The sequence below is a fragment of the Sesamum indicum genome, linkage group LG7, assembly GCF_000512975.1.
Source record: "Sesamum indicum cultivar Zhongzhi No. 13 linkage group LG7, S_indicum_v1.0, whole genome shotgun sequence".
NCBI classification, from domain to species: domain Eukaryota; kingdom Viridiplantae; phylum Streptophyta; class Magnoliopsida; order Lamiales; family Pedaliaceae; genus Sesamum; species Sesamum indicum.
Window position 1 is genome coordinate 11297036 of NC_026151.1, and position 70247 is coordinate 11367282.

Here is a 70247-nt window from a genome sequence, read left to right on the forward strand (position 1 = left end):
CTTTTAGTGTATTAAATTAATTATAATAGGTAGTGTTATAAGAGTAAATTTCAAATTAATTACAGGTAAATTATAAGAATATTACTTATTAAAATAATAATAGTAGTAGTAGTTGTTGATGTTGTTTATGGGTTTTAGTCTTGTAATTGCAGGTTGAAACTGTGGACTGCCACCAGTCTCAGTTATTTGTTAAGATTAGGCATTCACCTACGCCAAGTTGCCAATCAAAGAATATTCCCATACTAAAATTATATATTTTATTGTTCAACCAATTACACATAGATGAACTAGAAATTAACGATTGATAAATATGTAACAAGGTTATTTAAATATTCCGAATAAGATAATTACAACGTATAGCTCAATAATTATTATTAAGTGTTGTCGGTCCCCATTTTTTATGGTAAAACTCCAGTTAATATCTACTCTTGTTTCTTTAATTAATTTTCGTCTTGAGAGTTGAAAACCTCTTAATAAGGGTTAGCATACTTAATGCGTGTATATAATTTTATTTATTTAATTAAATTAAATAACTAAATGTGTAAAAATTTTAAAAGGTGTAAATATAATTTTAGATTTAATGAAAACTCTTTTATAATTATAATAAAAAATAGAGAATGCGTGTATTCTAATTAATTGTCACTTAAAATAATATTGAAAAAGTAAAAATGGCATACAACCTACTACGTGCGAGATCATACATGTATTCAGATTATATTTTTTTTAATTAATAATTGTTTTTTTTAAATAATATATCTTATAAGATAAACAAAAAAAATGAGTATCAATTATATGACAAGTATAATTTAATATGGTATTGTGTAATTAATTTGAATGCGAGTGGGTTCAATTTTTGCTAGGATGCATATATTATAGGTGTCAAAGTTGGAAAAAGTTTAATTAGATTTGATTAGACCAAGCTAATAATATATTTATCATGTGATTGATTAATTTTTTTAAATTATACTATAAATGTATTATGTTCACCATATAATTAATTTAGATCTAGTCAAAATTAATTTGAGTTAGAATTTAGGTGGAAGTTGATAGAGAAATAAAAGTATAGGAGGGGGACTACTAAGCATATAAAACTACATAAAAAAGATAGGGATTTATTTCCAAGGAAAACAAACATAAAAAGGAACAAAATGAAAACTTGTTTGCTATTCACAACCCCTCTACTCTATGTACAATCACATCAACTGGAAGCCAAATGGAAGAAACACACACACCATTAATTCTGATATCTCATACCAAAAAACTTACTCAACTACATCATCTTCTACTACCATAACTACTGCTCTGCAGCCTTAGCAGCTGTAATGCTGATAATATACTCGATCTCCTCCGCCACCTCTTTCATAGACGGCCTATTCTGTCGACGCTCCTCCAAACACCCCACCGCCAGAAACCCCAGCGCCTTCATCGTCTCCAACTCCAACGTGCTTGCTCCCTCCTTCAACATTGGGTCAACTGCATCCATTATCCTCTCCTCCTCCACCAACCTCTGCACATAAACGGCCAAGTTCACGTCATCTGGTGGCCTGTTGAAATCGATAGCTTTCTGGGACGTCAAGAGCTCCAAAAGCACCACCCCGAAGCTATAAACATCACTCTTATCTGTCAGTTGGTAGTTCCTGTAATACTCGGGATCAAGATACCCCAGTGTTCCCTGAGCACAAGTGGAAATGTGGCTTAAATCTGTATGAGCCAAACGGGACAGCCCGAAATCTGACACCTTCCCGTTGAGTTTCTCGTCGAGCAAGATGTTGCTGGACTTTACGTCTCGATGGTAGATAGGTGGAACTGCAGAGAAATGTAGGTAAGCTAGCCCCTCTGCAGTTGCATGGGCGATGCTAAGCCTGCGTTTCCAAGAGAGAAGCCCTCTGTTTCCACCTTGTAAATGGTCTAAGAGAGTTCCATTGGGGATATACTCATAAACCAGCAACGGCTGTTCGAGCTCGACGCAGCAGCCAAGAAGGCGAACGAGGCTCTTGTGGTTGACTTGACAGAGAATTCGCACCTCGTTGAGGACTTGATCGGTGCCTTTGGCATTGCCGAGCTTGGCGCATTTGACGGCGACCATCGTTCCATCTTCGAGAATGCCTTTGTAGACTTCACCATAGCCACCAGCTCCGAGTAGGCGATCCTTGGCGAAGTTGTTAGTTGCCTTCTTTATTTCTTTGCCGGTGAAAACTTTGGCTGTTTTCCCACCACCGGCATTGAGGATCTCTTCGCGCTCACGGGTGAGGCGTTCTTGCTCTTCCTTGATGCGCCGGTGGCGCCTGTAGACTAAGAATCCGATGAGTGCTGCAATGAGGGCCACGCCGAGGCCTGCGGTTAAACCTGCGTATGAAGATCATAACAGCAATTAATGGCAGATCATGAGAGGAAAAAGTATTCACTGTTGGAAGCAGAATGGCGCTATTATCAAGTTTAAATTACAGCAAGTTGATATTATATTCTCAATTGCATTAATTTCACATATAGATGGCGTCATGGATATTATTTCGTAAATAAAAGCTCCACTTTGAAAGAAGAAAAAAGAAAACAGCAACACTTTTCAGTGTTGTTCCATCACCAACAAAAATCACACCCTCTTTTTACTTAAATTAAATTTGATTGAATTAAACTAATTATAAATTAAGTATAATATAATTATTATGTGACTGTCATTTATTTTAAATTGTACATTAATTACACAATAAATATATTACACTTGTTATATCATTGATTCAAGTTCAACTCAATCCAATCGAAGTTAAAATTTTCCCAAAATCACACCAAACAACCCTCATGTATTGCAAATGAGCAAATTACCCTTTTATTAAAAAAAAATAGCAATTTAATTCCCTATATTTTTTTTTATAATGTAGCAATTTGCTCTTCTGTATTTTTTAAAATGAAGTAATTTACCTCCTTAGATAGGAAGATAAATTATATTTTTTTTAAAAAAAAAACAAAGGATAAATTCTTATATTTTTATTATAAAAGAATAATTTAGATATTATTGGGTTAAAATTGCATTAAGGCCGATATTTATTGAAAATTCTCATACTTCCGCCTTTTTTGACTTTTGGTTCATGGTATATCAAGATAAGGTGATAAATATCACCACCGTCGAAGTCAACACTTAGGCCCAAACACCAAATATTTCTCCCTAATGCGCACTATATTTTGCTAGTGAAATTATTGTCTAAATTAAATTTAATTATACTAAGGGAAATTACACTCCCATCTCCTAAAATTTCGTTTTGTAATTTGAAAAATTATATTTAGCACCTATAAGGTTTATTTTCATCTAACAAATAAATCCCCAATTAGTCGAAATTCACTGAATTTTTGTTGATATTAATAAAAAATAAATAAAAATTAATATTTAGTTTGATTGATTTAGAACCGACTTATTGCAAGTCAAACAATTTTTTTCGAACTAAACTACCTTATAACGATGAAAATATACCTCATCATATACATTACTGTGTAAAGACGTATGAGGGTATTTGATCATAAAAAGATTTATTTGACCTGTTATAAGTCAATCAGCAGTAAAAATAAATTTTTTTTAATTAATATCAGCAAATTCGGTGAATTTTGATTAACAGAAGGACTTATTTATTAAACCAAAATAAAACTTAGGGGTATTAAATGTAATTACATCAAATCTCAGGTGTAATTATCTCTAAATATAAATATATTTAGCATATGATTGATTGTTTTATTAATTACAATTATATAATAATATAACAAGACTCGTTGCCATGATTTAAACTAATATTTTGAATTCAGCTATTCTATAGTTGATTTAAGAAGAAAAATGTAAGATGATAACATATAAAATAATATTTATAATGTTATTAGTTGAGTGTGAGCAAGTTTTTAGCATAGAGTAAAAACGCGTAAGAATGTTGCACCCAAGAAATAAAAACAAAAACACAAATCATTAATAAGAAATGTGTAGTGGGGCAGCAACAAATACCTGCTATGAGTGGAGTTGGGTCTTTTCCACAACCATCTGGATCTTGGCACTCTGCATCAACATCACCAAAATTCTGAAAAATATCCTTCAACACCTACTGCTTCTTCATCAATTTCCTCCCAACTTTTTTCAATTTAGTGATTTAAATCAATTGAATAGCCATTCATCCAAATATTACAATTATTGTATAATTAGTTAAAATCAGACACAAGAGAAAATATTGGCAACAGAAACAAAGGTCGAGAAAACTGACCTTTAGCGCAGACTCCAGTGAGAGGGTCCCACTGCAGCCCTGAATTGCAAAAGCACCTCCTAATCCCAGCATTTGAGTTCGGGTCTGGCCCGCAAGTTGAACCCCAGCCGCAGTCCCCCTGCCCTCCACACGTGGGCTCCCGGGGCAAAACCCACTGCAACTCCACCCCGGGCTGCGGCCACCGGCTCACCGGCAGCCCGTAATCCAAATTCACAAAACTCCTGTAAGCCCGGCAACCATCCTGCCTCACTCGTATCCTGTACGAGGTCGTCGATCCCCCGGCCCGGAACGCGCAGCACGGCGTGTTGCCGCAATCGCTCGCCGAGTTGGTCCCGTTGACGTACAGGTGGCAGAGGCTGTTGGAGGTGCAGTTTAGAGGGGAGTTGAGAATTGTGTCGGAGCAGTTTAGGTAGAATATGGTGTTGCTGCTGGTGATGTTGAAGGGGGCGGAGGAGTTGAGCTGGAGGCCGTTGGAGGGGAGATCGGCGGCGATGCAGGTGTTGGGGAGGAAGGAAGAGGGCGCGACTATGAGGCGTTGATTGGAGGGGGAAATAGAGGTGATTGGGTAGGAGTTGTTGGAGGAGTCGAACAGCAGTGTGCCGGAGACGCAGCGGATTCTGTAGGAGGGGTCGCCGCAGTTGGGGGCGGTGCTGAGGGGGTAGGGAACAGAGGTGGATCCACAAGAGGGGCAGGGAGGAAGGGAGAAAGAGCAGATAGCGTATGTTAGTAGCAGAGAGGATAGGAGGAGGAGTGGGTTGGCGTTGGCCATGGCTGCGGAGGTGGGGGTGTAGTGAAAATGGAGTGGGAGGGGGGGTTATAAATTTGTTTGGTGGGAGAAGATTTTTGCTATTTTCTGCATGTGATTTGATTTGTCACCTTTTTTTATTTTTTAACATTTAATAATTTTTGGGTCAAACCTTTGAAATTTGGAGAGTAATTAATCAATTTATATATAAAATTATGGGGTTGGGAAATTATTGAAGAAGCTTCTATTTTACGCTCATTCTTATTCAAAAAACAATGGCAACGTTTATTTCTATATTTTCTCATAAAAGATATATATTTATATTCAAGTCCCGTTGAACAACTAATTTTCACCTTTAATGATTGGTGATTTTGCATTTAAATATTTTATACCCCACCTCTGCCCATTAACACAAATTTATTATTTTGAATTTTTCATCCACCGCCATCTTATTTGTTTATAAATTCTTTTCTAAAAAAGAATACAAGAAAGGCAAAATTAATAATTCTATACTCTCCATCTAAATATTACATAATTTATAAAAAAAAAATTGTTGAATATTGAATGCATTAATGGAAAGGTAGCATTTGCAAATTAGCCTCCATATTGAATGCAGCATATTTTCCATTAACCACCAAGTTGCTGCCATGAATAATCTTCCTCGCCCAAGTAGTTTATGCGAGCAAAATATTTTTAAATTTATATTAAATAAATTAATTATTATCTTCGAAAACTGTGTGTAAGTTCAAAATTGGCCTTGGCCCTTATAAATATTAGTGATCAAGGTTTCAATTTTCCCAGATCTACTTAACCGAATTGCATAATGACAATTATTTGTGGGGGATATAAGAAAAATTCAAAAATTTCTTTTTGTTCTGTTTTTTTAATCTCTGGTCTCACTAATTCAAGTATCGAATGATTTGAACTCATGCTTTTTTTTATTTTTTCTTTTTAAATGAATACAAGTATATATATTCACATACATGTGGAATGAGTTTTGAATCCAAAACATCAATTATGAAGAAAATTGGGGTAAAAAGTAGTGGTGTAGTTGATTATTGGTTGATAGTAGATGGTCAGAAAAGAAGGAATAGTGAGAAATGGGGCTTTATATATAATAGTTGTTGAGTATGAATGATGATTAACAGTTTGATGCCAACTCCCCACTCATATACATTGGATCAATTTTGTGAATACATCTAGAAATTTAAGAAAAGACAGGTGAGTGAATCACACCACTATTGGGGATATTTTATTTTTATTCCTCTAATTATGCTTATGGTATTGTATTTTTATTCATTTAAAAAAATTGTTAAAGATATTGAATTTAACATGTTTTGGTGTTGTAACTACATAGTGAGCAAATTTAGTCATGTATTTAATTACACATTAATTCTAAGGTGAACACGTTTAGTACTAAGTCATTCTAGCAGAAGATTAGAGTTGAGATAGGTGAGATATGGATAATAAGATAGATGCTTGTTTCAAAAGAATTAGGGCATCTTAACGATTGCTAAGAAGAAATTAGGATTTAAAGAAAGGGAAGGATTTTTACGATTCAGAAATTTTGTCTGGTGGTGAAATAATAAAACATGATTAGGGTTTCATCATCATTCTTAAGTTTAAGAAAAATGCATGTGAAAACACATGCTTTTTTCTTTTTATCAAAATATTCAATCATGGAACCAACTTAGGACAAAATATGCTATTTGTATTTAAGTACAGGATAGATTATATTCTCTGCGTACTTACAAGAATGTGTTAACTTTAGTATATAAATATTTAACATATTAAATATGATTTTTTTTAAAAAAAAAAACTAAAAATGTAATATCCTTATAGTCATAGGACTAAAAGTAAAATCTTATCCGACATTTGTATGGGTTTCAAAGATTTGTACTACCAACTTGTAGTTTTCATAAATCACATCTCTTTGAAAATGGGGTATTTTAGTGTAAATAAAGTGGGGATTGACCAAACAGACATTGACCCCAAAAGTCTTCCTCTTTGGAATAAATTTATGTCAGTTGATGTCAACAATGACACCATATTAATAAATAAATAATACTAAAAGAGATGGATTGCATATTTTATATCTCCTATCTACTCTTAGGAACTGATGATGTTGCTTCTCCAGTTCACCAAACTCAAATGGAAAAACTTCTGAATAAATAAGTCAAATCTTGCGTATAAAATGTAAGTATATTTAATTAAAAAGAAAAAAGAAAGAAAAGAATAACACAATTAGTGCAAGTGATCTCCGAATCCGAAAACTTCATTACTGGATGTACCATGATCAGAATAGATAGAAAATATATTTTTATCCATAGAAATTCCCACCTCATTAATGATCCTCTAACTTATGGAATTTGTCGACATACAATTGATTTTTGTTTCTTAACCCTCTTTCGGGATTGAATTTTTATACTGTTTCTTTCTGGTGTATTCAACGTTGTGCCTGTGGTAGAAACACCACCAAATTCTAAGTGCAACTCTTGCTGGTTTTGTTTTTATTTTTACTTCTAATTTTCAGAAATGAAAACACTTTATTTATTTTTGTGCAAAAAATAAGATATATCTGGATTATATGTTTTCAACTTAGATTTACAAATGTGCGAAATCATAATGTGTTTAGATTTGATTTGTTATATATATATATATATTTTGCAATATTGCACTTTAAATATATAATATAATATTATTTTTATTTTTTAAAAAGTCAATATGAACTCACTATATATCATATCATGTCCTCTTTTCCTACACAATAATAAGGTTTAAAACGATGGTTTAAAAAGTATATTTTTAATAAATTAAGCTGCAAATTTCTAATGGAAATTAGCATTTTTCAATGAATCAGACTAAACAAACAAGTTTTCAAAATTTGAGATCGTATCAAATTGAAAATAAACTTTTGAAAATAAAACCAAACGCCCAAGTGCATCTAACCCTCTATCTATACACTATTGCAAACTAAAATACGAGAAATACATTAAAAAAAATGAAAAACACTTCAACGTCTAGATAACTATAATTTCCTTAAGAACTCGATATACAATCTTTATTTATCTTCACCAGTCTTTAAGTAACAAGACCAGAAATACTACAAAAATGCTGAAAGACTTCCCACATTTACAAATGTTTCATACCATCAACGAAAGCAAGCTGTAACTACATAGCAGTAAGACGAAACCTGAAGATGAATCTTCAACACCACAGAACATTATTATATCAGAGAGCTCAACAATCATCAATAGGTATATACAATACACGTTGCAGTACTACAATTGCCGCCACGCCAGATGAATTTAGCAACCCCAACTTGTTTACAGATAACCAGTTGCAATAGCCTCCACCACTAAAGAATGACTACATGAACATATATGTATATGCACACGTGCTACTGTAGTTACATATACATATAACAGACATATGTTAATGTTGATAGCACAGTCACCTCTAACCTAACAAAATTGTGCCCAAGCGATCAGAGTGCATGTACTTTCAAGTGGGTGACTCTGCCAGCAGAAGAGTGTGCCACCAGCCACATGCCACATTTCTTGCTACGCATCCATCTATTGGAACTTGAGAAGGGATGTTCCTATCAATCACGTCACCCAACCCCAGCTGTCTCATAGAAAACAAGTCATGATCAATTAAGATGTATAGCCACACAAAAAATTAACATTTTAGTTCCCAATCGTACAACTTGCTACCAACACAAACACATTCACATCCTATGTGCCAAAAGATTGAGCATACACAGTATACCTGACCATACTTGTTCCATCCCCAGCAAAATGTATTTCCATCCTCTTCAAACAGGGAAAGGAGGGGCAATTAGTCAATGTGGAGTCAATAGAACTGGACCTAATCTATGCAGTGAAAAATAAGCAAAAGCTACTAATAGAGAAGTAACATTTAACTCATTTTGATCTAACACCAATTAATTTCAAGCGCTTTCACCCTTTCCTTCGTATTCTTCTATCGTCTTACTCAAATGGCATCAATTTCTGTGCACGTGTTTCATAATGAGATGAACATTTTTCTACTATAATATCATAGTATGATCAACAATATGTTTGCTTGGCTGGCCTAAAAGTAATCAAGCAAAACAAATGGTTAAAAAGAAAAATCTATTAAAAGAGAATGAGTTCCAGTTAGTTGGTTGGAGCATTATCCTGGTCGATCAGATGTAATTTATACTAGTAATATTCCTCACACACGCAATTTACAGACTCATGTTGCCTTGAAGAAAGGAAGAAATCGATTTAGTTCCACAAGAAATCTATAAAACTTCTAGCAATTATAATTTATAGGTAGTAACAGAGGCACGACATTCTTCACCTATTTCTTATATTGCTGCTACAATGCCGTACAGCTATTAACTTCTACAGAAAATCCTGAGACTTCCATTCCTCAAAACAATTGAAATAATGCTCCACGGCAAACTATCAGAAAGTTTACAGAAGAATACCAATTCATCCAAACGATTGACACACCTGTGACAACTGCAGTGTGACGAGCTCCACATGATACAACTTTTGCATGTACATTTTCCAGACTTGGAGCATCAAGAAGCCGAGGCAAAGTCTGATAGCAGTTGACCAAGAAGATAAGGTTAACCATGTTGAAAATCAAATCTAAACCTATATCGGACAGAAAGAAGAGCAGAACAAAATTCAAGCCATCGAACCAGATTTGTGATTTCAAATGAAAACAAAAAGAAGCTAAGAAAAAAAAAGTTCCATTTTCTACAGCATATATCATATTTCCGAAGAAATATCCAGAAACCCTTTCGTCAGTGATGCACCTAGGACTTCAGTTACAGTTGTTGACATGGTCTATCTATACTGAAGTTCTGCAATAATACAAAGATAACTTGTGGATATACCTCAGCGTGATCGGCACCAGTTCCTAGTTGACCAAACTGATTTCCCCCAAAAGCATAAACATCGCCATCAGCAGAAATGCAGATAGTATGCCAAAGTCCTGCTGCTACACCTTCTATCCTGATGCCAAGTAAGGAAGATACACAAGTTGGACTTAGCTCATCGTCTGTACTTCCTTGACCACACTGCATCACATAAGAAAGAGAGAGACATAATAGAAACTTTTTCTGTTAGTGCTTGCCCAATCAATTAAGTCAAAGAAACTAAATGAGAGCAGATACAAAAACCACCACAAGTAATCCACAGTTCCATAATAGAAAACATGAAATTAAAATAAAAATGTGTTTGAATAGTTGATATGAAAGATTGTTGTTATAGTACCACAATGGAAAATATATTCGATTTAGCAGAGTTGAAAAATGATCACTTAGATGTACCATAATTTCCAAATGGGAGGGAAGGGGTTTAAGAGAAGGATAAAAACCAGTAGTATGTATTCGTAAAGCATTTTAAGGGTAATTCTCTTAGATAAGGTAAAAAAAACACATTTCACCTTTGCAGTATCTGGAAACACGAAAAGGTTTCAGAAATAACTAAACAAAGCCTTAGAGCCTAGGAAAGTATGTCCAACAACAAATGAAAGCAAAGGAATGCACAAAGAACCTAATACAAGTGAGAAGAGTATAAAGGATGCCTGATCGATATAAACAATCTATAATAGCATCAACAATCTAGTTTCGAGAAATAAATATCTCATTGAACTAGAAGGCCAACCTAAAATTGATGACAGAAGCATCACTAATTCTAAGTTATCTTATTAGCTCTTATCTCAGTTTATAGAACCTATAGATAACATGATAGGATGGCATAATAATGATAAAATTTCAAGAGACATTCACGCGTTTAAAGAGATTCTAAGAGGGTTATGTAACCTTCTAACTTTGTGGAAGACCTGTGAAAAGAGGTATCTTTTTTAAGAAACTGATGCATTTCATTCCTTCATTCCTTAAATTTGTATCTGACATAATTTTAGTGTTAATTCATGTTTTGACCTTCAGGTATTACCCCAATTACCATAAATGTAAACATAGAAAGTATAAAGCCATAAGATCAAGTAAAAACCACACAAGAATTTAAGCACACAGAGATGCTCACCTGTCCATACAATCCCCAGCCAAAGGTCAGTAGTGCCCCAGCATCTGTGCAAAAAATATACATCAAAATAACCATTGGCAAATTGAACATCTTATTCTAAAGTTAGGGATTCCCAGAAGTGCATTACATAATTAACAAATAGAATGTAAAAGCAGACACTGGATTTTACATACTACTATACTAGCTAATGAAGAGGAAAAAGTGCACCACTAATCACATTGACCTGGTTGCATAAATAGTAATAAGCTAACCTGTAATTGCTGCACTATGTCGACCACCACATGCAATAGCTTTGATGTAATTTCCAGGAACTCTAAAGCTCTGACCTTCTGAACCCATGCTTCCACGTGAAAGGCCCATAGAGCGATCCTTGTTGAAGGAGGAGTCGATGCAGGGTACAGGATGAGGAGAAGACACCATTCTGATCCGTGACCCAAGACCCAGCTGTCCTTCACCTCCATAGCCCCAACCCCACACCTGTCCTACATCTGTAACTTTGGCAAAAGAATAAAAGATAGCAGCTCTGCTGCTCATGAAGCACCATATTGCAATTAAACAAAACAATCCAATGAATTACCTGACAATGCTAATGTGTGCCGGCCGCCAGCAGCAACCGAGGCAATCCTTACCCCTGGGTTAAGTGTTACCAGACAAGGGAATGCTGAGAGTGTTTCATCAACAGATGATGAGCTTTCTGCTGCCAATTTACCTGGTGACACCCGTCTCCGCTTAGTAGTTTCATCACTCCCTCTACTATCACCACCAGATAATGACCCACCACTGGATCTTGATCCATGCGAACGAGGGCTCACTGTAATGGAGTCACTCTTCGACATATTAGTCCTTGTAACTTGAATATGAGGCATTTTATATCACTGGCTCTGAGACCAGACAGCAATACCTTGCTCAGTCAACAGTAAGCTTTGCTTCTCAAGGGCATCCTTCTCTGTGCTTGCCCCTGTGGAAGGGTCCCCAAATACCTTTCCTGAAGGAACACATTCTTTCCATCCCCATGTGTAAACTTCACCATCCGCTGCATTTAACAATTGAAGCAAGTTGGTTCATGTAACAGAAACATATGACAAGAAGATTATGACATTAGCAGGTCATGTATATACGGAAAGCTGTGTTGGAACCTCATAATGAGGCCCCGGCTTTCCTTCATCAGGAGGAACATATCAATATTTCAACTTGAATTGTTGAATTGTTGAATTTGTTATCCAAAAAGAAGAAGCTTATATCAGACATTATATTCTAGGAGGCCGGTCAACTAGACTTCGAATCGCTTAAGCTGGAGGTATGCTTTGTACGTGCCTATTTTTGGTGATGAAGAGAAGGAGAACCAAAGTAAACTAGTCGTCCCAAGGGTGTCCAACTGAAGTAGAAACTAAAAGCTAATATCTATCTGCTAAATGAATATCAGATCAGGAGTACCTGTTACAGCAGCACAGTGCGCCCAACCAGCAGCAGCTTTCACTATTACGGCCTCAGTGGGGAGTGGAAAAGGCTCTGGCATTTCCTTAACAATATCAGTGAAAAAAGTAGGTTATAGCAAATCAAAGCAAAGGGAAGTTCATAAATCATAATATCATGCCACATTCTATTACCCCATGTTTCCCGGATGTCACATAGCTTTGACCTAAGTCATCCGTGGATCCCCATGTAATGAGCTTCCCAGAGTCTGATAATAGCAATGTAGAAACTTATGAGTGCTGAAACAAGTATAAGGGTCTGGCTAGTTGCAGTAAATTATATTTAAGTGAAATCCTGGATAAACATATGTAACTCAATTCTTTCGATGTTCCCTTTGCAGTCTAAATTAGGCCCATAATTAACTTGTCTCAGCAAGATAAATATCTGAGAATGCCATTACAAAATTCAATAATTGTCTTCTTGAGTGATGAATTTCTTTGTTTCCAAAATTAAACATTGGTCAAACACATTGCCACATTCTTATATGATAAAAACAAATTGAAAATTGAATCGCAGCCCCAGCTTCCTGAAGCAACAGGGAAAATCCAACTATTTATTCACTGCACGCTGCCCTTTGTGGAGATAAGATGTAACATAAAGCGAAGTGCTACCCAGTACTGGAGTAGAAATCTTGAAGTAATTGCACAATATGCAAGTTTTTAGCACTTGGCAATGAATAAGTTCCAGCACTCGCTCAAACACACACACCAAAAGAGAGAAAGAGAAGAACCCTGGGTAACAGAGGAGAAAGTTAATTATATATGTATCGAAACAAAATGAAAAGAAGTTCCTTGGAGCTATTGAGAGTTCAAGTAGAAGTTTCAAACAGAAGCTGCAACTTGGCCAGCGAAAAAACAAATGCTTCCGACGCCACCAAAAATATGCAAAGTCTAAATCATTAATTTCTCGGGAAAATCCAATGCCGAAGTTATCCAACCACAAGTTTCGAGGAAACGCGAAATTGTGCAAAACGCAGGGGGGAAAAAACAGGAAACAAGCTCAAATTACCTGAAATAGCCATAGCAAAACCACATCCACCACCACAAACATCCTTCCAGGAAGTTCCTCCTTGAGGCAGCCGCACCACCACCGGAGACAAAATAGGGGTCCTCTGCGGCAAGGCCCCCGGCAAATACCCCCACATAAACACCAATTTCTCCTCCATTTTCACACCTTCTTGACCTCCTTCCCCATCGACATTCATTCCTAATAGATTTCCCGCAAATGAAATCCTTTCCTCCCCCACCCGAAAATATTAAATTCGAAAAAGAAAAATCAAATTCTCCTCGCACCTGCTTTTTTTTCTTGGAGCAACAGTCCAAAAGAAGTTGAGTTGCGGTTTTTTGGTTGTGGAGTGGAAAGTACCCTAAAGCAATAAAAAGGAGGCGTATCAATTTGCGGGCAGGCACGGGCTCCACGTCGGATGATCACGTGGCCTACACATCCACTTGTCGAATCGTGAGCCGCTAGAACTTTCAGCGATTCTCCGCCAGGAGTTACAGGAAGTTTCTGGAAGAACGGAAGAATTTCCCGCCTCCCAAATGCTTTAATAGCCCCATCGCGTCCCGCTGAGATGCGGCCGCGTGTCCCCTCTCACCCCCATTTGCTTCAATCATTAAAACTTGCCACGTGTCCTATGGGTTGTAGTGGGCGTTGGGGTTTCTTACTTTTTTGCCGCCTGATGACGTGTGAATGTGCACACGTGTCGCGTGCAAGGAAGGGGAAGGGTTAGGTTGTATGTTTTTTCGAGAAGAATTTTTTATGATAGAGATTCAGGTTCTTCAGTAGGTGCTATTTTTCCATGTTCGTCCGTATTAGACTCACAAATATAGGTTAACCGCGCCTACTTCCTTTCACCAATTTCAGTTCTTATGATTTTAAAATTATTTTTTTAAATTTCATACCATTTTATTTTAATAATAATTGTTGATTTGATATAATTATATGATATTGATAATTAATATATAATTATTATAATTATAAATTATTAGATATAAATATTCGATAAATTAATATATAATTATTATAATTATAAATTATTAGATATTGATATTCGATATTAATAATGTGATCGATTTAATCAATAAATAATAATTTATTGCTTCACTTAAAAAAGAAAAAACTCACATAGAAACAATAGTTTGCTCCTTGATTACCGATTTTTAGCATAAATATTTATAATTTTTAGACGTTCTTGAATGCAATCCCCATTAATATATATATATATATATATATATAATTAATAAAATGAGAAATAAAAGTTTGTGATAAAAAGAAATATAGAGAAATAAGTTAAGAGAAAATATGGAGCAGTAGGTGTGGAAATAAAATATAATTATGAGATTATTTTAAAAAATATTAAAATTACTATTCTTATTATTTTATTTTAAAGAAACTAGCAGTAAACAGCATGCTCGACGTATGTGAAAAAAAGTATTTAAAAATTATAAAATAATTAATAATTTTATTGATAAGTTAGATATGAATCATGGGAAAGACATAAAAGTGTCAAAAGTTGAGAAAGTTTGAGGGGTATTTCAATACATTCATTAAAAAAATATTAAAATTATTTTTATAATCATATTTAAATGAAAATTTACATTAATTTATAGTAGGTTGGAGAAGACATGAAAAACAAAAGTCCAAACATCTTTTGTGGAACACCAAAATTGGTGAAGTTGAATTTTTTAGGGACACTATTGATTATATGAAGAAAGAAACAGTCTCAATCGATCAAATAAATAAAGTTGAACAACCAACCATATTAATTGCTTGAGACTCAACTTTAATTTTTTATTGCTAAAAGCACATTTCAATTAACCATCAACTATATATTAATAAATAAATATTGCAAAATTTTAACTCTATATATTAATCAATAAATAATGATCATAATAATGTTAAGAATAGAGTTTGATTTGCAGTTGACTTGATTAATACTCATTTAATTACAACGTAACTGCTTTAATAATCACATTTCAATCTTAATAAAGTATTAATAGAGCTAGCTCTTCCGTGCTGATTATTTTATTGGGTTAATTACACTTAATGATAAACTTCTTCTAAAAATATAAAATTATATTTTTTTAAAAAAAATTCAAAGTTATATTTACACCCCTTCCAAAAATTCTCTATTTACATCTAATCTCCATCCGTTAGGATTTGAACGGAAAATGGTGATATAAGCAAAAAACAAAAGAAATTACAAAAATTTATAATTTTGTCTTTCATTTAACATTCTTATTTATATTTTTGTATTTATAAAGAGATAAATATAATATTTATATATGGAATGAGTTAATTCCATCACAACTTTTCCTTTATAAATACAAATTATTAAATGGGAACGTTAAATGTGGTATAAATTAAAAAATAATTTAATTTTTTTGGTTTAACGTGAGTATTTTTTGTCAAAATCTTAACGAAGTGGGGCCAGTTATAAATAGTGAATTTTCGAAGAGAGTGAAAGTGTAATTGGATTTTTTTTGGGGGGCGTATAACTTTGCATTTCAAAGAGGGTTTAAATGTAATTAACCCTATTTTATTTTATCCAATCATGAGTTTACACTTGTTTAATTATTCAAATGACTGAAATGTTCAATCTTTTTAGCTAAATGCAACTGTAAATTTATTATCGTTTTAAAATTACAGGATATAAAAGAAAATATAGTTTAAAGTAGTTGTGGATGGTGTGAGATGAAAGCAGTGATAGAAAAAAGTAGGATGTATGAGGGGAGGGGAGGGTCGATGAGCAGCTGCAGAGGACACTGCAGATATTGGTATTGAGATGGAGCACTGACATAGAAGGTTACCTCTCACCTGCTCCAATAATAAGAATAAGGTGGAGGAGAACACGCTAATTGGCATGTGAGAATTCAATAGGACCAAACACAAAGTATAACCACTCATTCCTTTGTTTCTTTAGCTATAGTAGGGAAATGGACTATATATCTCAATTCATATTTATTTTTTAACATCATTTTTTAAATTTTTACTCTTATTTGTGTGGGAACATATATATACACACACACGTCGGTATGTTGTTTAAAAAATAGAACAAAGTATTTTTATAGTGATCGTAGAATAGAAAAGTATGTTTTGCATGAGTGGTTCAAGCCTATGTGACCAAAATTGAAAAGAAATGAATATTCTTCACCGAGAAAAATAGTGATCTAGAGATGGGCTTACTATACTATACAATGGATTCATTACATCCCGCCTAAAGGACCGACTTCTTTGGCTTTCCTTTAGCCTTATAGTGAATGCCTGAGAAGACAAGGAGATGGCTCCATGTGCTATGATTCATTATTTGGAATTCTGATCCAGGAGCACTACCAAAGTGTTTCAAAGGTCGGGTTTGCACTACGGGGATGCGCATCCAAAAGGAGAAAGATTACCTCGCTTAGACAGATATAGTACAATTCATTAAAGAGCTTAAAGAAAAGAGTTGTACAATCTAATTAGATATCGGTAATGCGATTCAAAAAAGAAGGCAATTACTAGAGGACTGAGTCACAAGGCATATTCCCCCGCTTTCACTTACATTAGTCTGAGTTGATTAAAAGAAAAAGAGATTACTGCGGGTCAGCCGGTAAAGAGTCTCAAGGAAAAAAAAAGGCATTGTCCCCTTAGCCTTAGCCGGCTTCGAAGACTCCAAGGAAGACTTCGACTAAGTCCTCTTGACGACTAAGAGCCAACAATCCCAGGGTTTCTCAAAGTATTTTGATTTCAATCTTAGTTGTTTAGCTTAGGTCCATCAATCTCTCGATCATGAAGTCAAGTCGAGCCAGATGGATTGCAGCAGGTCTAATAGTCGACGAAAGGACAACAGTTTCAGGTTTAAAAGAATTTCATTCCTATCCCTTTAGAAATCGAATGGATTCGGTCTTATACATATGCGAGGAAGGTAATCAAAAAAGAAACTTCAGACGTTTAACCGTAGCAAGAGCGCGAAAAAATTGAGCGTTTCTTATCACAACCTTTTTTGTAGCCGAAGTATTTACCGGTTCTCCAGGGAAATATGTTGGTCTAGCAGAAACCATTAGAGGATTGCAACTGATTCTTTCCGGAGAATTAGATGGTCTTCCTGAACAAGCCTTTTATTTGGTAGGTAATATTGATGAAGCTACCGCGAAGGCTATGAACTTAGAAATGGAGAGCAATTTGAAGAAATGAATCTTTGTGTAACATTGATGCTCTTATTGCTACAGCTGTGGATATAGGGATTTTGAGAATACACCTTATAGACTAATGGGTAACGATGGCACTGATGGGTGGTTTTACTAGAATAGGCAATAATGAGATCACTGCTTTAGTAAATGATGAAATTCCAAGGTATGAAACTAGTAAAGACATTGTTGAATGCTCACCCGGTCTCGGGCCAAGGGTCCAATTTCTTACCTCTCAAAAGGGCTTTTTATCCTCGAACCAATGTTTATTGTTTAGAGTGTTTAAACTAACTTCTACTAGATTGACTTAGTGTAAAGCTAGAGGATCTAGCCTAGCCTCTATTGAGCAGGTTTCTGAGTGCACTGACAAAGCTAAACTCATAGCTAGATTAGGTTGATGCCTATATAATCGAAAATTGTGATTGACCTGAGAAGGTGCGGTGACAGTAAGTGCTCTCTTTCACCTGGGAAATTTAGGCCGCCCTGATCAATGCGAAATTAAATGAAAAAACCCGCAGAAACGATCCAATCTCCGGTGAGTGCATTTCTATTTAGGACTAGAAAGTCGATCGAATAGAGATTTCAAGCTAAACTTTCCCCATGAAGGAAGAGACTCGACCTAGCTGCAGATGTGTGTTGCAAAAATTCAATAGCTCGATCAGCTCGACAAGCGTTACTACACATGTAATAAGAATATGCAGAGAGGAGCTTTCTCGAACGAAATAGGCTAAAGGGGGAAGAGGAATTTCTTTTTATTCTCAGTTGAAAGAGAGACTAGAAAGCAGGATCTTGGCGGATCTCAAAATAGTGCCTCACATCGACTTTTTGCGGTTGAATCACAAAAAAGAAGAAAATGGCACAAGTGAGCTAGGTAAGGATCAAGCATTTCGATTTCTTCCTTTGCTCAACCTATCTCTTCACAGCACTTATGCTAAATATGGTAATAAGATGTTCTTTCGTAAAGGGATGATCACCCAGAAAATGACTTAGCAGTATTCTTATCCCTAGCACGGCTTTCGAAAGAGGAAGATCCGACTATTTCCCAACAATATAATTTGATAAAAAAGGTCTTTGAAATGTCTTGGTGAATGCAACACTCGTGTCCAAGTTCCCTTAGTCAGTGCTGCTTGAGTCACTCTTGCCTCTTTTGCACCTTCTTTTAGAGACTGGACCGATTAGCACAAGGACGATATTCCCACCACAGGTTCTCAATTACATTGACCCTTGATTACCCTAGTAAAGATATCCCATGCAAGGAAAGGACAGAGTGGCATATTATTTTATATATATATATATATATATATATATATATATACGATGAATGTGCAGCTAGGAGAGCCAAGATTCTTTACTTGAAGACTTCAGCACTAACGCCATTTGACAGCTACCGAGGTTTTTATTTCAAGCTCCTACTAGTTGATTGAATCGAAGTCTTCACTGCCCAATTCCTTCCCAAAAGCAAAAAGAGGGCAAGCCCTTACTGAATGGCTTTCAAGAAATAAAGAGATATCATAGCCGGTCTCTTCGAGCGGATGCGGAGAACTAAAAAGCGGTAGGAAATACCATTCCGGCACAATATGAGGCGGGGTGGACATCGGATTAGCAGGTATATAATTGTCGATGCCCCAAAAATCAAAAAATTAGTGTACCAATTATGTCTACCGTGGGTGCTAAGAAGGGGAACTCGAGCCGCTGATTCGAGAGAGAGGTTGAGAGATGTGATGTGCATGAGATTGAGCCACGCTTGCCAAGTCTCTAATCAGAGATATTGAAGGTAACTCATTTCGGGACCCATGTCACTTCCAACGCGAGGTCGGGAATCAGCCGATTAATGGACCTAACAAGAAAGAGGTTGGATATTAAAAAAACGGACGCATGTACGAATAGAGTGGTCAAAGGGGTAGTAATAAGTCCAATTGATTCGTGGTAAACTAAAATCCCTTGATGATGTATTTTCTTATAATTTCTTAGCTGATAGAGGGACAAATGGTATAGTTTATTTGTTCATATCTTAGAGGATTAAAAACCATGACTCTTGTTTTCCATTTGGCTATTTTTGCATTAATTGCTACTTCATCAATCTTATTGATTAGCGTACCCGTCGAAACATGCCACTGAAAGACTTTACTAAGACAAAGATCTGCTGTCAAGAACGTTGAGGAGGTAGGATGGATCATACATGGGGCAGTAGTTGGAGTCGGTGGCTCTCCTAGGATCCCTCATCTGAGATCCCTGGGGAAGAGGATCAAGTTGGCCCTTGCGAACAGCTTGATGCACTATCTCCATTCAACCCTTTGAGCGAAATGCAGCAAAAGAAAAAGGTCGATGAAAATTGAGCTAGACCCAGTGCTTTGACCTCTTGCTAATCCCTTCCATAGTAAGCACTTTATTTAATAGGAAAAAAAGGGAAGTAGGGGTGATTGTAACTCCAAATATAATGGGTACGTCTTGATTACTTAAGAATGAACTTATAAAACATGTCACCATCAGAACTATATTGAAAAGGGCCCGATTATAGTTCTCTAATGCCTAAGTCAGTAAATTGTAGGAAAAAATATTAATGAATGTGGTAAGAATAATTAGAGGATATATAGTACAAGATGTACCCGAAACATGGAAGGTGATTATTTATAGAATTTGCACTACAAAAATGATTCAGTAGTCACAATGAATTTGTACATATTAGGACTAAGTTTTGAAGATTTTGAATAAAGATGATAAATCTAAAACTAATATGAAGACTGAAAGTATTTGCCTAAAAGATCGGAAATAGACCTCATCTCTCATAAACTATATTTTATATTTTTATCCTAATTGCATAAAAGTAAAGCCTCATTCGAATTTTCTTGACGGAAAGCAATTAAAATCATTATTTCAAAAGGAATTAAGGATATTCATAATCAGCCATAGGTAATTTATTTTATTTTTATTTTTTGTGGGTGGAGGAGGGGATAGGGGAAAGTGGGTAAGTTTCAAATTAAAGCCTTGCAGATGCTTACAAAGGACAATTAATTAATTCTATCTTATTATGGAGGAAATTAGGATTGTAACTAGGTTTTTCATAAATTAATTTGGGGTAGTGTATTTCCTACTATCTCGAGTTCATAGGATGTTAGATCTCATTTTAAAAATAAGATCATGATGTGTTTCAATAAACTAAGATTTTGGAGTTTATAAGATGCTCGAAATGATAAATTTATAATTAATTTAGATAAATTCGTCAATATTTTAAAATAAGTTGGCAACTTTCTTATTTTGGATTAAAGATTTTACGAGTTTCTAATATTTTATTTTGAGAGCTTATAAGTTCTTTTTTTAAAAAAATTATCAACAATTTATAACATCTTATAAAAAATTTTAAAGAGTTTATAAACTCTCAAAAACCCTATTAGTTAAGTTGAACTCCGACCCATGAATGACATAGCCGTGTCATTTTTTGCACCTATCACCGATGGGGGAAAAAAACAAAGAGTGAAGGAGAATTTGGACAATTTACATGACCAAGTTAAGTAGTAGCAAAGCGCCAAGCTAAACGTCGTTTTGGCAGTCAAATAATGAAGCACACCCGACCACCAAAATGATTGAATTCTACGACCCGTTTTATCATGGGCCTACGCTACCCTACCCGGAAAAGTTCATTAAATTGGAGGCCCTAACTAAACATAGGAAAAGAAAATAGCGTGTGATTCCAAACCCGCAATGATTGAGCCCATTTGCGAACCAGTCGTATAAAATTCAAGTGGCAATCCGGGTACGGATCCGTATAACCACATATTCATTTCCCATTTGCAGCCTCATATCAGTCATCCGTATAATTACTTCTTCCTGAGACAAACTATTCAATGTGATGCCCTACTAATTATAAATCAAGAATCTCTCATCCAACAATCAATTCAAAGACTCTTCATTTATTTATTTATTTATTTTAAATTATAAACTCATGTATTGGAGTTTTAGAAATTAATATTTTTTATTGAAAATTAAGGTATTTAAATATTTAAAAAAATCATGAAATTTATAAGATATTTACTAATACCATAATTACTATGAATGGAGTAAGGAGCTTATTGAAATTCTATAAATAAGTTAAAATTTCTTTATTTTTGGTCCTTGAAAATAGAATATGCCACGCATGTGATTACTTTTCAATTGAATTATTTGAGATAGCAAACTATAAATTACATGGAATTTTGTTTGGCAAAGTGTACCAAAAGTTAAATATAAATCACGTGGAATTTTGTTTGGAATTTTTCAATATTATGGTTTGATTTTTTCCTAGAAAAAAGAAAAAGTTAAATGTCAGTGAATTTGTTCAATTTTCCCCACAAAATTCACAATCATTTTATTAAAACCAAAAAAAAAATGTTTGTTATGAAAAAAACATCACATGTTAATTAAATAATTATATATACTCAATCAAAATCTACTAAATTAATTCCATAAAATAAATGTTGTAACGTTGGGGACACACACAATGTTTGCGGCTCACCTAACTGTCTGGATGGATCATTGCATTCCAACGGTTAATAAAAAAGAACAGAAATAATTGTGATTGATTGAGTACAAGATGGAGTGGTTGATCTTGTATTAGACTGGGGCAAGACAATTGATTTCAGGTGATCAATCATTTGATGGGCCAGATGAGCTACTGATATGTGGGCTCACTACGAAAGATGTGGAGAAATCTGGGCCACAAGTGGCCCATCCGTATTTGAGGTTGTAGTCAGCCCAACGTTTAGCAAAATTCATAGTTGCCCTACTTCTCATCATTCACTTGGAAGTTGGAACTCCTCCATTAATTTAGATAATGTATAATTTTTATTATTCATTTCATAATTGAAATTGAATTAGAGTTGAAAAATAATTTAAAATATTCAATACTCGATTCAACTTGATTGATAGAAGCTCATTCGACTCGATTTGTAATTTGGCAAAAAATTTTAAAAAAAAAAAAAAACTCATATCATATTAAGTACGCTAATCAATCGTAACACCAACGATTTGAAATTCATTCAAATTATATTTGAATTGATTGATTTAAATTTGACAAGATAATTTTAACAAAATAATTTTAAATTAAGAATTTGAAGAGCGTTAATATCCAAAAATCTAGAATCATGGTTTTCATGATGTGGTCTTAGGTGAGTGTAGCTTCCGACATCGTGGTCGTAAGGATTTCGGTGGAAGCTTAAGTGTCATGTTGCCAATCAAATAATTATTAATACGTACCTGGTGAATGGACGTTGGAGGACAAGCGGTGTCCATCAAAATGATTGAAATTGAATTGTACGACCCGTTTTTTAATGGGCCTGCCCTACCCGGAAAAAAGTTCATTGAATTGGAGGCCCTAAACAAACTTACTTTAAAGGCTCATGACATCAAACCCGTAATCATTGAGCCCATTTCCGAACCACTCGAATTTCAAGTGGTATTCCGGGTACGGATCCGTATAGCCACATATTTCATCTCCTATTTTCAGCCTCACATGAAATTCATGCCCTACTAACTATATCGTTTGAAATAAAATTAATTCTAATATTTTTAAAAATAAATAAAATCATTGTTTATATATTATACTCGGAGCAAGTATTCCTTTTGTAAATTTTACCAATTTATGTATTATTATAAATGATAAAATAAAAATAAATTTAATCGAATCAAATTAATTACTGTGATATTTGTTATGTGATTAATCACTTTTTTTTTAAATTATATAATTAAATCGTATAAAAAAATATATGATATCATTAGTTGAATTGAAATAAATTCAATTTGCACTCCTATGATTGCTAGAGCAACTGAAATAACTGTAAGTCTGTGATTGATTGAGTTCAAGATTGAGTGGCTCATCTTGCATTGGACTACTGGGGACAGGCTTACAAGATGGACCCTCACGTACGAAATTGGATTTACGTGCACCCTTTTGCTAGCACGTTTTAATAAGTGATCAATCATTTGATGGGCCTAATCAGCTCTGTGGGTATAATTATATATCGGCCCACCATCAAAGATGTAGAGATATATAGGCCACTAGAGGCCCATAGGTATTTGAGGTTCTGACCAGCCCAACTGTGATGGAATTTGAGCAATCTTCTTAATCCCAATGTATAGTTCACTTGTAATCATACGATTCTGGTACATTTTTATAAAATACTAGTCATTCATACTCTTAAGTATGACTATTCTTTTGAGTTCATATTATCTCCTATACGACCTCACTAGCTTAACCATCAAGATGTTATAATTGGTGTCTTTTTCAGTGTTATTCTCACATATTATTTTGTTGTAGAGCATGCCATCAAATTTTCTAAATATTTCAAACTTTTTCAAAATAAATTTAATGTCCTAAGACTTGAAAGAATTTGGACAAACAACAAAATTAGAAAAAAAAGATTTGTACAAATTAGATAAATATATTATGAGAATAATCCATAAATTGGAGCAACATAAGTTAGCAAATTATGTGAATAATAAGCTGTCGATCATCTTAAGATTTTGGCCCGTATTGAATAATTGAGTCTTTTGGATTAGACGTTGCAATTATAATTAATGGGTTTGGTACTAAAGAGTCAAGGCTTCTTAACTTGGTGGGCACAGTAGTATTGTTTACCTTTGTTTAAGGATAGAAAAAATTATATTTTTAGTCCTATAAATTAGGTTTATTTTTATATTACATCGTATAAGTTATAAAGTTTTTATTTTCAGTTCTCATGTGATTTTTTTTTATTCAATAATTAATAAAAAAAAAATCACAAAATTGTTAGTCTAGCATGTATTTAAAGAAAAAAGACCTAACATATGAGACCAAAAATATTATTATTTTTTAGAGATAAGTTTCTCTTTCATCATATGGGAGGCTTATCATAAATATGTGCCATTCTACAACACCATGAGATCTCCCACCTTCATCGCCAAAATTGTTTAGGGATAATCGGAATCTCTTGCTTCGACAAGACATAATTATGCATCCTTGAAATTGGTACAAGAGTTGTGAGTCGAACATAATGTAAATAAAACCCATATTATATTATTATTGCAATTTAAGATCGTTTCTTTGTATATTTATTATTTTATGAGCGAATAATAATCAACTAAGGTTGAATTTGCGATTCAATTGTTTAATTAAAATTCCACCAAATGACGTGGGACTAATAATCACACAAGATCTATCTTCGTTGAATTTTTTTTAATACTTATACGTTTGTTCTCGAGTTTGCAAGGACCATTGGAGCATCTTAAAATCTATGCTAGTGGACGATGTATGGCATACCCACTATAAATATTTTCAAGCAGTAGAGGATCAAAGGTTTTCCACTTCTCTTCATGACTAATAATGTATATATCATGTAACTAATTCATACTTAACACAAAAATCACTTTAGTTGATAAATTATTCCAAAATTTTGATATCAACACTTACTAATAGAAATTATCATCCAGTTCCTGACATTATAATACCTCATTGTTTTTGTCTAAGGATGTATGAATTTGAATGAAGATGGCAACAAACTGCATGAGCAATGTAGGGAAGAAGGTTGTTCCAAAAATCAACCACCTATTGAAACTCCTCCTTGTCAAACATGTACCCAAAACGAGCCAGAGACAGGCCCGTACGCTTTGTGGGCTTCACCTTTTCTTGCGTCTCCTATCTATCCAAAATTTATCATTGACATTTTTTTCCAAATCCTTGTATAATGATTTTTTTAAAGTTTTAACCATTTTTTTTTTATTATTATTATTAAGTATAGCTTGCCTGAATCATGGTATTAAATGAACTACTGCCTCTTAAGCACGACTAGACCACTATTATTTTCTCTTTTTATAATCTCCACATGAATTTCATTAATTATGTCTTATAAAACCATAAACGTCTAGTGCAGAAACTTGATTTGCAGCTAAGATTAAAATTGAAAATTTAGAAAACAAAAACCTACCACCTCCATCAAATGGAGGCGCCGCTGCTGGAGCACAACCCCCGCCCCGATATCCAGCTTATCGGAGACGACGGCGACTATCTTCCAGCCAGAGGGGTGAAAGCTTGGTGGAGAGTTTTCTGCATAGAATCAGGTAAACTGTGGAGAATAGGCGGTCCCATAGTCATTCAAATACTCTGTCAGTTTGGAACCACCTCCGTCGCCACCATATTCGTCGGTCATCTCGGAGACGTCGAGCTCTCCGCCTTCACCATTGCAACCACAGGCATCGGAGTCTTCGCTTTCGGATTTATGGTCAGCCCATACTATTCCTTTCTAGTCTATACTATTACTTTTTTTTTCAATTATATATTTTATATATATCATTACGTTTATTTTTATTTCACAAATAAATATATTCTTTAATCAAAATTTACTAAATTTATTGATTTATTAACAAAAAAAAAATCAATTTATATCTTGATTTATTACTAACTTAACAAAAAATCTTTTCTTACCAAATTAACTATTTTTATATATACTGACATGCTGCATGTGAGGAGATATCTTTTTTAGGGTAGTTTTGTCAGAAATATTTGTTTAATCTGTAATAAATAAATAATAAATAGTGGGGCTAAATATAAATTTTTATTCAATTTTTTTGCTAATATAAATAAATTTTATAAATTTTGACTATTTGTTATAAGAAAACAAATGCTAATGATATTTAATATAATTTTTTAAACTACATGAAATCTATGCTTAATATCACCAAACCTCACGAGTAGACAGTATAATTAGCCCTAAAACTTATGTACTAATTCACAACAAGAAAATAGAAAATCAGTGACAAAAAAATATATTAATTTTAATATTGTCACTAATTATATATATTTAGTGACAAAAATATTTATTTTGTCATAATACCAAATTGGAAAGTTTTAACCACGATATTTAACCACGATAATTATTTTATTAAAAATGTAATTAATTAAGAAGAGTTAGAGGCAAATTATTGTGCATTGAGTTGTTACTAGAAATAATTAATAATACGTGTATAATGACAATTTAGTGATAGTATTGTCACTATAAATATATTACTAATTATATATAGTTACAAGTTTATACATAATTTTGTTACTAATAATTAATTATATAATAATAAGATTAAAATTATTCTCACCAATTATATATATATTTTTTGACAAACTTTCAAATTGTTACATGATATCTTGTTATTATTATTATTGTATTTTTTTTCTTAGTGTAATTAATAATTGATACTTGATAAACGTGAAACTTCGTTGACTCCAAGAAAAGTTGGTGGAACTAACTGAGATGCATTTATATATATATATCCAAATAACTTTTTTCTATTAACAGCTTGCTAATTTGTTTAAATTGCATCAACCTCCCCTGGACTATAGATAATTGACATTCACAACCCTTGATGCTTGGTCTTTGTCCGCATCGACCACCATTTCATCTAATTTTCTGTTGGCTGACCATTAATCATAAGGCTAAAAACTCATAATTTGAAAAAAAATAATGAAAGGTAACCCAAATATTACTATCATATTAAATATATATTATAGTTGAAAACTTCCAAGTTTTTTCTTTAAATTAGTGATTTGACCCAAAAACTATACTTCTGTTCTTTTCTTTTCTTTTTTAATAATAATTCCTTAAAAAGTAGTTATCTTGATTTAATTTATATAAAGAAAGCACTTTAATATATTAATAATCAGCCCAATATAATTATGACAATGTTCTTGAAATTTGAGGCTACGGCTGTTGGATTGAATTTTTATTATTTTAAACTTTATTGCATTTTTATTTAATGTGATATATACATATCATGTTTACACGTACAAAATATTTTCTTAAATAAAATACACGATGAACGTTTGAAATATGTTGCAGCTTGGTATGGGGAGCGCCCTTGAGACACTATGTGGCCAGTCATTCGGTGCAGGCCAAGTTCACATGCTCGGCGTTTACATGCAGCGTTCGATGATAATCCTATTAGCCACTTGCATTGTTCTCCTTCCAATCTATATATTTGCCACCCCAATTCTTAAGCTCCTCGGACAACAGGATGAAATAGCAGCTCTTGCCGGATACTTCACACGTCTTCTCATCCCACAGTTGTTTTCTCTAGGGATAAATTTTCCGACCCAAAAATTCCTTCAAGCACAGAGCAAAGTCATTGTGCTTGCATGGGTGGCTATTCTTGCTCTGGTTTCACAAATCTTTTGGTGTTGGCTATTCATTGATGTTTTTGGTTGGGGCACGATTGGTGCAGCTATGGCCTACGATCTTACGAGTTGGGGCACTGGTATAGCCCAATTCATTTACGTGGTTTGTTGGTGTAAGGACGGGTGGAAGGGATTCTCGTCACATGCGTTTCGAGGTATGTGGGCTTTTGTGAGGCTGTCGCTTGCTTCTGCTGTCATGCTGTGCCTGGAGATGTGGTATATGACCAGCATTGTTGTCATAACTGGAAATCTTAACAATGCTGTTACCGCGGTTGGTTCCCTTTCTATATGGTGAGTTTAAGGTGGTGTTTGGCTCAACTTGTTTAAAAAAATCTTATAAACTTATTTTAATACATAACCATCTGTGAGCTATATATAATTAAGGTGCTAAGCTTTACACTCCATCAGTGAAGAATCTAGTTCTAATTATGTCGCCGTTCTGATTTTGAAATGATTATACGTACCATGATCATGCTTCTGATCATAATCCATTCTTTTCTTTGGTTTATATCTTGCAGCATGAATATTGATGGGTGGGAAGCCATGGTGTTTATTGGAATCAATGCTGCTATAAGGTACGTAATTAGCTTAAGGTGATGTGATGCCTGTTATTTGATTTATATGTTTTGTCAAAAGCGATCTTGAAATTCTTTTTTGTATCAGTGTCCGGGTTTCAAATGAGCTTGGTCTAAGGCATCCACGAGCGGCCAAATATTCAGTCTATGTAACGTTGTTCCAATCTGTATTGATCGGGATTGTATGCATGATTATTGTCCTTGCAACAAGGAATCAGTTGGCTCTAATATTTACAAATAGCAAAGAAATGCAAAAGGCTGTGGCTGAGCTTTCAGGCCTTCTTGGAGTCACCATGCTTCTCAACAGTGTTCAACCTGTGATATCAGGTACGTTAGAATTAGTGAGTTGTTCCTCCAACATCTTCAGTATGTTTCATGTCTTAATTTGTTTATTGTACTGCAGGTGTGGCGATAGGCGGTGGATGGCAAGCGTTGGTCGCTTACATCAACCTGGCTTGTTATTACATATTCGGTCTGCCTCTAGGATATCTTCTTGGTTATGTGGCTAAACTTGGAGTAGTGGTAAATTATACTTAATACTCGTGCAAATTCAAACTGCGTTGCACTGTAAAAAAGCATATTCAGGTGTATATATGTTTGCAGGGAGTTTGGGGAGGCATGATTGCTGGAGTGGCCTTGCAGACATTGCTGCTTTTGCTGCTGGTTTATAGAACCAATTGGAACAAAGAGGTACTACTGCCAAAATTAGCTTTTTTTTTAAATTTTTTAATTTCTTCTATTTCATTTATTATACACATAGTACGAGTATAAAAATTATATTTTTTATTTATTTAAGAAAATATTTTATACACATAACATGTATATCTTAAATAAAATAAAATATACAATAAATTTGAAATAAAAAATTCAACAAGTTGGTTTTCCACAGTAACTAATTCAACTTATGACATGTTTGACACTTAAAAATTAGTCTGAACAGTGCTAGAAAAAAAATAGAAAAGGTACGCATGCAAGAACTAGCTACAGAAAGCAGGAATCAATTTTAAACAGTTATCCACATTATTTTACAATGTTTGCATGAATTTGTGGCTATGTTTCTAAAGCCACTTTGAAATTGCAGGTTGAGCAGACAGCAGAGCGAATAGGGAAATGGGGAGGTCAAGACTCAAGACATACAAATATATAACAAAACACCCATTCTCAACTGACCAATTTCATACGAAAAACGGAGACCAACCTTAATCATTTCATTCTTTCTTGAATCAAACATTCCATATTAGTAATTACTGATATTCTAATAACCCAAAAACTTGTTTCAGACTTTCGTTCCAGTAAACATTTATCATTTAATTGTTGGAAATAAATTTAAGATATTTATAGCTTTTGATTTCGAATTGTATAAATTGAATTGATTTAAATCAACTATTACATAAAACTCATTTCCACAACAAAAATATAAAAGTTGTTGCCAACCACTCTAAACTTTCACTACTGTTTAATTTATAATTTTTTGTATAACTCATTTTCACAGCAAACATAAAAGCTATTGCAAACATCCCCATAATTCAATCCAAAAACAATTTGATGCTAGCAATAAGGAAATGAGAATTTCAATTTATATATTTGTTTTATTAAATTTAGATAAAATACACCATACTGTTAGCAAGTATAATGCCCATATCTTTTACATTCATGAAACCAAACATTGCATATGATTATGAATATATATACATGACCATACCCCCCCCCCCTACCCCCTACTTCACTTGATTTCTCATTGGTAATTACATTTATACTTCCTATATCATAATTTATTCGCATAGATATTTATAACTTTTTTACATAATAATAAAAAATTATAAATTAAAAGATAGAAATAGTTGATATAATAAAATTAATTATTTTGGAATGCATGCGTAATTAGGATAAGATTTGAGGCATCTCTCCCTCGATCAGAAAACCCGCGAGACATAAACAACGTCGTTTAAGTTACTTCGCTTCCTTTTCATTCTTCCTTTTCCCCTTTTTTTCTCTCTTTATTCTCAAGCTATATATATGTATGCATATATACCTATATATATATATATATGATCACATTATTATTGTCATTTATATTAAATTACACACACACACTCACACATACTATACACAGTTGAGATCTGTGATTTTTCCTTCTGACAATGAAGGGGATTGGCAGCGGCGGAGGAGCTTCCGATCTCTGCAAATCCGCCACTCTGATCAAAGTTTCGGGATTTCTACTCATTTCAGTCGTATTCTTCTACTTAGGCAAGCATTTTTCCGATGGCTCCTCACAGCAACTCATCTTCTTTTCCTCTCACCAAAACCCTGAACCCCAGAACACGCCATCCTCCGCCGCCGTTGCCCTCTCTCCCAATCTCAACAAGACCTTCGATGTCTCTTCCCTCGTAAATGCTACCGCCTCATCCCCGCCCCCCGACAGTGCCCTGAATGAACCTCAACAACCCCTGTCTCCTCCTCCGCCCTCTCCTCCGCCGGCTTTGAAGAGGATGGGTGTGGTGGACGAGAATGGAAGGATGACGGATGATTTTGAGGTGGGTGAGTATGATCCCGAACTGGTGGAAAATTGGGCGAAAACCAACGAGAGTGAGGGTTTGGAGAGTGATGGGAAGGGGGATAAGGTTAGGGTTAGGATCAACAAGTTCCCGTTATGTCCGGAGAGTATGAGGGAGTATATACCGTGTTTGGACAACGAAGAGGCGATTAAGAAGTTGAATTCTACTGAGAAAGGCGAGAAATTTGAGCGGCATTGTCCTGAAGAGGGAAAAGGCTTGAATTGTTTGGTCCCTGCCCCTAAAGGGTACAGAACTCCAATCCCATGGCCCCGAAGTCGTGATGAGGTAACCTTTTATTTTGATTGTATGCAACTAGGATTTTGCATTTCTACAGTTTTCTTATCTTTCCCCATGTATTTTGGAGGTTCTTTATTGATAGTGTGCAATTTGTTTTGGTCGGAGGTGAATAAACTATAGTCTTTTGGAGGTTTAGCTAACCATATTTTATATTTGGACTCTAATTCAAATTTTAAAGAGAACAGTCCGTATCAATTGAACACATCTGAATCAAAATGCTGGGAACTGTGAGCGCGCTGGCCTTCTTTTTCTTTTTCCCCCTTTCTTTAAATAATTTCTCTTAGGGTGGAGGATGGGGTAGGGTGGGGGATTGTGTGGGAAGTGTGGCAAAATTCGAGAAGAATTATTATCATATATAAGCAGTTAATGGAAGATCCTTACCTCGTCTTATCGCATACAGGTGTGGTTTAGCAATGTTCCTCATGCTCGTTTGGCTGAGGATAAAGGGGGTCAGAATTGGATAGCCATTGACAAGGACAAGTTCAAGTTTCCTGGAGGTGGCACACAGTTTATTCATGGGGCAGATCAGTATTTGGATCAGATTGAAAAGGTGTCAGTTGTTGTATGTTATATAGCCACCAATGGTATTTATAAATGACTGTGGTCTATTAGAAAAAGTGTGATGTCCTCTGAATTTTTTTCTTTTTGGTCTGTATCAACTAGATGGTCCCTGAAATTGCATTTGGTCGACATACTCGAGTTGCTCTGGATGTTGGTTGTGGTGTTGCAAGTTTTGGTGCATATTTACTGTCACGAAACGTCATCACTCTCTCTGTAGCTCCTAAAGACGTTCATGAGAACCAGATTCAGTTTGCACTTGAACGGGGTGTACCTGCAATGGTGGCGGCATTTGCGACACGGCGTTTACTTTATCCAAGTCAAGCATTTGATCTGGTACATTGTTCAAGGTGTAGAATCAACTGGACTCGTGATGGTATGATTTTATTCTGGTGAAGTACTTTTGGTAGACTCCTTGAGTCTATTTCTTTTTATAAGTTGATACACAGTGCAAATGGAACTGTTAATGTGTTTGGCGTGTGCATGCTTTTTGTTGTTTTGCATATTGAATTTCAGGAGTCATGCAAGACTATTTCATGTAGTGAACTAGTGCAAAGATTAGTTAGTTGATGATTCTAAAACTTTTGGGGAATATGATGACTTTGTAATTCATTTGCGTGTTTGAAGACTGTGGTTAACTTATGAAGTTTGTTCCTCACCCCTAACCATGTCTACAAGAAACATCTTTTATGCAAAATTTCAGGGATAAGGTTTTCCAAACCTGCTTCTCATAGCGTCCCAATTGTTATTTTCTAGATAAGGAAAGATGATTAGTGGAGATGTCTCTGCACTTATTGTCCATTTTACACAAATGCCTGTGGACTACTTTATATGGCTTTCCTTGATGCTGACAAATGAATGATAATTCTTTAGTGTCTAACTTGCATGCTGCCTCTTGGGCTTTATGCACCTCAATGTCAAATTTTGCTTCATGTAGAGAGAGAGAGAGAGAGAGAGAGAGAGAGAGTTTTTGGTTATCTCAGAAGCACTTACACTGATAAACATCTTATTTTAAACCCCTGTTAATATGCCCTTTTCATGTACTCCTTTGTAGATGGGATTTTGCTACTTGAGGTCAACAGGATGCTCCGGGCAGGGGGATATTTTGCTTGGGCAGCCCAGCCTGTTTATAAACATGAAGCAGCCCTCGAAGAACAATGGGAAGGTAAATTGCTCAGAAATTGAGCTGAACCAAAACTCCATTTCAAATGTATGCTACTTGTCCTCTATAGAGTCCGTTGGATCCCTGGATTTCTACTGCATTTTTTCCAATTATTCATATAACTCACCACATATATGCCAATCTCTCTGAGATTTTATGTAATCTTTTGAATATCTCATCATGGCTGCTGGAGGAAGACACTAAAACTTAGAGTTGTAAGAAGCATTCTGGCCACTCAAACAGGAGGAAGTTGCAGTCGTTTTGATAACCCATTTTCACATTTGTTGCTTCCAGATATGATTAACCTTACCAGTCGACTTTGTTGGACTCTTGTCAAGAAAGAGGGGTACATTGCAATATGGCAGAAGCCCTTTAATAACAGCTGCTATTTGCAACGTGAGGAAGGAACCCGACCACCATTGTGTGAACCTAATGATGACCCAGACAATGTCTGGTATGTTACTTTTTGGTTTTAACTTTTCAGTTATTATGAGAAAGTAGGCATTCTAGGTTTTCCTCTGTCTTATAGAAAAGCAACTATCTAAGAAAAATGCAATTACTTAGACATTAACAAAGGTAAATACAGGTGGTTAATTTTGATATAATGCTGATGAATGTCTTTTGGTTCATCTTCTTGCTGCATCTATGCTTTGTAATGGTGAATCAAATAGAAGAAATGTTTAGTGATCTTATCTTGTTTTTCATTATTTTCATCTCCAAAATTGTGTTAGGTATGTTGACTTGAAGGCATGCATAACACGTTTGCCTGAGGAAGGTTATGGATCAAATGTTACAGACTGGCCAGACCGCTTGCAGAGTCCTCCGGATAGGCTTCAGAGCATACAAATTGATGCCTACATATCAAGAAAAGAGCTTTTCAGGGCAGAATCAAGATATTGGAAAGAAATAATTGAGGGCTATGTACGTGGTTTACATTGGGGTAAATATAAGCTTCGGAATGTATTGGACATGAGAGCAGGCTTCGGAGGGTAAGTTCTTTAAAGACTTTTGAATTATCCTATTTGGTCACAATTTTATGTACTTTGAGTAGAATACGGAACGTTCCCTTCTTGACCTCTTGTTGCCTTTACCAATTTCTCAGAACAACTAATTAGTTCCTTTACTGGCAGCTTTGCAGCAGCACTTATTGAAAACAAATTGAATTGCTGGGTGCTAAATGTTGTCCCAGTTAGTGGACCCAATACGTTGCCTGTTATATATGACCGTGGGCTCATAGGAGTTATGCACGACTGGTACGGATTTAGTGATCACTTTCTTCTTAAATAATCATTATGCAACTATGCATATGATATTATGTTAAGTATAATAAATGGTTAAGGTTTGTGCCCTGCTCCTTCCTTCATCCCCCTTCGAAGAAAAGAAGAAAAAAGAGAAGGGGGAGAGAAACAGAAAAAAGATGCTATATAAATAAAGGAAAAATTTTGGTTGAACCCATATAAACCATGGATGAATCCTCAAATCTTACAAACCACATATTTTGGATGCCAATATCTGCATTGTTTGTATATGCCTACTGACACAAATGACTTTCTTCCATATTTCTTGCTGCTGAACAATTGCTGAACAAATCACAATGAACGCATGAAAATTTTCAGGTGTGAACCATTCGATACATATCCCAGAACCTATGACTTACTTCACGCTGCTGGACTTTTCTCAGTTGAACGAAAAAGGTATTCACGTTATGGCCTTTTCTTCTGGTTTTAACAACTTGAACACTATTGGAATTCTATAATTTCAGTAAGCATTGTACTTTATATTTCTCTATAAATACATTATTTAGTAGTAGTGATTTGTTGCATCTGTCTCTAGTAGCACATAAATATGTCCAATTTTGTTTACATGGTTGACATGTTAGACCTGTATGTTTATTTGGGTTCCTTACGCAGGTGTAATATCTCTACCATCATGCTTGAAATGGATCGAATTTTGAGGCCTGGTGGCCGTGTATATATTCGTGATTCTGTTGCTGTGATGGATGAACTTCAAGAAATTGGGACAGCGCTCGGTTGGCATGTAGTATTGAGGGACACATCCGAGGGCCCACATGCGAGTTATAGGATCTTGACGGGTGATAAACGCCTCCTTCGGGCCTGAAATGATGATGTATTTCCAAATTGCAAGCAGCAATTGTACATGCTGGAAATAATCAGTGTTTTAGGAACTAACAGCGATGTGGCAACGTTATGTTGAGGTGATGAGTTAATTTGAGATGTGGAGACATGATTCCCTTGAGGATGGATTTCTGAGAATCTGCAATTTACATGGCTATTAACTCAATTGTAACACAAGAAAGGTGAAGGTGAAGCCCTGCAGAGATAGTGAGGCATATGATAAGGAAACCTATCAAATTTTCTCTGATGTTACATTTGACAAATTTCATTGTCTTTTGCTTTTATAATTATTTTTTTTTGTTCTGGGCTGGGGAGTGGGGGCAACTGGGAAGGTTGTTATCATTATGTTTTAGTTCTTTTGTTTCTTCTGTTTATCATTGACAGTTGAAGAAATACTTTTTGTAAGTATATTTCATGCCATTAAATATTTAATATATTTTTGTATTGCGATAAATTGTAGCCAAGAAGTGAGAGTAGACTTTGTTCTATATAAATACAAATATGATGAAAATCACCAGGTAATCGAAAATTTTGATTTCGATACACCTAAGTAATATATATTTGAAAGTTTTGATTTGGTTCCAATATTTTTAGAGTTTATAAATACCACTTAATCATAAAAATAAACTCATATAAAATAAATATGTATTGTTGAAATATATAAAATGAAACTTAATGTTAACCTATAAGTTATGTATATAAGATAAATACAAATTCATTTCGTATTTTAACTTTGGAGATAAAATATGACATAAATAAAAATAAATATTTAATATATTTAAAGTATATTATATTTGTAAATAAGATTTTTTTGTTAATTAAAAATTCAATTACAATATTGAAGATAAAATTTCACAAATACAAAATAACATTTAATATATTTAAAATAGGTGATATTTTTAATCAATGATTTATTGATAATTTAAAATTTTAATTATAATATTAAAATAAGATTTCGATAAATACAAAGTAAATAATTAAGATATTTAAAATAGATAATGTCTCTAACTAATAAAATTTTTTCTTGACAATTAAAAAATTCAATTATAATTCTGGATATAAGATTTTGAACAAATATTTAATGTATTTAAGTAGATGATGTTTCTAATTGAATAAGATTTTTTCTTGGCAATTAAAAAATTCAAAAACACAAGAAATTAGTTGGTCATTGATAATGAAAATAAATTTGATCCTTATCCAATAAACTCTTATTTAACACCAATGAAAATAATTTTGATCTTTTATGGGCATTGATAATATTGCTATATTTATGATTTTATTAAACTTAGCCATATCTTTTATTTGTCCTCGTCATATTTTTTTATTTCATAATAATGTACTTTTTTTTATTCAAATTGCTGAAATAATATTGAGATTTTAAAATTATTTTTTATGGTTCATATTTCTTTAATTTCTTTTTTATTTTTCAGTTATCTTTCTTACAACCTATTAATAATAAGTTTCTATTCTTACTTTCTATTCTATTTTATTTTTAAAAAAGGATTTTAAAAAAGGAAGGAATTTTAGATTTATGTACTTTAGTATAAACTCTAACGAAGGATAAATTATAAAAAATGATACATTTAACTAATTTATTTTATTTTTATATTTTTCTATAGAGTTGGATATTTATAAGAAAAAAAAGTGATCTATATATTTAGTAAAATGTAATAATTTTATAAGAGTAATCCTTATAAAATACAAATTTTGTTGGTAGAATATATTGTATGTGTAGAAAAATATAATTTTCAATAATAATTAAGACAGATTAAAAGTTTAAAATTAGTATGTTTTCTCTTTAAAATGATAAAAAATTATTTTACAAAATTGATTTCTTTATTAAGTAATATATTATAATTTTTTTATTTAATTTTAAAAAAATAATATAATCATGCATACCATGAATTTTATGCTAATATATATATATATATATATGTATAGAGTATATAGATATATATATATCATAGATATAGCGGTGGTAAGTAACGAAGTGCGTTGAAAAATGTCGTGAAGGAGAAGTGGTCCATCCCCCCTTAGCCCTTAGACTTAGTCCGGTTAATTATTTTATTATTATTAAAAAATTATATAAATGTAATTTATAAAAAATGGTTATCAGAATTATAACGAGTCGTGTATTACATCCATGGTTTATAGGGATATATATTCTAAGTAATTTGAATTTATATATTTAAAAATTTCTTGGATATCCCAAAATTTGAGTTGGTCAACGACACTACTATTCGTATCTCTACACGCTCTGACCGAACCCAAACATCACGTATTCAGAACGAGATAGATTGACAGCAAACATGTGAAAAACAACAAATCCGACAAAGAGATTCTTCTACACAATTAAATTTGCCTGTACAGGATTATCAACAATAATTGTATAATTCATTGTATTTTTTTAAAAATTATATAAAAAAATATATACTATTACATTTGTATAATTTATTGTATTTTTTAAATTAATATAAGTTTTACATTATAATTTTTTGAATATTAGTATATAATTAAATATAATTAATTTATAAAAAAATAAATAAAAAAATAAAAAATAGAAAATTTGTGTCGTGGATGTCATCCACGGCATGCCCATTTTTTTTTTAAAGTAAATAATTAACCAGGCTTAGGCCTTACCTTTAACCCCCCCACCCCCCACCCCTACAGAGCCTCATTCAATCATTATTGCTATATAGAGAAACTAAGAAACAAAGAACAAAAACACAAACAGGAAGCGCGTACATTTATCTCCAAATTCAGTTCAATCATCACTTTCTCACTAATCTGGTAATATATTACTACGATTATCACTCCTTCCGTGTATTTTGAATCATCATTCTCTAAATATATATACTGTTTCTTGTCGGTTTGGTTTGAGGATGGATTCTGGGTTTTGATTTTTCTTTTTCCTCTTCGTGCGATTGATTTTTTTCTTTTTTTGCGTGAGCATGTTGCAAATTCAAGTTGTTATTGCCGAGATCTGACTGAGTTTTCCGGAACTGTGTTGTTTTCCTGTTTTATTGGTTTGATTTGAACTTAGAAGTGAGAAATGAGGGTGATTTTTTACCAAGCTGTTACTTGGAAATTAGCCTATGTTTGATTTCTTGATTTCACCTCGTCTTTTTTCTTAAGAAAATGAGCACCTCCACTTCGTAGATTTCTTGGATTTTGAAACTATGAAGTGATCTGAATTCAGTTTTGCAGACTCCGGGAATTTTATTACTGGATCCGGTGAAGTTGCTAGCTGTGGTTAGATTATGCAGCGCCAGTTGGGATCTTCAATTCTTTGATGTAAAAGGTAACTGTGGATGGCTTGGGCGAACTTATTAGGTGTCTGAGGATCTGAGATAGAATTGTGGTGTTATTAGTCACTTTAGAGCAAATTTCCATGAGCTTTTATTACCCCTACTCAAACCCCACTTGCAGTTGCCACTTTGGAAATTATTAGGAGCTTCGCGCCACGGCGCCCAACCCATAATAATTGCTGGTGAATAATCTTAGAAGATCACGAGACTTGTTGATGAGATGGGACCCACAAGGAATGGTTGTGATTGCACTTGGGCCAAACTCCAGAATTTCCTTTGAGTTTACCATATATCAGGGAGTAAAGTTTCTAAAGATGATAATTAGGGGAGGACAATGGGAAAAGAAATGTGAAATGAAGAAAAGTAGAATACTGCTCAAGTGTCGGACAAAACTTCCACAAATAGCCTTTAGATATGGAGTATTCAGTGAATCAGATTAAGTTTACCATATATCAGGGAGTAAAGTTTCTAAAGATGATAATTAGGGGAGGACAATGGGAAAAGAAATGTGAAATGAAGAAAAGTAGAATACTGCTCAAGTGTCAGACAAAACTTCCACAAATAGCCTTTAGATATGGAGTATTCAGTGAATCAGATTACTCCAATCCTCTTTAATCCTTCCCCAGATGGCTCCCTTTTTTTATTGCTGAATGAGTGAATGTCAATAAAGGTCAAGCCATTTCACCACTTCTTCAATACCACTTTCATTCTCACTCTCTCTTTCCAGGCTCGTCAGTCGTCTTAATTGTTCTTGACACCATCTAGCAGTGCTGAAGAGATGTTTGTGTATAAAGAGTCTGATGTGTTTTCTTTTTTTAATCTCTTCAGGGGGGGTTTTGAGGTTAAAGATTTCACTTTCTGGTTGGATAAGACTGTTTATGTTGTTCTTTGAGATCTCTACTTTATCCTTTGTGCTTTGGCATATGCTTGTCTTAATTAAGTTTATTTCAGAATATTTCATTTTCATGAAGTCGACTCTTTTCTATTGACATGTTTCGAATTTTCCTTTTCATGTTGTTGTGCTCGTTGCAGGATTTCAGTTTCTGGGCTTTGAACTTGGATGTTTGAAAGCTTGTAATCCTCAAAAAGCGTGGCTCTTTATTACCGGGAGGAAAGTTGATAAGAGGCCCAGTAGAGTTGAATAGAGAACTAAGGAGAATTTGTTTTTATATTAGTGGATTGCCAGTGTTTGGGTCTAGTATCATGCTGAATTAGTTCTTACAAACTAGATGATCATGGATCAGAACTATAGGGATTTATGTGGCCCAACGTCTGGAATCATACTTAACAAACAAGCTATTCCATTGTTCCCGGGTCCGAATCTGATCAACAATGTGAGAGTTAGTAATAAGTTTTTAACTGGAAGTCATGCTGATGTCGTACCAGTTTCTAGCCATTTGAATTTTGATGCCCAAGTCCAATCAGCTGAAGGCGATGCTCCTGAGGATCTCGATTTTAGTGATGTGGTGCTCAAGTATATAAACCATATCCTCATGGAAGAGGATGTGGAAGAGAAAGCCTGCATGTTTCAAGAGTCTGCAGCTCTTCAAGCTGCAGAAAGATCGTTCTACGAGGTTATTGGGGAGAAATATCCTGCTTCCGCAGATTATCAGCATGTGCCAAAGTTAGATCATAGTTTTGAGAACCCTGATGAAAAGATTTTTGTAGTATCAAATGATTGCTGTGGTTCTGGTGACATGGAAACACTTTGTCCTGATTGGAATTCTGATCATAACTGGAATAGGTTTTATGGACATTGTGACACTGTCGATGTCGTCTCAACTTCTCAATCATCCTATAGTTCATCAAGCAGCAGTGGTACCATCAAAGAGGGTCCAATAGATTCTCCAGTGAGTACCCTTAGAATTCCTGATATTTTTACTGATGGTCAGTCGGCTATTCAATTTAAGAAGGGGGTAGAAGAAGCAAGCAAATTTCTTCCTAATGGCAGTAATTTAATTGTTGATTTGGGGTATGACGAGCTGTCAGTAAAGGAGCAGAAGGAAGGCTCTGCTAGTCTGATAGTTAAGGTGGAAAAGAAAACTGCAAATGAGGAGTTTGTTGATGGATCCAGGGGGAAGAAGAATCCCTATCAGGAGAGCATGAGTTTGCACGACGAAAGGAGTAACAAACAATCAGCAGTTTATACTGAATCAACTGTGAGTCCAGACATGTTTGATAAGGTACTTCTGTGCAGCGGAGGAAAAAATGAATCTGACCTACGTAAAGCATTGAATGAAGTAACTAAAAGCACTCCACTGAACGATCAGTCAAAGGGATCTAATGGTGGGAAAAGTGGTGCTAAGAAAAAGGGCGGCAAAAGGAATGTGGTTGATATGAGAACTCTGTTGACCCTTTGTGCACAAGCTGTTGCAGCTGATGACCGCAGGACGGCAAATGAGTTTTTGAAGCAGATTAGACAGCATGCTACTCCAACAGGAGACGGAATGCAGAGACTTGCCCATTACTTTGCTGATGGGCTTGAGGCACGTATGGCTGGATCTGGGACTCAGATATATACATCCCTTATTAATATGCCTACGTCTGCAGCTGACATCTTGAAAGCCTATCATATATATCTTGCCACCTGTCCGTTTAGGAAGATCTCCAATTTCTTCTCGAATAAGACCATTATGAATGTGGCTGAGAAAGTCACAAAGCTCCATATTATTGATTTCGGTATTCTCTATGGTTTCCAGTGGCCTTGTTTTTTACAACGTCTCTCATCTAGACCTGGTGGACCCCCCAAACTTCGTGTTACTGGAATCGATCTTCCATGTCCAGGTTTTCGACCATCAGAAAGGGTTGAAGAGACAGGGAGGCGCTTGGCTAGTTACGCTGAGACTTTTAAAGTTCCTTTTGAATTCAATGCTATAGCTCAGAAGTGGGAAACAATTAAACTTGAAGATCTTAAGATCAAGGAGGATGAGCTGCTTGTGGTGAACTGTCTTTATAGATTTAGGAATCTGCTAGATGAAACTGTGATAGTAAACAGTCCTAGAAATATTGTTTTGAATCTTATCAGGAAGATGAATCCTGCTGTTTTTGTGCTGGGAGTGGTGAATGGTGCGTATAATGCCCCCTTCTTCATTACAAGATTCCGCGAGGCACTGTTTCATTATTCATCCTTCTTTGATATGCTTGATGCCAATATTCCCCGAGAAATTCATGAGAGAATGTTGCTCGAAAAAACAGTATTTGGGCGGGAGGCGATGAACGTCATTGCATGTGAGGCTGCTGAGAGGATAGAGAGGCCAGAAACGTACAAGCAATGGCAGGTTCGGAATATGAGGGCTGGCTTTGAGCAGCTTCCTTTAGACAAGGAGATAATGAGAATTGCAAGAGACAGAGTTAAGTCCTACCATAAAGATTTCGTGATCGATGAAGATGGTCACTGGTTGTTGCAGGGGTGGAAGGGACGAATTGTATATGCACTTTCTTCTTGGACGCCAGTTTATTGAAGGTAATTCATTGTGGCATGAAGAAAGGCCTGATCACCAGCTATGGGCCATGCTGGCTTCTGCATCACTTGTAGGATATGAACAACTTCTCCGTTGATAACTGAGGTACTGATCCATTTGTAGACATGAATATTTTACTGAAACCCAAAATGTATTTTAGTTATGTATAGAAGTTTTTTCATTCAGTATTTTGTTTAGTTAGTGCATGAAGAATAAGTAATGTCTTTTAAGAATGCTCATATGGCTGATCTGATGTATTGGAAGCAAATTTGCGGATCCTTATATTTCATGCATTAGACTGACGTCAACATACATGGTTCGGCTCTCTTGATGTTCAATCAGGGAAAAGAGCGTTCAAGTGCTATATTCGTTAGAAAATCTGTGGGCCATGCATGCATGCTTATTCTTAGGAAGATTTGGAGGTTGTGAAGAAAGAACGCCCTTTGTTCTTGATGTAACAGCCAAGCTGATATTCTCATGTAGTTAGTGAAGATCATCTGTTGAAAGAATAGAATGCAACATAATGCTCTAGAAGTGATAACAATTCTTGTTAGAGGTTGACATCCATCAATGGTTTCTGGTGGTGGTTGATCAACTTCAGGCCATCGGTATAATTTATGCAAGAGTAACATGCGGTCAATCTTGTTTTGTTTAATATTTTCAGAAACAAGAAGCCTCATGGATTAGCGCAAACCCCTTCTGTAGTTTACTTTTCCTCATATTCTATGTGCATTATCATCTGCAAATGGTTTCTTGATTTGACTCTGAGCAGAAGCAAACTCCATTTGATTCAGTGTTGCTGTTGGTGTGGAATTTGAACAGTAGTTAATAATGAAATTCCAGAAGAGTTTGACCTGAGTTTTTTATGTGCGTTTTTGGTGGGATTTTATTCTATTTATTTACTTGTGAGGCTCAAAAACGTCATTCTTTACCACATACAAAATAATCCAAAAAAAAAAGAATTATCAAAACAATCTTAAAGTCATTTTTTGACAAGTAGTCAGATGTCGGGCCAATATTTTTTTATAAAGTTGGTAAAGTTAATCCACCAACTCTTTCTTTTCTAAGTTAAAGTCCTCCAACAAACTTGAATGAGGTCATAAATTTAAATTCTACTTAGATGTATAGATATTTACTCTATTTATATGAGTTTATTATAACTTATATTTGCTTGTTCTTGATTGTTTTTAAAAAATATTCAGCACATATTAATGTATTAATATAATAATATAGTTATTGCTTCTACAAAAAAAAAAAGAAAAAATAAACAAATTATTGACGTCTATGATAATTTATTTTTTCCCTATTTATCTCTTGTGATTCTCAAAATGACAATTTAACTTAATCCAATCAATAGACAGGAAAAGATCCAATTTAAGCTGACAAATTACTTTTTCCTTGCATAAATTGGTGAAAATTGTATTTTTTGTGATGATCCCATTGCTTTAATACAAAGAAAATTTTGATTTGTGATTTAGTCAGCGTAACAGAACCCAAAAGCACGTACCTTTAGCACATTCAGAAAATATTTCAAACAAAACAGTGGGCCTCTGGTGTTAGCGTTTCAGAAGGTGGATCAGACATAGCCTACACTCATAACATGACCCACCCCATTTCAATATCAATTGCAGTTCTGAAATCAGATAAAAGAGAAACCCAAAGTAGACTAAATAACCAACATTCCTTACTTATTTATGCTACCAAGTTCAGGCCCAAAATCACATTTCATTTCATAGAAATTAAATCTCCTTAGTTGGGATAGTCAGGACATTGGTTCAAATAATATTTGATTCAGTTAAAATTAAATTAGACTTATTAAACTATTTATGAGTTTGGGGACAAATAAAAAATTAAATTTTTTTAATCAAGATAGATACAACAAATTTATTTCAACATTCAAATATATATATATATATATATATATATATACACACAATCACAAAAATAAATTTGTTTGGGTGAAGAGGTGGCTTGCCTCGAATCCCTTGCACTGAAATAAAAGCTGGGAATAAAATTTAGGAGGGATAGGGGAAGAAGGAAGGGCATGTGGTTAATAAAAAGAAGTAGTGACCGGAAGCAGCGGTGGCGGGAGAGCACTTTTTCTTATGACAACCGGATAAAAAAGAAAGAGAAATGGTGATAGGATAGCCACTCGTTTTGGTAGGCGACTCCCCTAACTGACGCCGTTAATTTTATTGGCTCTTCTTTCATCCCCATAACGCCGTGAAGACTCCATCCTATCACGTTTGTTCTGTGTTTTGGATCTTGTCTTTTCTCTTTATGTGTCTGTTGTTTTGGGGTTTTAAAATAAAAAAAATTGATAATAATATTTATGAGTTATGAGCACATGGGCATGGGGGGGTTGGGGCTCTATACTAGGCTGCACTCTTGGAATATAGTTTATTATTCTCATAATAATTACACCATTTTCACATATTCTTTTCTTTTGGCTGTACAACCTTACCCTCAAACAATATATATACTACCAAATACATGATAAATAGTAAAACAAATTCATATATAGACGTCAACTTCACTTACTTCATTTGAATGCTGCATCAACTTGTTAATAAGTAATGGATCAATTAGAATACTAAACTACCTTATGTTACCATAACACACTATATATTTTACATTTGAGGCTCAATTTATATGTCATAAACCCAATAATTAGTTGACTCATGACATAAACGAGACCTTCATGTGTAATACACAGCGTCTAAAAAGATAAATAAATATTAATATTTTGAAATGTTAATGATTTTTTGATATGCAGGTATAATAAATTGCATGTGCAATGCGACCATAACAAGTGCTCGTAAATAGATATATAGTAGACTGCCTATGGTTTAAAGGGTGCTTGGTTATATATGTTATTTTGAAATATACTCATATATTCTATAAGATGTATTTAAAGTTTATAATAATATTATATTTTATTTTTTAAAAAATAAAAATTTAAGGGGTTTGAGTTAAATAAGATTAGGGGAGTACTTATAAAATATTAAATTCATATTTTTATAACTAATATGATCAAAATTAAGAAAAAAAATTACTTTTTTAAGCTCTTGAAAGAAAGTTAGAAATTCTCTTCTTTTTTTTTTTTTGGTAATTTTAAATCTTATAAACTCTTAAATATATTATTATAAAATATTTTTAAAAACTTACAAATTGACCCAAATACCCTCTTAATTGAATTGATGTTTCAATTTTGGTTTGCAAATTAAGTATGAGGATACTGTGTGTGTGGTTGGAAGAGAAAAGAGAAGTTGTCCAAAGTTTCCAATTTAAGGTGGCTGTTCTTATCAAGATTCCAGACTTTGGAGTGGACATTTTCATTTATTAATTTGAGTAAGCTTCGAGATTACCAATTCCGTACTTTAATGAATTAATTTCGGACTTACATCTTACAAAAGTAACGTCCACATGACTCATTGTGGTGGGTTATGTTTTTTTTAAGCGCCAATTATATATATATATATATGATGATTATATTAATATTATGATAAATTGAGTAATATATCAATTCAAATAATATACTAATATGAGCAAGAATAATAAATAAATTAAAAATACTTACATAAAATAAAATAAATATTCACACATTTAATAAAATTTGAATTCATAACTCATTGTGGGTTACGATGAATATGGTCTATTTAGCCGGTTATGTCATATTGAATCTTCTGCCACCTGGTTTTATGCCACATACATATATATGTATTTTTATTATGTATTTTTAAAAGTATTTCTAATTTTATTTTATTGTTGCCTTTTGGATAAGAATTTCCCAAATAAATGCATTGGTATGGCAAAAATGGGATATAAAAACTGTGACATATTAATTTGCCTTGTTAAATCATGACCGATTGGAATATTTTAAATCTGTGACTGGTTCATGTTTAAAATAATTATTGAATTCTATAATAAAATTTATTTATATTTATTCGTAATTGACTGAACGTGAATTCTATAACTTATGTTCAGATTTATTATGAAATGTTATTGTTCTAAACCCTATTTAGTTCATATGATTTATGTTTGAACAATCCGAAATGCCAAATATGATTTGGAATTAAAATTATCAAACACCATTATGATGATGATCGAATTGAAAAATTCACACATAAAATCACAAGCATAAATAAATGGCAGATCTCTAGTATTTATTAAAACTCCATGCGTGATTGAGAAAATATGCATTAATTAAAATATAGTTATATTCACAAGCTTTTAATTTATTAGTGATTCATGTGTAAGATTAATTTTAATAAATATATTATTTTTTGTATTTAATGAAATAAAAAAATGTATTTGGATCGATAATTGATGAATGTAAGAGGTTGAGAATAGTTAGGAAGCGGGGTGGGGCCGAGCAACTATCCGAGTTTCCAAACATATCCTCCGGACTCTCTCTATCTCTCATTCCCAATCCCATTGGACAACTTTTGACCGGACAATTATGTCCCTGCTACCTGCTGTTCAAGTTTAACTATAAAACCACAATGGGGGGTTTTAGCGATGGTTTGTAATTGTAATTGATTGTAATTGTAGTTGGTTGCTTTGCTTTTCCACCAAACCCCAAACCCAAACCCAAACCCAAACCCACAAGAGGTTTTATATATAAACAAGAACCAAACGAAAATTCGCATTTTTTAATTTTCTTTTTTTCTAATGCAGTACTAGTTTATTTCCGTGACGTAAATTCGAAATTCTTGTTAGTATTCTGTATAGAAACAAAGGGAAGAAAAGGAAGTAGACGTGTGGAAGAATTCCTCTCCCTAGTGGATCCATCGACAGGTAATTCATTTGCTCTGTTCAAAATATTACTGCCATTTTCGGCTTTATTTTCTTTTTTATATGATTTCTGGGTTTGAATTTCTGATGCGGGTTCTTTTCTGGTTTTAGAAAGATTTCTGTTTCCATATCTTTTTTACCTTTTTGGGTTGGTTGATTTGATTTTCACGAGGAATTGTGGAAATTCAAGTTGATCCTGCTGAGATCTGATCCAATTATTGACGACTGTGTAATTTTATTTTTGATTGCTTTGATTTGAAGTTAAAAAAAAATGAGAGTTTTTGAGCAGTTGATTTGGATTTTTGGTTTTGATTTTGCTGATTTCTGCAATTCTTTCTTAAAGAAAAAAGGACCATTGAGGAAAAATAACAAGTTGTTAATTTCTTTCGTTTTTGTAACTTGAATGGTCTGAATTTCAGTTGATCGGACTCCAGAATCATGTAGCTGGATCTGATGAATGTGGAATTCTGCTATTTCTCGTGCACATCTGTTTTGTCACATAGAACGGAAGCTTTGCAGATGGAGCTTTCCGTCAACTGCGAGAATTATTGGGAATCTTGTCTTTTGAAAGCATCTTATACTTGAATTATATGATCTTCAGTTCTTTCATGAAGGCTGTTGATAGCCCTTTTATTCTGTAATTAAGTTGAATGCTGGTGAAAGCAGAAATGCAAAAATTTCTCTTTCTTCAGGACATCATTAACTTTGATTTTAGATCTGAGTTCTTGGTGGTCATTTATTTGTCTCTAAGTTAAAATAGATCTGAGTTCTTGATGGTCTTTAGTTTTTCTTTAGTTTCCTATGTTCTGTACATAACACCGGAAATTGTGTCTAAAATTTGAGGCTTTCATACTTGGGTTTCCTCTATGGTCAATACAGAAAATCATGGATCAAAGTTTTTCCAGAATGCTTGTTAGAAGAAGACACATCATCAGTGCTTTTTTGTGTTCCATGGATAATTTGATTTTTGAAATGGACACCTTGTTTGGGTGATCACACTGCATTTTTGGGCGTTTCTTCCGTGTGATTTACATGTGTTGAAGTCTTATTGTTTGGTGATCTTAGAATTTCACTGTTTGTTTTCTTATTGATACAGATTGAGGTTTTGCAACATCACATTACTGAATTTGATGATCTCATATTGGCATGCGACCTAAGATATGGTGTCAAAGAAGAGGCTGGATTATGGATTCAATGGCTACCGAGCCCCCATTATTCCCAGAGCTCCTAGATCAATTAGGGTAACCATATTTTTGAATTATGTGGTTTCTGCCTTCAATATTGTTCAGCATATAACCAAGCCCCTTTTCTTTGTTACTCTTGCCAGAGGAGAAGCCCACACAAGAATTCGATTGAAGACAGTAAACTTTGTGCCTTTGAATTACTTGCAGCTGTAGCTGGTAAGTTGTTACAGGAGAGTGAAAGCTCTGCTTCCAGTAGTGTAGCCAACGGGAAATTCCAGCCGGGCATTTGCCAAGGTGGAAACAAGAAGGAGCAGAGTTTAGATGATAAAGCTTTGAAATCGGAGAGCTTTGACCATGGAAGTTGTGCTGAGAGTGCATTTATTCCGGAAATTTCCGTTCCAGAGCAAAATCAATTAGAAAACAATTCTGCCTTGGAACAGACTTCTGTACGTGCCACTTCTGATATCCGAAAGAAAGTTGATTGTGACATAAAACTAGGAACCAGTGAAGTCAAGAATGCAGATGGAAATACCATTTCTAAAGTTGAGGGTTCCATCTGTTTTGGTGATAGCTTAAACTGTAAGGTAGAGGGTGGAGCAGAAATGCATGCGAAGGATGATAATAATCAGATAATTGACTCATCTTTGGCTGACACATCCACTGTAAAGGATCCAATTGAAGAAGATGTGAATACTAATCTACTAATTAAATCAGAGGGTAGTGTACAGTTGCCCTTGTATAGGGACCCCATTCCTGATGCTTTATTGCAAAAGCACTGGAATAATGTAAAATTAGGAATTAGAGATGACGACGAAAATTCTTTTGGGTGCAATAAATCTAGCACCAGGGTTAGGCCCTTTAGGCCACAACCACGTATTGGACACCGTAGAATAAGGAAGATGCTGACGTCCAAATACAGGAAAGTAGCTCCAAAGCTGAAGGGTTGTGGACTTTATAGTAAGTGGCTGTTACATGCTTATCTTAGTTTAATGTGCTAAATTTCTTTTGGTGTTATATGTAATCTGTTCCCATGATTATATGATTGTCCTCCTTCCATTGTTTTGTTTTCAGGTGAGGGAATCAGGTCCTTTTACCAGTATAGAAAGAGAATTTATACACAAGAGAGATTCCAACAAGCACCTATCAAGAAAAGGAAGCTGTCTGATCACACATTCGCAGTTGCATATCATCAGGATACCAGCAGTGATAGCATCTCTAATTTACCTGAGAAGGGGACGAAGATAGACAATGAGAGTAGCTCGGCCAACATCTTGCAAAGAGGTGCTCTATCATGTCTTTAATCTGAAGTTTTGGTGTTGGCAGTATCTCTAAATGATTCTTTTAATTTATTGCAGCAAGTGGTACGTCAGCTACAGTCAGAGGTCATCAAAAAGCCAAGGATTCTCATGGTACTAGAATTTTGTTTTCAGTTTTATCCTTATTTATTGATATAGAAGAAGTTCTTACTCTACTGTTATCTCCTCCTCAGTGAAATTTAGCATTAAGTCCTTCAGGGTGCCAGAACTTTACATTGAGGTCCCAGAAACTGCAAGTGTCGGTTCTCTCAAGGTTTGTGTTTGCTCACATTTCCAGTCTTATATATTATGAAATGTATGGTTCGTACTGTTGCATATGGTGGGACATAAATCATTTGAAATGAAATTTTAGGTATGAAATTGCTGTTTGAGAATGAATCATTGAGAGACATTTCTATCTTGGTGTTGGGATGTATTTCAGATAGCACTAGTTGAGATTGTACTCTTCGTATGCTATATTAATCTGAGTAGATAAGGATTATGGTTTCAGAGAACTGTGATGGAGGCAGTTACTGCTATTCTTGGGAATGGAATTCGAGTTGGTGTAGTTCTTCAAGGAAAGAAGGTCCGAGATGACAATAGAACTTTGCAGCAGGCTGGTATTTCTCAGAGTAGCAACCTTGACACTCTGGGTTTTACATTAGAGCCAAGCTTTTCACATGTTTCCCCATCCATGGCTCCTAAAAAACTTCCGTCGGCATTGCCATGTGATGCAGATCAAGAGTTGCCTAGGTACAATGAATTTCTTAGCTTTTTCCTCAAAGATTTTAGTCGCTCCAGCTTTAACTTATAATTGAAATGGCGGTAGATCATCTTATACTCGGTTCTTTCCTGAGTGAATTTCTTTCAGTGTTTCTATGGCTGCACATTAAAAGAGCTTTTCTGTTGTTTCAAAATTCAAATAGACATAAATTCCAGAAGTTATCTTTCAGTTGAAAGTTATCATTTGAGCTCTAACATTAGCTGGTCGACCAATTTCCATTTCTCAACTGACCAACTTCTTGTATATTTTGCTCACCAGGTCTCCTGCTACTCCAATGACTGATTCAGGGATTGGAAATGGTGCGGTTGATCCCCCTGTTGTCAACAAATTCGATGATGTTATGGACAACGACAACCTCAATTTCTCCCCACAGACTCCTAAAAACGAACCAAATGATGCATCAATTCCCGACTCCAAGGCATTGGTTCCAGTCCCTCCAATGAACGCGGAGGCTCTTGCAATAGTCCCAGTGAACCCCAAACCTAAACGTACTGAAATTTCACAGCGTAGAACTAGGAGACCGTTTTCAGTAGCAGAAGTCGAGGCCCTTGTTGCAGCAGTTGAAAAACTTGGCACCGGAAGGTAAGAACATAGTCCAGGCACAATATGAAATATAAATCATTGAGATTTTGTTCCGATATCCACTCCGTTACATAATTAATTATACTTGGGTTTCTGCTTATCAGGTGGCGTGATGTCAAACTAGGTGCTTTTGAGAATGCAGATCACAGAACATACGTGGACTTGAAGGTAGAAAATCTGTGTTTTCGTTTTACCTTCCTTTAAAAAAGCTGGATGATTTGCATTATAATAGTTGGAGTGCACATGCTTTTAGGCATAACATATTGCTAAGCAAATCTTATTAGGATTGATATGATTAGATGAAAAAGCCAAGGGAATCATTCACATGGGTGGTTGTGGATATACCTTGAGGCATCAAGATGTGTTGAATTAATCAAATTAGTAAGCAAGCTTGGATTCATGTGATGTTGATTCTTGTTGTTTACGCAGGACAAATGGAAGACCCTTGTTCATACAGCAAGCATATCTCCTCAGCAGAGACGGGGCGAGCCGGTTCCACAGGAGCTCTTGGACCGAGTCTTATCTGCTCACTCGTATTGGTCGCAGCATCAGTCGAAACAACAGGGGAAGCATACACCGTCGGTGGAGTCCCTGAGAAGTGAGGAGAGCGTAGGAGTTGCTTGAAGGATCACAAGTTGTGATTGTCAAAAGTGTAAAAAGTTTACTGTTATAGGAAAGTTGATCACATTGGAGTTGTAAAAAAAGGTGTAATGCTTAAGTTTGATTGTAGCTAATATCTCACACTCATTTGTTTCCCTACTCTTTCAATTACTTGGAAAATAGACATTCTTCTCTTTTGTAAATTATTGGTGGAAAATAAATGTGGTTTTAACAGCAATCAATGCCTCAGCCCTCAGCTGCCCTTCTATTTACTTTTCCACTATATCTAAATTAGTTGCTTAGTTATCAATATTAATTTTAACTCTCACATCACATCTAAACATAAGGGTGAATTTGAACAGATTTCAAAGAAATAAATAATATAAACTAAATATTAATATTAATGTCAGTGTGGCAAAATGGTTAAAGAAGTAATATATTGTGGGATTAGATCTGAGTGTGAGTGTGATTTCATTTGAAGTCGCACGTTGGAGCATGTGAACTGTTGTTATTCCCCTGACATATGATTGGCCACCGCCTGCTTTTCTTTCTTTCTTTCTTTTTTGGTCATATATACAAGCAAGGTATTTTCCTTTTTTCTTAACAACACAATTTACACACTCCACTGTTAATAAAAAAGTAGAAAAATAATTAAGTGTAATTTACTCTTAAAATGATGCAATTTACCCTCTTTCAAAAAAGTTTTAAAATATAAGAAATTCTTTTGCACTTCTTTTATTATTATAAGAAACTGTACGCACATGCACATACACTCATCTACATATGTCTATCTATCTATCTATCCATACATACAGATACAGTGGATTTGCTTGCACCACTCCACCTCACCAACCTTATTTTACAACAGCTGCTCATCACTTGTAGTATTACACTTTAATTTGTGTACAAAGTTTTTAAAATAATTACACTCACACATACATACACCTTTACTTACACTGCACTCTGTTCAAGATTGCTTCTAACTGCAGTTACCCATACATATATATATATATATCTATTGTTTCACATGCAAAATACAACAAACATAAATTAACTTTCAAACAAAACTTGAAGCATAAGTTTCTTAGTAATAAAATATTAAATATTAGTTTTAAAATCTTAGATGCAATTATTAGTAGTAAAATTATTGTTATAACTCAATAATGACACGGTTACAATAATAACATAAATATAGTGACAATATCATTAATTGTTATCTTATAAAATTTTCGAAAAATTTATAAGTAATACTTTGATGACATGGGCTTAAATTTGTTGGCGCCAAGGCTGTTGGACCTTCCTTGTGTGGAGACCAATTGCTGGTCCAATGAGTAGGAAAACCAAGCATTACAATGATGTTCATCATTCGTCGGACCAAACCTGCTGATAGTGGGCGGATAAATGTCGTAGTCACTTGGCCCTAAGCCCCAACTAAAGAACGTGTCCAGAAATCTTCGGCCCTCAAACAAAAACTTTCCTCGTTGCTCCCTTTATGACACTGGTTTTTTTGTCCACAAAAATTCTTATTCAAATTGCTCACTTTTCTTGATTATATACTAATTAAGTATATTAATCCAATTTCGATCAACCCCACTCCGATTTAGAATGTCCCAACAATCCTAATGCCAACCTCACAACCCATGTGTTTTTCAGCAATTTCCAAGGTACAACACGCACACAAATAACCTTGTAATGAGGTGATTTCGAAGGATCAAAGTCCAACTGTAGGCCCAAAAGTGATTCCTTCTCAAGCAACAACTTCCTCGATTCCCCGGTGGTCGGATTGTAGACATAGTAATCTCTGTTAACAGATAAAGAGCTCCCACACTCGAGCAACAAAAGGCTTGCAGGATCTTGGGATGAGCTAAATTTAAATGGAACTGAATGAATTTCTTACTTGTGGAATTAAAGTAGAAGAATAGAGATGGGGCGGCGCGGAGGAGGAAAGAAGGTTGCGGTTTGCGGTGGCGGAGAGTGTGGAGATAAGAGAGCGCCAGTGTTTGCTTACGGCTTTGAATCTGACAAGGGATTTTGCAGGCAGGAGGAGGAGGATTTCCATTAGCACGTCGTGGTTGGAGGTGGATGTTATTTTGCCTTCCATCTTTTTCCGTCTGCCTGAAGCGAAGATGGGAGGGTCTGGGGGTTCAAACATTAATTTTTATACGTTAATTAAAATATATTTTAATTGAAATGAAGATTAAAAAAGAATGAATAAATGGAAGCAAACAAGGTATGAATTCATTGTTTTTCTCTTTCTCTCTTTTATGAAACAAATTTTTATTATTACTAAATTAAAAAGAAACAAATTTTGTTTTATATATGGTTGACGCACTGTTTTCTTCATGGTGGGGTCGGCCACCCTTAATGAACCCTAACAAAGCCCTCTATCATTTTTCAATAATCTCAACTGCTGCAAACACCCAAGAATGAGTGGAACGCCTGATTTCTTCTATAGAGAAGCTCAGCGCCTTGGTTATGTTGCCCGCTCCGCCTTCAAGGTCTCCCTCTTTTTTCTTCTTTCCATTTGTATATTTCATATCAACCAAATCTCTTTGCTCACACCACACACATTCGACACAAGTCCACATCTGAATTCTGTCAAATAGTTTGTGGGCATTGGAAAAGTTGCTTATTTATTTATTTATTCTTTTTGGAACTCATATTGGCAAGTGCAGTTGCTTCAGATACAGAAGCAGTACAAGATCATAACACCTGGTTCTTCTGTTCTTGATCTTGGTTGTGCTCCTGGTGCTTGGCTTCAGGTACACCATATCATAATGATTGCTTATAGGGGTAATCATATACAAGTCCCTTGATATTGAGGCATCTTAAGGAAAAAATTTCACTTTTTAAGAAACTAAATCCATTGCCCAATAGTCAAGCCATTACTTTATGAGATGTCTGGGTAATTCCCCCTTACATTTTATCTCTGTGTGCAACCAGCTGTATGTTTGCTTGCCATTGGTGGCATTACAACGTGCATTGAGGTCTAGAAATGGATGTGATAATCGATTTTACATGATCAGATATGGTTTGTGTACAAAGAGAAAATGTAATTGGATCTCTGTTATGTGGTAATGCAGGTGGCATGTCAGAACTTGGGTCCATTGGGGAAGGGTGGAGTTGTCGTGGGAATTGATGTTAAGGTAATTCTTCATATATGTATAACTCCCCATTTTGGCAGTGTGTGTGTTTGTATTAACCTTTGTTATGGATATCCAGTAAGAGAAAAACGTCATAGTTTTTGGTTAATGCTCTAGTTATTAATATAATGATAAAAGATCTGTACAAATCATTGATCTATGTGGGTGTGCTGCAGAGCAGAAGGTGAAGGTTCCATCAATGCACTGTGATGAAAGGGTTACGACAGTTTGTGCTGATGTAATGAATCTACCAAGGGAGCAAGTTAGAGCACTCTCGCCTCAGGTAGATGCCGGTCTTCTTTTGAGTGTTGTATTTTTCTTCACAAAATGACTCTTTTTGATGTTTCAAATTTTATCATTTTTTGTTTTTCCTTTATGAGTGAGTATTTGGTTGATACATTTGATTTTGGTTTGCAGCAAAAGGGTTTTTCCGTCGTACTCTCTGATATGTGTCCCTTAGTTTCTGGGATCACAACTAGAGATGCAGCTTTATCTGCTGAACTGGGGATGCGAGCAATTGATTTGGCCGTAGGGAAGGCTGCCCATGATCGCACAGTAAATAATGCATTCGAGGAAGTGCAATCAGATGGCTCTGGGTCTTCTTTAGGTATTGATGGTGTGTTGCAACCAGGGGGCCACCTCATCATTAAGCTTCTGGAAAGTGAAGACGTAAAAGGTTGGTGTTGGATCCTGGAAAAAGTATTTTTCTTATCTGTTTTAGTATGTTCTGATGATCAGCTGGTTACTGTCTTTCATTATTCGCAGAATTCAGCCAAATATGCAAACCAATTTTCAGAAAGGCATCATGGTTGAGGCCTAAAGCAACTAGGTCGTGTTCCAGGGAAATTTATTTGATTTGTCAGGGGTTTCAATATAGGGTTAGAGAATAGAAACAAGAACCTGCTTAATGTCCTTAAGTACTCCAAAACATTACATTTGGTGAGAATGCTTTGATGAAGCAAATGTCAGAGGTGTATTAAGTTGATGATGCAAGATAACATGTCCTGGAGCAGTTGCAACTAAACAAACTGTGTTTGCAGAGATCTCAATGTAAAGTGAGTGTAGAATGTATTGAGATCACATGGAAAGAAGGTTCTGAAAGTCTCCCACTTTCCTGCTCTGGGTGCCCAGAATATTAGCCGATTCTTTTGTGGTTTTAGAAACATATTGGAATGACAAGCAGCTCTAGATGACACTTGAGAAAAGATGATGAAAAATCATGTAGATGGATGTTGGGCTATATAATTCTTGATTATGTATGCATATTCAAAACTCGTTTCCTGTGTTGTTGTGGTCTTCATTGTGTATTAATATCGCAGAATTCCTGCACAAGTTGGGGGAAGGAAAAGGAAGAAAAATTCACTTTACAATTCCCGAGAAAAAATGGAAAAGAACATAAAAAGATATTTAATTCTCTTCTCGTCGTTGCCATTTGGGGTTGTATTATCTGGAATTTACAGTATGATTTACTAGCATCTGTCATCGGATTTGAGTTCTGCCTAAAGACCAAAGGCCAGTGTCCTTCACCGGTGCCTGAAATTACAAATAGAAGATAAGTATGTCAACTCTGGATTTTGACAAATAAATCTTGAAGTTTTCTCAACAAAAGTCAATAATAATTTCACTTACGGGTGTTTTCATGGATGGAAAAACATTCCAGAATCGTAGTGTCTCGTCCCCTGCTCCAGTAACTATAGTCTGCATATATGCAAGTTCAAGAGCTTAATGTTTGACTCACAGATCACAGGGGAAGAAGGGCAAGTAAACTATGTGGCAATGAATCTGCTTGAGCTGCGAATGCAACTGTATGATAATACCTGACCATCAGGAGACATTGCCAGGTAGAGTACTCGCAAACTATGTCCAGTTAGAGTTGCGACCTATTTAATTTAAGCAAAATCACATTACTGCAACTTCTTTAAAAAAATCTTAAACAATAAAGTACAATATGATAAAGAAATCATTCATTTTACCTTTGACATAGATGGATACTTCCACACCATTATTTGATTTTGAGAATATCCATGCGTGCTGACTATTTCATTCACATTTTTACTCCAGGCTAGATTGCATACCTACAAGTGAATCAAATGAATGTTACTTCCTTTAACTCCTTGATTAAACATTTTAGCATAATTAATTTTGGAACAGTTTCTTTTATTTACAATAAACCTAGCTTAGCATTAGTAAAAGTACACCCTATACATAAAACATTACGAGAATGCTGATTATACCTGGCTTCCAGTATCCACGCTATTCAGTTGATTGCCACTACCAGTATTCCAAAATCGAATGCAACGATCTGCAGTTCCTCCTCCTGATGCCAGAAGACCATTCTGGTGAGGTGACCAAGCAATGGCTTTTACAGCAGCTGTATGCTCTGTCAGTTTCAAAATAGGCTGCTGGGAATGTTGATTCCACACCAACAGCTGAATCCCTCAACATGACACAAAAATTTAACCTTGTTCAGCTATAACTCTTGATGGAGCATAATTCGTAAATAATTATCACATTAACGAATGGTTACCTGATTGTCGTTGCCACCGGATGCAAGTTCTCGGTCATCATGAGACCATTTCAGTCCACACACCTAAAGTGTCCACAACATACGTTAACCTTAGACGGTCTTAGTAATGAAGTGAAACAATCCTATATATGTACAGAGATGAATATGTTTTAAAAGATTTTACCTCTGATTTGTGTCCGACAAGCTTGCTAATATAATCACTTGGGACACGAAGGTCATGCTGAAGTATGTTTCTGTCTCTGCTTCCAGAGGATAATATGCGTGAACTCCATGCCAGTACTCCAGCTCTGGTTTGATGTCCTCCCATTGTTCTAACACGCTTGCACTGAGTTCCGTCCCAAACCTTAAGCATGAAGCAGATATTTTTTGTCTTTCAAATAGCTTTTTAATGCTATTTTGGCACCAAAGAGTTTCAGCCAGATGAATTCTTACACACAAGGAAGGGGATATACCTGAACTTGACCAAGATTCGTGCCGACTGATATATATGACCCCTCTCGTGTCCATTGGACTGAGCAGACACCGTCATTAGGTCCCAAGTCACATAATTTTGTTACCTGTGAATCAATGATCTCTAAGTATGATTATGCATGCAATAAATATAGGTAAACTATAAACTTGTGGCACAATTGTTAGATACCAATAGATAAATAAGTACTAAAAGTATGTATTCAAAGGAAGTAGAAAAATCAACTCACTTTACTATTTGAAGCACTCCATAGATATACGCAAGTTCCCAATCCAACAGCGAGGACATTCTGAGAAGACCAGTCAACCAGGTTGAGGTAGAAGTCATCTTGAAGCGCTGGTGCATCCAGAACCTGCAACGTAGCACTCTTAGTTAACCAAAAATCTGCCTGTTCCAACTTCATGTGTATGGCTCAAGGTCTATCCCAGTTCATGGAAAAGCAGAGTGGAATAGATGGGAAATAAACAAGATTATCGACCCAAGTAGTTCACTAGAGATTCTTATATGGTTCAACAGTATATGGTTCTCAGTGAAGTTTGATTTGTTCACTATCTTATAGCACAAAATACAAATACCATAACTTGACAAGTCAGATTGTGAAAAGAACAAGAAAGGTTTGATCTTGCCATTCTTGCATTTAACCTATGTACCTCATGCAACTTTTTCCCCAAGAACTAATTCTAGCATTGACACTTTGTGACATATACAAACACATTAAGGCCTTCTACAAAATAGAGCACTTCAGAAATTTAGGGGCTCAGTAAAAGCTTGTCCGCGATCAACTATTACTCACAAATTAAAGCAGATTCGTTCATGGATTGCCATGATTCATCAGGGTTCTCAAGCAACAAAAGAAAATCTCACGAAAGCAAGATCTTTCATCCCACTTCTATTCTCCACCAGCAACATCAATACAAGAAAAGCCAAAACGTACCTTATGAGGTGTCTTAGGCACTTTCCTCGGCGGCTTCGGTGGTGTCGACACCTCACCAGACAGTGCACTGTCCTGCCTCAAAATCGAAGGCGAATACGGTGAATTGGGCCCTGAACAATGCTGCTCAGTCTTGAATCTCAGCATATTCTTGCTCGGGCTCATCGGCGACCCCCCTTTCAAGCCACCTGCATTAAAATCACAACACCCAAAATCAGTACCGAAAAGCTCAGTTTTCAACAACCTGGAATAGGCCTCGCTTCCTCCTCCTCCTCCTCCTCCCTCCTTCACCGGAGACGCCTTCTCGATCAAGCCAAACGTGTGCAGCCTCGACGAAGATCTGCACGGAATAAACCTGTCGCTGCAACTAGAAACAGATTTGGACGGCGAAGAGGATGCCGACAAGTTGGAGATAGTCCTGGGAGACATTGATTTAAGCGGAGAAGATAGCTTGATAGAGGAAGCGAAGGTCTCGAGGCGCAAAGAGGTCTCGGACATGGATGCTGGCAGATTAATGCCACTCTTCCTTCTCTGATTGGTATCCATTGTTTGCCCGTAATCTTGATTGTTTTGAGCTCGTGGGATGTTGAGATTTGAGGTGTTTGCGATGAAGGGTTCGTGGAAAAGGCCTCTCCGGTGGAGTAGAGAGAGGGCTTTTCTACGAGAATGGTGAAAATAGTAATGGCGTGAATATGGTTTTTGGTTTGAGTAAGAATGGTGCAACGGTCACTTGTGGGGGAGAAGCTCATGGTTAGGCTCCTCTTACCATGAAAGGCCCAACTAGCCGTTACTAAGAATGTTTTTTTTCTTTTTCTTTTTCTTTTTTTTTTTTGGGGCCCCCAAATATAATTTGCATTTAATTTGTTTTGTGGCTTACCTGCTACATGACTTATGTTGAAGCCGAGCTGGTTCATGACTCAGATCAAAAAATAACTTGGTCCAGCTCACTTGGGATCAATTCAGCTCAAGTCCTCCACTTGTTACCCTTTTTTCTTTTTCTTTTACTAATAAAAGATATATAATTTTTATTTTTTATTTTAAATTGACTGTTTTAGTAGATTTTTTTTATAATTTTGAAACTCTAGGAATTTCTATGTTTATTATTCTACTTCTCAAATTTTAGTACGTTAACTAATTAATATTCTTAGTTTATTCTTTTCAAAGTTTATTTGAAGCTTTTTTGAATTTGTTTTTAAATTTATTAGTCAAATTATTATTTAAGTTTATTATATTGTTTTAACTTTTTTTTAAGTCTTAAACTTTTTATATGATTTAATTTATTATTTATTTATTTAATAATAATAATTATAAATTTCATTAATTCTTTGAAAGTACATTTAAATTTTATAGAAAAGAAAAGTAAAATGGCACATCCAACTATGGTCTATGCTTGGCCTGGGCTGATCCATGGTCTAGGTTTGAGTTTAGAATGGACTCAATGGGAGCCTATTTAAAAGTCTATAAAAAGAAGCGGAAGATCGAACTTTTTCAAAATGATCTGTATTGATCCTACGCTGATCCACCTACTGTGTATTTTGCAATACAATAAAAAATGATATATATATATATATATAATAATGGACGGAGTCTATTATTAACAATTATGTTTCTATGCAATATTTTATATTTTTCGTTTTTCAAATTAACCCTCATTTATTAAAAAAAGGAAAAATTATCATTAATATTATTGACCTCATCGCATTGCACTCTTTAACTCTAACAATTTAGCAATTTTTGGCTCTTTAGGTGGCTTTTTTCCTTCCAAAAATAGATTTTCCTCCTTTGCACCTTCAGCTTTGTCCCTTTCAAACTCTCAATTTAACGGACCACTCTCTATCAAAAAAATCAACAAAGAGTTCACTTGAAAATAAAAATACAATTTTTTTAAAAGTTAAATAATGTAATGTGGTGAAGTTGATAATATTGAGATCAAAATCACAATGAATGGTCTAAGTTGTGGGATGTAAAATCTATTTTTTTTTATTATTTATATTAGAATTCTTATTTAAATTTGGATAGGGAGGCAATTAGAATAGTTTTTAGAAGAACATATATAGAGGCAATATTAACTTCTTTTTTTTTTTCCCAGTTAGATGAACTTTGAGTCCATTTGATATTCATATGAAGTCAATTACACACATTTTTTAAACTCTTTAGAACTTACAATCAAAGCAAGAGAGTGAAATTTCTCGTCGAAATTTTGATATAAGACCAGCTGAGTAACACTTAACACTAAATCGTGATCCCAGTGACATCTAACACACTAAATTGATCATTCTCAAATAAAATTCAAATCTTGTCTTTCTTATAAGTTATTTTTTGGGTTTTTTGGGCGTTCTAATGATTAAACTGGAAATTTCATAAGTTGGAAATTATGGATTTTACCACCATTCGATATATTATTTATCTCAATTAATGTAAATTTATTGTTAATTTTGTAATGTAAGTATTTCTAATCAAGTTTACATTGATGTAATTAAAAAGAAAAATATAATCTTATATCCTTGGTAAGAAAATCCCAAAAGAGAGAAACCAGTGAGAAAATAGTTGATAAGTAATTTAAGTCGTTAAACATGGAATTCTCTTAGGATTTATACTCATGCAGTAAATTAAGACTTGCACTCTGGTTTATTTTATGATTTAAATATTGCAACAACAGGATATTTGCTCTTAATCATTGCACTTAGAAAATTTCATTCAACAATAAAGTAAGATTTGAGGTTTGATGGATTGGATAAACAATTTCTTTGGATGTTTTAATTAATTTGACCAATTTTTTCAAGAATTGAAGGAAAGTGAAAGCACATGGATGGATATTTAAAATATTGGATGTATTAGGCGCTAATTAATACCCGGGGGAATGAAGGATTGTTAATTTTATCTTAATTTCCAAATTATGATATAATGTCGCCGACTTGAATTATTTTCTGGCATGCTCGATTCAAATGATATGTTTGATATAAATGATGATTTCAGGCCAGAATAATAGGAATATATATATAACAGTCAAAACACTCAACCTCAACTGCAAAGATTACAAGAAGAAGATAGCAAATGATTGAAGCTATTAATCATCATATTACCCATAAAATTCACAAATCATGTCAAAAACGATAATATATATTTGTAGAAAATAGAAAATTGAAGAAGCAACATAAATTGAACTGAATCCTTGTTGAATTTGATTACATGAAACTCGTAAATCATCAACCCTTAAATTTTAAAACGGAATGGCAAAACATATTACACTAAAATGAGTGATAAATTTGTGACAGAAATAAAAGATCCAAGCATGCATCATAAGTTTCACTTTACCTGCAAAACAAAACAACTCTATATACAAAAAGGTCAGAGCATTAGTGAACTAAAGCATATTTGGAGGTGAATGTCAGAAAACAGTGGAAAACATCTTGAAATCTATGTCAAGAGAATAAAGCAAATAAATGGAGCCCAAACTTTCACAACACCTAAACAACCATTGTGCAACAAAACAACACACATTGCTTCCTTTACAGTACGTACGTACAGACATGCATATATCCGCTGACCCCAGGTGGATTCTTCAGTACAATTAATTCTTGCGCAACTTCAGGAAAATACATCACTCTTATAAAACATCGGTTTATTGCAGCCTTATCATACTTTTCTTTATATTATATATATATATATATTCAACGAGAAAGATGAACTTTAGAAGACAAAAGACTGCAAGAGCAGTACTACTGATTTATGTGTGTGAATATAACCTTAATATCTTCAAATATTGGGAAAGAAAAATGTTAGAACATGGAAGTACTGCGGGTTTCTTAGTGCAAGTCTTCCATTACACAAGGATCTTGCTTTCTCGTGTATCTGCTTATATATATATATATGGACTTCATAAATTCATACCTTGTAAAAATTACAGTGACTTCTTGTACATGATATATATGGTTAGGGAGAAATTAACATGTTGACGTACAGTGTGGTGATTTACTTGTAAGATTTTGGAGCTTGGGAAATCATGAAAAAGTAACCCCAAAGAAATTAAAAAAGAAAGGAAAATAGAGGGAAAAAAAAAAGCCATTCATTGCCGCTGCAGCATCATCAAGATTCTCATATCAAGATTAATTTCTGAGGGTGATGAAAGTGGGGAAAGAAATAAAATTAGGTGGGGTCCCATGAGAGGGCTCCCCAAACCACTTCCACGTAGCCCTAGAAAAAAAGTTATGTGAATCTTGATGATGCTCCATCAGCAAAAAATGACTGTGTGTCTTCAGATCTCCGTCAATCCATATAAACGAGATGTAATACTAGAAAAGAGGAAAATAAATGAGAGAGAGAGAGAAAGCATGGGAAAGTTTCAAACAAAAACCCTAATTTAAGATAACTAAAACGGGGCTTAAAGAAAAGGACAAGAAAAGAGCTGCAAAGTGTTTCCATCTGATTGCTGAATGAGTGAGATCCAGTTGGAGAAAAAGCGTTAACATCCCTTCAAAGAAATTTACCCTAAAGATTAACACAAAAGCAGGGTTTGAGAACTGCTTAGAACACACACAGAGAGAGAGAGAGAGAGAGAGCGAGTTAAAGGAAGAAAGAAGGGCAAAAGGGGTTGAAAATTGTGGGATGAGGTATAAAGATCGTAAAGGGGTTTGTTATTTATAGAGGTAATGGATGAAGAGATAAGCAATGAATGCGAGAAATCAGGACTGGTACGTTGGAGCCATAAAATTAGCACTCACCAAGCACACAACGGAATACACACACATAGGGGGAGGGGGAGAGAGAGATGGATTAATTTTTAAAATTATAAGAAGTAGGTAATATATATATGTATACATAATTAACAGTTAAGCATCGCAATCGATGGGTAGCAAAATATGGCAGTAACTTTAATAGTTACTGAGAGAGCACAGTTTCTATACAGATAGAGATATATATGTGTGTGTGTTGAAAGAGATGATGAATTGCAATTTGCATATAGTAATTAATGCAGCAACAAAATGAAAAGTTACAGAGAGTAATTATATTGAGGAGGATTTGTTGCGTCCTGCACAAGCCTTGCCTAAGATATATGGCCCGAATGAAGGAATTGACATTTGACAGACACACACACACACAGTCTGATATATATGAGGCTGATGAGAGGCTCTAGGGTTTCAATTTTTTGCTTGCTTCCCTTCCCTCTTTTCCTTTTTTAGAACCCTTTTACCTTTCCCTTTCTGCTCCTAATTCAAAACCTCCTCTAAATTCTTTTCTTTCTTTTTCTTTTATATATATAAATCCAAACCCCTAAACTCATCTACAAAAATTTAAGAGCAATTATCTTAGATATCAATTTTCTCTACTTTATTCATCTCACTAATATAAGTAACTCAGTTCAAATTTATTTTATTAGCAAATGCTCATATATTTTATGTATGTTATACAGTTGGGGGATTGCATTTTTCGCCGTATAGAACCACTTACTTTTTGTTCTATTAGTTATGAAATTATAATAATTGATCTCATAAATTGCAAAATTATTTCATCAAATTCAGCTATATTTTTGCAGAAAAGATAAGCACATGGAACTAAAAATGATGTATTTCACCTTATATAGTTGAAAAAATATTCATTTTTTTCATGTTACATATATATGTGTGTGTGTGAGTGCATAGCTCATATTTTTATTTGCTTCGTGTAATAGATGGATATATACATATTTAAAATTGAATAATAGTATACAATCTTTCACCAAAAATCTCAAAAATGATATAAAAATACAAATAACAAATATCATTACTATTATTAAAGATCCACGTTCAAATATTAAATTTCTTTAACATCTTACAATTTCGATTTTACTACCTATTACTAGTAAAAAAAAAAAAAAGACAGACAGACAAGTAAAAAGAAGGTGAGGACATGCTACAATATAATATCTTTGTGTATAAATTTACAGCACCATACATGTAAGGGTTCACAAAAGTAAGCCATAATTTTACTCCCAAAAGATTTATTTACCGTTCTATTTCTCCTCAATCTACAAACTGATATGCAATATCAGTTTTTTAGGCTCATGAGATATATAAAATTATTATTTTATCTAAAAATTAATTCAAAATCTGCACAACGGACTTAACAATTCAAATTTACTTTGAAGATATTCGATTTTGGGTGATTGTTAATTAGCCATCATAGTACGCAATACTTTGGTATAAAATCAAAATAGATTTTAAAAGAATCAAATGATTAACGTGAGGGAAACCAAAGGATAAATATGATAGTATGTTGGTAGTTAAAAAAAAGACATAAACTATTCAAAATAAATAAATAATTATATTAATACAAATATCTAAAAGTAGAATTATAATATCACCAACTGTCAAATCTAAGTGTGAAGTGGTTTCATGTTTTATATTAGTATAGATTTATTTATACAATTCTTATTGATGAATTTATAAAAGAAGATAATGATATAGTTATGGAGAAAGTAAAAAAGTAGATGAGAAAAATTCAAAAAATTATTATGCAAAGACGATGACGCCAAGCAAAGGGATAAAACTGGAAAATGGAAATGCAGATATGTATAGTACTATGATCCAGAATCCAGATGAGTAGACAGTAGTTATAAGTGGAGTAGCCGAGGTCCGACGAACACGGGCTAGTGCTCAGCCTCAGCCCAGACCGCCCTCTGCCTCAATTAAATTACTAATCTCTGCTACACATTTTCATAATTATTTTTATATAATTTATAAATATAAACAAGCTTGTATATGAATATATATATATATGTTAAATTTATAAGAAAGTTGTAACAAAAAAAATAAAATAATAATAAACAATAACTATCAAAAGATGGAGGAGAGTATAAAGAAATAAAAAATAAATTAAATATTTTTTTTAAAGGGAAGAGACCAAAAATAGAGAGTTACTAAAAAGCTGTTCTCCCTTAATATATAATATGAATCTATTATAAGTATCACTTCTCCTATATATATTTTTAACACACACAAAATATAATATATATATATATATATATATATATATATATATATATATATATAATTGTGATAGTACTAAGTCATCCTCGTACCACAATCATCAACAGCACCAAAACGCGTTCAATGATTATGTCACTACTCATTTACATTTCTTAGCAACCTACTCCTTTTTATTTTAGGGAGTATAATTATATGTCGTAAATTTAAATTATGAATAACTATTATATTCAGAATTAATATTACATAATTCAATGCTATTATTAAAGTGAATCAGTAATTACTATTAAAAATATAGCAATTTTAATTTATTTGTGGGATATTTTAAACTCGTGATCTTATAGACTTTAATTTCGCCACTAAAATTATGGGTCATTTGGCTTAGCATGCCCACTTTCATCTACCTGCTCTTTTAATATTATTTTTTTAATTAAATTATCATTCTTAGCACATTTAATGCATGTGTCTAAAATATTGGAATATAAGATTATAATATTTTTGTATCTTTATGGAATACTAGTGTATCAGATAAAATAATAATTTAAGGAGTTTAGTCTAAAAAAATAAAATAATATATATACATATATCATATATACCCACAGATATTGCGATACTACTTTTTGGAATTTGGGAAGAATCATATTATATATAAGTTATCGAGACAAAGTGAGTAGTACATCAAAATGCCTTTTTAATCCTATAAAATAAGGGTAGAATTTGTTTTGATATCATAATTGTGATAGGTGTTGCTTTTAGTCTCAGGCTCATAATCACATATTTTTAGTTCCAAAAAGTCATGTGCGTTGTGGTTTTGGAATTAAACAGCCATTGCTTGTAACTAAAAATGTGTTGCAATTTTTGAACTAAAAAAGCAAAAAAAAAAAAAAAAAAAGACTAAAAAGACGTGATTTTTAGTTTTAGGACTAAAAACTTCACCTGTCATAATTATGGTACCAAACAAATTTTGCCTTATTTTATGGATATTTTGTCCTAACTAATACTGATAGTGCAGGAAAAAACATGTCATTTTAATGTGTTGGTGAATGTTGATGAAGTTTAGTTCAATTAGCTGAGTTGAAATCCCATGACTTAAGGTTATGTGCTTGAATTCATCCAACATATGAGATGTTAGTACTTTAATAGTAGGTGTTATGTTAGTACTTTAATAGTAGGTGTTATTCAACTTTAATAGTAGATATTGATTAAATATAATTATTTAATATATTAGTATATGATTGATATAGTTGTTAGATATATATATATATATATATTTTATATTAATAATTATAATCGACTTAGTAAAAGAAAAAAAATTATTGGTGGACGCAATCCCAAATTTGAATTTGAATTTCAATAGCACGTAAACACTATCCCTGTCAAAATAAAAATTCTGATTTATCATAGTACGAAATTAAATTCTTCAAATTCGTTTGACGAATTAATTTATGATCAATGTGATAAGTTCTTGAAACAATTTAACTTTTCGTTTTCAATTTTTTTTATCATTAAAAATATAGCATAAAATTTCTTAATTATTATGTCTATGTTGTCTTATTTTCTTTTGTTGGATAGTAGGATTAACAAAAAAGGCAACAGTTAAACATACCATTAATATTTAATTGATTTAATTTGTCTGAGTTTTCATTGGTAACAATATATGACTTTAAAACAGAAAACTATTTTACATGTTGTAGGCCAAAAACAGATATAGATAATTTAATTTGATTGTTAATAAAATTAAATTGAATATAAACACAAGCCAAATTCCCGACTAAATACTTAGAAAAATACAATTAATATGGTGATGTGGCACGATCCATATATATCGTTTGGCATAAAACCTGGTGAGGTAATATTGACAAATTATAAGGTATTGGAGAATATATATGCGGAGGGTCTATTTCATACATGACATGACATGACATGACATGACATGATGATATATTATTAACATTAATGCCGCCCACCCAAGAATCTTTTAATTAATATTATTACATCCTTAAGCATCAAGAGTCAAGACAATTAAGGCCAATATTTCTTGCAACAACTTGATTTTATGTTTGATTGATTTTAACATATTTCATCATTTCACTTTTTGCTTCTTTTTTAATTGAGTAAACTCTTCTTTTTCTTTGCTTTTGTTATCAACTGATGATGATGTGTACTCTTCTTCATTACAAACCATGTCTTTTTATAAAAATAGTGTTTGTGAGTGCTCCGAAAAAGTATTTGTTGATATTTAATTTTAAAAAAATATTTGAAATGTTAACTTTTATTTTTAAAATGACTCAAAAAAGTATTTTTAGGCTAAAAGCTAAAAATACCTTGGGGTGCTTCTAGCTGTTTTGACTTTTTAACAAATAAATCCAACTTTATTTTTTATTACTTTATCTTTATTACAATAACCTTAATTCAACTTTATCTTTATTAATTTATTTTTAAAATTATATATTTAAAGTAAATATTGGAGTTTTCGAATAATTTGAATAATTTAACACTAATCAAATTTACACTTTTACATATTTAATAATTTAAAATTTTTATATTTTATTTTCTATATCATCTAATTATACTATTTCGTTCACATATTATTATTTGATTAATTTCTAAAATATATTTCTTTTGCAATCATGCAAGTTTAACTATTGTGTATAAATCAATCATTATATTACTTAGTGGGAGTATTATAAAATTAAACATATTTTTTCAATATTTTTTATAAAAATGAATACTAATCAAATTAAAATTTATTAATTTTTATGAAAAAATAACTATTATCGACAACCAATATGTGAAATAATAAACCAAAAATTGTATCTTTTTAATATATTGGGACAAAACAGTTTTTAATCAATAATAAGTGATTTTTTCCAAACACTATTCAATTTAATTTTTTTCTGCGTTTTATTTTTTTACAAACACTACCCACTTTTAATTTTGCTACAAATTTCAATTTTTTCTACAAAAATCAATTATCTAGAAATACAAGTTTTCCCAAACACTCCAAAGCTTCTCACAATATTGATGTCATACGAGTCCAAATATATTATTGTTGAAGCACTTTTAAATTATTATTGAGTTTCTGCAATTATATATTTGATTGTTAAATTAAATTAGATTTGGTGGAGTGGAGGATGAGCCAATTCAGAATAGCTTGATATTTTTATAATATCATTTTTGTCCTATCAAAGCCAATTAGCTCGCACACAATTTTTTTCAACTGAAAAATACTTCACTTTGTAATGTTTTATAATTAGAGTTTGGATAAATTTGTAAGGATTGATTCTATCTTTTGACAGAGTAACACATAATATAGAAAATGTCTAAGAAAGACCTGTTTGGTTGAGCCTTTATTTATTCAAACTAACCATAAATTTCAGAAAATTTATCCTCTCATATTTTCTCATTCAAAAATTATTATAAAGTACCATACCTTATCCTAACCCAAACATATATTCATTCCATCATGTTTTTTCATAATAAAAATTTTATGGAATAAATACTCTAATCCAAATAATTTTTACTTTTTTAGACAAAACCCCATACAAAATTATTTTTTTTTTTTAATTTGAAATGATAAACTATTATTAATTGAAATAACTCAAACCTAATCAATAATATCTGATAAATAAAAATCTAAACAGTATCTACTGTGCAATAAAACAACATTTCTGTTATATAAATCTAAACAACATCTACTATACAGTAGAATAATATTTTACGCATAAAACAGAGTTTAAATCGATGACCTCTAAAATAATGAGGCATCAGTTCCATCAATTTGCTTGAAAAATAAATACTAATATAGTTTGGGGTTGAACTAATTGAAATTTAGTGAGTTGACAGAAAGTGATGGGTGAATGCAGCACATCTGGGTCAAGTTCTAGAAATAGAGAAACATATGGGCAGAAGTGTATATTTGGTCTTAAAACATTAGCCCATTTTAAGATTGGGTATACATGTCAATATTTGGTCAGTATGGTGAAACATCGGAGGGATGGGCATGAAGAGGGCCTGCCTGTGCCGGCAGGGCCCCTCCTACCCTAACTAGTCCTAAGACCCTTCCGCACCATTCCAATTCAACATCACACACTCACACTGTTCATCCGTTGTTTTAGCCTTTATGTTCTCAACCATGTGGAATTCTCGTCCCAATAACTTAGACATCATGCATAAGTAAATGTAAATACATATAAATTTTAATAGCTAGATTCATGTGTATATATGTCAAAATTTTATAATTATGGATTTGAGTCTCATCAAATGTGTTAATATTTATTTCAATTAATACGAGTATTGTAATGAGTATTTATCTCACTTTTAATTGGAAATTTATTATAATTTGAATATATTAATCGAATGAATTTAGTTTTTAAATTTATTGATACTCGTGCAATTAAATAATCATAATTTCTATTAAAAAAGAAGCAAAAATGCACCAGGTCGTACGTAGCCAAAAAGTGACAAGCGGGGACAATTAGCTCAAATTACCTTCTTTTTCTGTAACATGTGTTGTTCAAATTTCACGAGTTTGTCCTTTTCTTTTCCCTCATAATTGTACTTCCACTATGTATTTTCCAGGATAAGATTGATCACGTGAATTTTGGTTCACACGAAGCAAGTTAAAAAAAAAAAAAAAGTAAAATTGCAACCAATTTTTCATTCTATTCCTTCTTATATTCTTCTAATAATTTTTCTACATTACATAAATTTTTTGCTAGTTTACATATATAAACAGAAATGCATAACATAATATGAAAATATGATTCTAAATATTAATATGTAATATACAGTTGGACAAATTCTCATTCTCATCTCATATATGTGTCGTATAATACTTTTTTTTTTTCTTTTTAAATAAAAATTATATGATTATATTAATATTTTGATAGGCTTACGAACATAACTAATTCAAATTCAAAATTGAAAGAGCCCAACATCCCTCCCGAGCCCAACAACCTAAAAGACCTTGAGGGAATGCATAGGCCAGGGTTGAGATTTGAGAAGGCCTCCCAAACTTCTAGGACTACTACTGCTAATTAAATAACATTCTACATCGGGTACAAAAGGTTAGTATAGTAGTAGG

General features: G+C 33.9%; 8 protein-coding genes across 15 annotated transcripts; 5 read left to right on the forward strand and 3 right to left on the reverse strand.

The window, feature by feature from the left end:
* On the reverse strand, window positions 1093-5037 carry LOC105167129 (wall-associated receptor kinase-like 20). Its single transcript, XM_011086712.2, has 3 exons — window positions 4233-5037; window positions 3980-4030; window positions 1093-2346 (listed from the first exon to the last, which is right to left on the reverse strand). The coding sequence occupies exons 1-3, from the start codon at window positions 4999-5001 to the stop codon at window positions 1295-1297; spliced, it is 1872 nt and encodes a 623-aa protein (XP_011085014.1). The 5' UTR covers window positions 5002-5037; the 3' UTR covers window positions 1093-1294.
* Window positions 8178-13979, reverse strand: LOC105167130 (ultraviolet-B receptor UVR8). 2 transcript variants are annotated; one of them, XM_011086714.2, is made up of 11 exons: window positions 13506-13979; window positions 12632-12705; window positions 12459-12543; window positions 11926-12057; window positions 11602-11835; window positions 11276-11518; window positions 11025-11068; window positions 9872-10054; window positions 9480-9570; window positions 8749-8792; window positions 8178-8604 (listed from the first exon to the last, which is right to left on the reverse strand). In XM_011086714.2, the coding sequence occupies exons 1-11, from the start codon at window positions 13699-13701 to the stop codon at window positions 8482-8484; spliced, it is 1449 nt and encodes a 482-aa protein (XP_011085016.1). In that variant the 5' UTR covers window positions 13702-13979; the 3' UTR covers window positions 8178-8481. The 2 variants fall into 2 exon arrangements, with proteins under 2 accessions (XP_011085016.1, XP_011085017.1); XM_011086715.2 differs by having other exon boundaries at window positions 11276-11512; window positions 13506-13977.
* On the forward strand, window positions 25462-29736 carry LOC105167131 (protein DETOXIFICATION 35). Its single transcript, XM_011086716.2, has 7 exons — window positions 25462-25893; window positions 27502-28127; window positions 28355-28411; window positions 28500-28738; window positions 28815-28933; window positions 29015-29101; window positions 29493-29736. Exons 1-7 carry the CDS (start codon window positions 25612-25614, stop codon window positions 29556-29558), a joined length of 1476 nt encoding a protein of 491 aa, XP_011085018.1. The 5' UTR covers window positions 25462-25611; the 3' UTR covers window positions 29559-29736.
* Window positions 30463-35572, forward strand: LOC105167132 (probable methyltransferase PMT11). Its single transcript, XM_011086717.2, has 9 exons — window positions 30463-31251; window positions 31664-31813; window positions 31927-32197; window positions 32876-32986; window positions 33278-33437; window positions 33715-33972; window positions 34114-34236; window positions 34600-34677; window positions 34894-35572. Exons 1-9 carry the CDS (start codon window positions 30553-30555, stop codon window positions 35099-35101), a joined length of 2058 nt encoding a protein of 685 aa, XP_011085019.1. The 5' UTR covers window positions 30463-30552; the 3' UTR covers window positions 35102-35572.
* LOC105167133 (scarecrow-like protein 14) lies at window positions 37776-42195 on the forward strand. 5 transcript variants are annotated; one of them, XM_011086719.2, is made up of 3 exons: window positions 37776-37908; window positions 38318-38419; window positions 39459-42195. In XM_011086719.2, the coding sequence occupies exon 3, from the start codon at window positions 39656-39658 to the stop codon at window positions 41885-41887; it is 2232 nt and encodes a 743-aa protein (XP_011085021.1). In that variant the 5' UTR covers window positions 37776-37908; window positions 38318-38419; window positions 39459-39655; the 3' UTR covers window positions 41888-42195. The 5 variants fall into 5 exon arrangements, with proteins under 5 accessions (XP_011085021.1, XP_011085023.1, XP_011085020.1 ...); XM_011086718.2 differs by having other exon boundaries at window positions 37777-37908; window positions 38326-38419; XM_011086721.2 differs by lacking the exon at window positions 38318-38419.
* On the forward strand, window positions 46436-51367 carry LOC105167134 (telomere repeat-binding protein 4). The gene is made up of 10 exons (XM_011086724.2): window positions 46436-46687; window positions 47781-47925; window positions 48012-48825; window positions 48940-49149; window positions 49224-49277; window positions 49358-49437; window positions 49675-49916; window positions 50206-50529; window positions 50634-50697; window positions 50959-51367. The coding sequence occupies exons 2-10, from the start codon at window positions 47845-47847 to the stop codon at window positions 51151-51153; spliced, it is 2064 nt and encodes a 687-aa protein (XP_011085026.1). The 5' UTR covers window positions 46436-46687; window positions 47781-47844; the 3' UTR covers window positions 51154-51367.
* Window positions 52579-55642, forward strand: LOC105167136 (ribosomal RNA large subunit methyltransferase E). Of its 3 annotated transcripts, XM_020695545.1 has the most exons (7): window positions 52586-53627; window positions 53805-53891; window positions 54213-54275; window positions 54454-54555; window positions 54690-54948; window positions 55038-55556; window positions 55592-55642. In XM_020695545.1, the coding sequence occupies exons 1-6, from the start codon at window positions 53556-53558 to the stop codon at window positions 55160-55162; spliced, it is 708 nt and encodes a 235-aa protein (XP_020551204.1). In that variant the 5' UTR covers window positions 52586-53555; the 3' UTR covers window positions 55163-55556; window positions 55592-55642. The 3 variants fall into 3 exon arrangements, with proteins under 3 accessions (XP_020551205.1, XP_020551206.1, XP_020551204.1); XM_020695546.1 differs by lacking the exon at window positions 55592-55642 and having other exon boundaries at window positions 52579-53627; window positions 53814-53891; window positions 55038-55555; XM_020695547.1 differs by lacking the exons at window positions 53805-53891; window positions 55592-55642 and having other exon boundaries at window positions 52581-53627; window positions 55038-55555.
* Window positions 55549-58996, reverse strand: LOC105167135 (protein FIZZY-RELATED 3). Its single transcript, XM_011086725.2, has 10 exons — window positions 58203-58996; window positions 57498-57620; window positions 57252-57356; window positions 56963-57142; window positions 56800-56862; window positions 56507-56701; window positions 56246-56347; window positions 56090-56152; window positions 55902-55970; window positions 55549-55805 (listed from the first exon to the last, which is right to left on the reverse strand). The coding sequence occupies exons 1-10, from the start codon at window positions 58743-58745 to the stop codon at window positions 55752-55754; spliced, it is 1497 nt and encodes a 498-aa protein (XP_011085027.1). The 5' UTR covers window positions 58746-58996; the 3' UTR covers window positions 55549-55751.

What these genes read in the sequence shown, in the direction of transcription:
- LOC105167134 (XM_011086724.2), top strand. Translation starts at nt 47,845, where the DNA reads ATGGTGTCAAAGAAGAGGCTGGATTATGGATTCAATGGCTACCGAGCC. An exon ending in GAGCTCCTAGATCAATTAGG is followed by an intron (nt 47,926 to 48,011) that starts GTAACCATATTT and finishes TACTCTTGCCAG; the next exon opens with AGGAGAAGCCCACACAAGAA. An exon ending in GCAGATCAAGAGTTGCCTAG is followed by an intron (nt 49,917 to 50,205) that starts GTACAATGAATT and finishes TTTGCTCACCAG; the next exon opens with GTCTCCTGCTACTCCAATGA.
- LOC105167136 (XM_020695545.1), top strand. Translation starts at nt 53,556, where the DNA reads ATGAGTGGAACGCCTGATTTCTTCTATAGAGAAGCTCAGCGCCTTGGT. An exon ending in TTGCCCGCTCCGCCTTCAAG is followed by an intron (nt 53,628 to 53,804) that starts GTCTCCCTCTTT and finishes TGGCAAGTGCAG; the next exon opens with TTGCTTCAGATACAGAAGCA. An exon ending in GGAAAGTGAAGACGTAAAAG is followed by an intron (nt 54,949 to 55,037) that starts GTTGGTGTTGGA and finishes CATTATTCGCAG; the next exon opens with AATTCAGCCAAATATGCAAA.
- LOC105167133 (XM_011086719.2), top strand. Translation starts at nt 39,656, where the DNA reads ATGATCATGGATCAGAACTATAGGGATTTATGTGGCCCAACGTCTGGA.
- LOC105167132 (XM_011086717.2), top strand. Translation starts at nt 30,553, where the DNA reads ATGAAGGGGATTGGCAGCGGCGGAGGAGCTTCCGATCTCTGCAAATCC. An exon ending in AATCAACTGGACTCGTGATG is followed by an intron (nt 32,198 to 32,875) that starts GTATGATTTTAT and finishes ACTCCTTTGTAG; the next exon opens with ATGGGATTTTGCTACTTGAG. An exon ending in GATGACCCAGACAATGTCTG is followed by an intron (nt 33,438 to 33,714) that starts GTATGTTACTTT and finishes AAATTGTGTTAG; the next exon opens with GTATGTTGACTTGAAGGCAT.
- LOC105167130 (XM_011086714.2), bottom strand. Translation starts at nt 13,701, where the DNA reads ATGAATGTCGATGGGGAAGGAGGTCAAGAAGGTGTGAAAATGGAGGAG. An exon ending in ACATAGTGCAGCAATTACAG is followed by an intron (nt 11,069 to 11,275) that starts GTTAGCTTATTA and finishes TTTTTTGCACAG; the next exon opens with ATGCTGGGGCACTACTGACC. An exon ending in CTGGTGCCGATCACGCTGAG is followed by an intron (nt 9,571 to 9,871) that starts GTATATCCACAA and finishes AACTGCTATCAG; the next exon opens with ACTTTGCCTCGGCTTCTTGA.
- LOC105167131 (XM_011086716.2), top strand. Translation starts at nt 25,612, where the DNA reads ATGGAGGCGCCGCTGCTGGAGCACAACCCCCGCCCCGATATCCAGCTT. An exon ending in GTTGGTTCCCTTTCTATATG is followed by an intron (nt 28,128 to 28,354) that starts GTGAGTTTAAGG and finishes TATATCTTGCAG; the next exon opens with CATGAATATTGATGGGTGGG. An exon ending in GGAATCAATGCTGCTATAAG is followed by an intron (nt 28,412 to 28,499) that starts GTACGTAATTAG and finishes TTTTTGTATCAG; the next exon opens with TGTCCGGGTTTCAAATGAGC.
- LOC105167135 (XM_011086725.2), bottom strand. Translation starts at nt 58,745, where the DNA reads ATGGATACCAATCAGAGAAGGAAGAGTGGCATTAATCTGCCAGCATCC. An exon ending in TGCCTAAGACACCTCATAAG is followed by an intron (nt 57,621 to 58,202) that starts GTACGTTTTGGC and finishes GCTACGTTGCAG; the next exon opens with GTTCTGGATGCACCAGCGCT. An exon ending in GCGTGGATACTGGAAGCCAG is followed by an intron (nt 56,348 to 56,506) that starts GTATAATCAGCA and finishes ATTCACTTGTAG; the next exon opens with GTATGCAATCTAGCCTGGAG.
- LOC105167129 (XM_011086712.2), bottom strand. Translation starts at nt 5,001, where the DNA reads ATGGCCAACGCCAACCCACTCCTCCTCCTATCCTCTCTGCTACTAACA. An exon ending in CACTGGAGTCTGCGCTAAAG is followed by an intron (nt 4,031 to 4,232) that starts GTCAGTTTTCTC and finishes ATGTTGATGCAG; the next exon opens with AGTGCCAAGATCCAGATGGT. An exon ending in CCCAACTCCACTCATAGCAG is followed by an intron (nt 2,347 to 3,979) that starts GTATTTGTTGCT and finishes CTTCATACGCAG; the next exon opens with GTTTAACCGCAGGCCTCGGC.